The sequence below is a fragment of the Eleutherodactylus coqui genome, chromosome 2 (assembly GCF_035609145.1).
Source record: "Eleutherodactylus coqui strain aEleCoq1 chromosome 2, aEleCoq1.hap1, whole genome shotgun sequence".
NCBI lineage: Eukaryota > Metazoa > Chordata > Amphibia > Anura > Eleutherodactylidae > Eleutherodactylus > Eleutherodactylus coqui.
Window position 1 is genome coordinate 330,880,875 of NC_089838.1, and position 72,089 is coordinate 330,952,963.

Here is a 72,089-nt window from a genome sequence, read left to right on the forward strand (position 1 = left end):
GGTAATGAAAAATAAAGTATCTCAGGCCGGAGCAGAGGAGGCTCAGGCAGTAAATCTGCGGGCCCAGTGGATGCCATCAATGTTTATTCTCCTCAGTGTTTAATGTTGGACTATGATTAAATGTATTACGAATATCTAAATGTTAGCTTAGTCACTTTAACTTGTTTGGTGCTGTGAAAAGATTTGTTAAAGCTACAGAATGTAGTTTTTGAGAGATATATGTATATATCATGGAAAGGATAAGGCTCAGTCTAATGTAATAATAACCAATAATGAGCATCTGTGGAGAAATATTTATATTATCAGATTGATGAAGAATACAAAACACAGTGAAAAACACAAATGACAAATCACACATTGAGACTGGGAAACAGGCAATTAAAGCTTTAAAGGTCTAATATTTCTATGTGTTCTTCTAACATTGTGGAATTCTTTTCCCTCCAGTTCCATCTCCAAGGAGACATCGCCATGATGAATATCACACTGGTTGTTGACCTGATCGATGGAGCTGAATAAAGTAAAGCAGCAAGTACTGTTCGCTTACAAGAGAGTGCATTCCACAGAATTATGGACAGCTGAACAGAGATGGACTGTACCTAGGGTTGCCACCCGGCCAGTAAACCACCAGCCTGGCCAGTATTTTTTCTGTCGGGCCAGTGCCGGTATTTTTTTTTTACCGGCCCTATTGCAGGCCGGTATTTTCAGAGCCTGCATTGCCCCCTAGTGCTGGTTAACTCTCCTCCGCAAGGGGAAACACAGACCTGCAGAGCCGACAGCTTCCAGGGCCTCCGATGATGTCATGTCATGTGATACCCTGTGTGGGAGGATTCAGGAATCACATGACCACGGGGGCTAAGTAAATGTAGGAATGTGCAGCGGTGGTAGGACTCTGCAGCTGTATGTGTGTGTGTGTGTCAGGATGAATGTAGTGGAGCTGTGTGTGTGTGTTGGAGCTGTGGGGTTCTGGATGGATGGATTGAGTGAGTGGAGCTGTGTGTGTGATGTATGTGGGGGTCAGAATGGATGTAGTGGAGCTGTGTGTGTAATGGGTGTGGAGGTCAGAATTGATGTAGTGGAGCTGTACGTGTGATGTGTGTGGGGGTCAGAATGGATGTAGAGGAGCTGTGTGTGTGATGTTTGTGGAGGTCAGGATTGATGTAGTGGAGCTGTGTGTGTGATGTCTGGGGATCAGGATGGATGTAGCGAAGCTGTGTGTTTGATGTCTGGGGATCAGGATGGATGTAGTGGAGTTGTGTGTGTGCGATGTGTGGGGGTCAGGATGGATGTCCGGCAGGCGCTGCAGTGACAGTATCGGGACCCGAGGAGGAGAGCGGAGGAGCAGTACATACGGTACGAGGTATGCACCATGTACTTCATGCAATCTTGTATGTTTAGGTGATATACGTTATACCAGCTGTACATATAATTATGTACAGGACATATCTACCTTACATCACCACACTATATACAGGGAGGGTATATCCCCTGTAAATAGTAATATGGACCATGCTGGGGTAACCTGGGTATCTTATGTATATGATTATATATGTGTAGATTGTATGTGATGCAAGTGTCTGCAGCGTGTACTCACGAGTAGATGATGTGTGAATCACACCAAACGTCATCTACTTGTGAGAACACGCTGGCCTGCATCCCACGCATGCGCACAGCCGCTGGACGGGATCCAGGAGATAAAGGAGGAAAAAAATGCTGTGATAAGCCACGCCCCCAAGTCATGCTCCCTTCTTTTTTTTACCATGGCCGGTATTTTTTCATGACAAAGGTGGCAGCCCTAACATTACTGTGAAATGTGTTTTCAAAATATGAAACTTTACAATATTGTGTTCTGCTTGTCTCATGGAGACACACGCTCGCTCCTTCTCCTACCCAGGGATAGCACAGCTGCCATAGGTTCTGGCGAGGGAACACCCTATGGGGTGTTACCTCATATGGGTAAAGGGTGTGGACTCCTGAAGAATGCCCGGGGCGTTCATGCCCTTCTGCCAGTGGTAAGTAAGGAAACCTGCCCCTGTAGAACAGTTTAGTTTGGGGTGGGGGAGGAGAGTGAGAGGTTTATATTATATATATTTATGTATCATTGTCAAATCGATTATTCACATGACTTAATTACTTCTATTGATAAGATTGTGTATGTATCTTTGAGTTAATATAGTTATGCTATAGGGCGCAGTCTTGGACAGATATTTTGGCTATACAATCTAAGATGGCATAACCAGACGACGTACTGGGATAAGAGCCAATGACATCATAGTATATACTCATAGTATATCCTAAAAGGTAAGGCAGCAGGACTAATGCTATAGAACATGAATAGGAAATGCCTAGCCATTAACCTTAGAGGATGATTTACTATCTATGCAGAGAATATATGGTATGAGATGACACAAAGAAAAGAACTCAAAGAAGGCACCTTGGAAGGACCTCCCCGGGTCTGGGCATCACCACCTTGTAAAGTCAAACAAGAGGAGGGAATGTGAAGGACGTCATTTGATAATGGCCAATTATGGACTGAATAATATATATTTAAGTGATGTTTGAATTATTCCCTACGCCACAGAGTAAGCATGGAATGTGCTAGATAAACCCCGTGACCCTGTGGTTTTAGCTATGAGCAGGGACACATATCTTGAGATAAGATAAGAACTGTAAAAAATGTCTTCTGCGCCACTTGGAAATCTGTCAAGAAAATCAGAATGTATCCAATGAATGCAGTTTATTGTCTAAAGTAACCAATCAGATGTGGGATTGAAAACCGTCCAATGATGTTGTGACACCCCAATGTATGGGGGCTATAAATAAAGCTGCCTGATTGTGGTCAGGGGGGGAATATTTTACTGAAGCCATATTTGTGTGAGCTCTGTTATCTTATTCCTCTGTCATATGATGTCATTCTCTGGTAACACCACGCTTGCGCCCTCTGGTGGCATTTTTCCGCAACACATAGTTTGCTGCTTCAGTGTTACTATATATTTTAGGGTTTATTCGAATTAGTGATATTCTCTTGCGGGTTTTGTGTGATGTGATGTGCATAAATCTTGTGCAAATATGAAATCCAATGTTTTAAATGGACTTGTTCATATGAGTGAAAGAAAAAAAAATAGCAAAAATGTTCTCATGGAACGCCTCGCTATTGTGCATGTAGCTTTAGTCAGATGTTTCTATGGTTACTGAAGTATAATTATAAGCATTTCTTAAGTTTTATTGACAAATCCAAACATTTTGGCAATGACTTGAGATGAGCGAGCATGCTCATCCGAGCATTTGCATACTCAAAAGTACTCGTTTGAGTGCTCGGGTGCTCAAGAAAATTTCACCCTCTCCACCCCACATGTTTATTTTTTGCTAAAGTGTATGCAAAATAGTATTTTGCATACACTTTAGCAAAAATTAGACAGTGTAAAATGAGTACAGTCTTGTTATATAGTGCGGATGGACAGGACACACACTAAATTGTTTTCAATGGAGCCGCGGCTGCTGCCGGCGGCTCAATTGAAGACAATGGTCTGCCGGCACCCCTGAATTGTTTTTCATGGAAGGGCTTTACATATAAGCCCTTCCCTGAAAAACAATAATTTTAGTGTAAGAAAAATAAAAAAAACTTACCCTCCGCCGCTGCCGTGACCCCCGCGGGGCAGAAGAACACATGTGCCGCATGAGGCAGATGTTTCCTTCACCCCCGCTAGTAAAAAGAATTCCCTGCCGCTACATTTGCCACATCTGTGACAGATACAGCAGAGGAATTCTTTAATTCCCTACCGCAGCTGTCACACATGACAGCTGTGGTAGAGGATCCTGCTGACGGTTCCCTGTCATTCATTCGGCGAAAGCTGCCTGTGATTGGCTGAGTGCCTCAGCCAATCACAATCAGCTCTTTCAGCAGGCGGGGATTTTTAATCCCCGCCTGCTGATTGATCACAACTACAGAGCCGGGGACAGCACAGAGAAAATATGTCTGAGCCCCGGCAGCTGAAGGGAGGGGAGTATTTATTTTTTTGTTTTTTACACTACTTTTACTGGTTTTTCAAGGAGGGTCTTGTATTTAAAGCCCTTCCCTGAAATCCAATGACAGATGTGTTCTGCATCCCCTAGGGGGACACAGCAGCGGTGGATAGGTAAGTTTATTTATTTATTTTTTTATACTAAAATGATTGTTTTTCGAGAAGGGCTTATATGTAAAGCCCTTCCATGAAAAATAATTCAGGGGTGTCGGCAGACCATTGTTTTCAATGGAGCCGCCGGCAGCAGCCGTGGAGCATTGAACAATGCTCGAGTCTCCCATTGAATTCAATGGGGCTCATTACTCGAAATAAGCTCTAAAGCATTACAAAAAGCTCGGCTCAAGTAACAAGCACCTGAGCATTTTGGTGCTCGCTCATCTCTAGCAATGACTCAATATTTACAGCTTCTGGGCTGAATCCAGACTGATGACAACCATTCCTCCTAATCAGTGCTTGGAGTTTATCACAATTTCTGTGTTTTATATATCGATCTGATTTTTGAGGATTGACCACGGGATCTCAGTAGGATTGAGATCTGTGGAGTTTCCTGGCCATGCACCGAAAATGTCAATGCTTTGTTCACCGAGTCCTTGAATGAAAAGCAACTTCAAACATGAATGGTCTCAGATGCTTCCACGTGTCTCAAACAGTCTGAAGGGGCCTTCATCAGAGAAAATTCCTTAACCTCAATCCCCTGTATAGTATTTTCTCTGGTGATGAACAAAAACACAGAAATTGGGATAAACTCCAAGCACTGATTAGGAAGAATGGGTTGTCATCGGTCAGGATTTGGCTAACAATCAGAATGCCATGGCAAATTACAGAAGCCTTGAAAAACAAGGGTCAGCACTGTAAATATTGAGTCTTTGCCGAAACTTGATGTATTTATCAATAAAAGCGTAAAAACTTGAAATACTGATAATTGTACTTTAGCAACCATAGAAACATTGTTAGTAACCATAGAAACATTGACTAGAAGAGCCAAAACCACTGAAGCAGCGAAGTTTGTGAAAATTAAGATTTGCGTCAGTCACAAAACTTTTGGCCACAACTATAGGCTGGATATGGATGAAAGTGCCAACTAGCAGGAATTTAATTGGAAAACAGAGAGGAGCTCAGGTAAGGAATGTTATAAGGTTGGATGTGACGCAGAGTGAAAGTGACCGGCTGAGCTAATGATGATCAAAGCATAAGGAATGAAAAGAACCACTATTCTTCACATTCTCCTTCACCGCAGCCCCTTACTCCACCTTCACAGCCTCTTCCTCCACCGCAGCCCCCCTTCCTCCACCTGTATAGCCTCCTCTTCCACTGCAGTCCCTTCCTACACCTGCACAGCCTCCTCCTCCACCGCAGCCCCTTCCTCCACTTGCACAGCCTGCTCCACCGCAGCCCCTTACTCCACCGCAGCCCCTTACTCCACCTGTACAGCCTCCTCCACCTCCACCTCAGCCCCTTCCTCCACCTGCAGAGCCTACTCCACCTCCACTACAGCCCCTGCCTCCAACTGTATAGCCTTCTGCTCCACCGCAGCCCCTTCCTCCACCTTCACATCCTCCTCCTCCACCGCAGCCTCTTCCTCCACCTGTACAGCCTCCTCCTCCACCACAGCGCCTTCCTCCACCTGCACAGCCTCCTCCTCCACCGCAGCCCCTTTCTCCACCTGCACAGCTCCCTCCTTCACCTGCATAGTCCCTCCTTCACCTGCACAGCCTCTTCTTCCTCAACCACAGCCCCTTCCTACACCTGCACAGCCTCCTCCTCCACTGCACCCTCTTCCTCCACCTGTACAGCTTCCTCCTCCACCGCAGCTCCTGCCTCCACCTGCACAGCCTCCTCCTCCACTGTAGCACCTTCCTCCACCTGACCAGCCCCCTCCACCTCCACTGCAGCCCCTTCCTCCACCTGCGCAGCCCCCTCCACCTGCACTGCAGCCCCTTCCTCCACCTGCACATCCTCCTCCACCGCAGCCTCTTCCTCCACCTGTACAGCCTTCTTCTCCACCACAGCACCTTCCTCCACCGCAGCCCCTTCCTCCACCTGCACAGCCTCCTCCACCGCAGCCCCCTCCTTCACCTGTTAAGCCTCCTCTTCCTCCACCACAGCACCTTCCTCCACCGCAGCCCCTTCCTCCACCTGCACAGCCCCCTCCACCGCAGCACCCTCCTCCACCTGCACAGCCCCCTCCTCCATCGCAGTCCCTTCCTCCACCTGTATAGCCTCCTCCACTGCAGCCCCTTCCTCCACCTGTACAGCCTCCTCCACTGCAGCCCCTTCCTTCACCTGTACAGCCTCCTCCTCCACTGCTGCCCCTTCCTTCACCTGTATAGCCTCCTCCACCTGCACAGCCTCCGCCTCCACTGCAGCCCCTTCCTTCACCTGCACAGCCTTCTCCTCCATGGCAGCCCCCTCGTCCACTGCAGCCCCTTCCTCCACCTCCATAGCTCCCTCCTCCACCGCAGCCCCTTCCTCCCCCTGCACAGCCCACTCCTCCACCACAGCCCCTTCCTCCACCTGCACAGCCCGCTCCTCCACCGCAGCCTCTTACTCCACCTGCACAGCCTCCACCTCAATCGCCCCCATCTCCACCTCCACAGTCCCCATCTCCACCTGCACAGTCCCCATCTCCACCTAAACAGTCACAATCTCCACCACCTCCTCCATCTCCTCCATCTCCATAATCTCCACAATCTCCACTGTAGCCTCCATAACCCCATTTACTGTCATTACTTGAGGAGCCATTGCTGGGTAATTTAGCCAGGCAGTATCTCTGTTAAGAAAAAAAAGACATAATAAGATACAATAAAGACAAAAATATAACGCATCACATCTACACTGAAGGCGTTAAACCAAATATGTCTATTATTTAGGCACCTAGTTGACTGTATTACCGCATGATTCCAGCGGTCTGTCACTTATGGGGCAATGATATGTAGTTCTGCTACATTTACTTATTCAACAGGATAGGTTCGACTTTTGCAGTCGGGTAATAGATTGGTCTGATGTATTCATGAGGTGTTACTTGCCCCGCCCACTTGCTGTAATTGATATTTTTCTTGCTATTACACTTCATACTATAAAAAATGTCAATCACAGTGGGTGGGCAGGCAGGAAGAGCGGCATCTCATAAATACGCTGGATGGATTTCTTGCCAGGATGTGGAAGTTGGACTCATCCTACCATATGTAGAGAAGTGAGCATGTCAGTGCATCAAACCTACTGTACACATTGTGGCCCCATAAGTGATAGACCATTGAAATCAGCATGTCTGTCACACCTCTATGCTGCCCTCACTTGAACAGCATAAAGTATTACAGGTTCCCCTTAAATGGAATAAAACTTATCACAACAGAAGAGAAGGACCAGGCCGCTGTCTGTAGACCTGACATAACCTCACGAGAGGTGTGCTGTCTTCCAGGTGCACAAATCACAGATGCGTCTGATAGGCTGTCAAGACTCTTCAGTCCTACATAACACCACCCATTCCTACAAATACATGTAGGGACAAATGACACAGCAAAAAAGGACCTTGCAACTATCTGCAGAGACTTTGAAGACCTCAGAAACAAGGTGAAGGAACTAGGAGCACAGCTAGTCTTCTCATCCATCCTCCCAGTGGATGACCATGGAATAAGAAGATGGAACAGGATTCTAGAGGTGAACAACTGGCTACGTCGATGGTGCCATCAGCAAAGTTTGGATTCCTAGACCATGGAGTCAATTACCTATATGATGGATTGCTTGCTAGAGACAGGTTGCACCTTACAAAAACAGGTAAGCACATTTTTGGTGGGCACCTTGCTTCACTCATTAGGAGAGCTTTAAACTAGAAAAATATGGGAAGGGAAGTGAAAAGCCAGGTAAAAATATACAGCTAATTAATACATTTGAGACCCTAGCTATTAGAAGTGGAAAGAAAGAACAAAGACAAAAAATTCAGAAGGCAAGTAGAGGAGCAAGAGACACCGATCACAAACTAAAAGGTTTTTACATTTACAGGATAAATGGAGCTCCTAACTCAGGAAGAGAAATACGATGTCATAGGCATCACGGAAACTTGGTGGAATGATACACATAATTGGCACACAAGGCTTGAAGGATACAACTTATTTATAAGAAACAGGCCAAAAAAAGGGGAGGAGGTGTTGTGTTCTATGTTAGGAAAACATTCATCTCCACAGAGATTCAAACTTCAGAGCTGGGAGTTCTGTAGAAACTGTTTGGGTAAGAATACAAGGAGAGAACAACAGAAAGGACACCATTGTAGGCATTTACTATAGGCCACCTGGACAAGCAGAAGATAATGATGAACTCTTTCTACATCAGATGGCCAAGCTCTCAAAAAAGCCCAAAATAGTGATCATGGGAGATTTTACCTATCAGACATTTGTTGGGAATCTCTCTCAGGTTAAAAGGAATGGATCCAAGAAATTCTTATCCGCTCTTGCTGACAACTTTATCTTCCAAAAGGTCGAAAAGAAAACAAGGGGATCTGCTATCTTGGACATTCTTACCAAGTGGGAGGGAATGGTTGAGGAAGTAAGGATGGCTGGACCTTAGGAGGCAGTGATCATGATATCCTTGAGTTTTGGATAAAAAGGGGAGGAAGACCTGAGAAAACTCAGACCTCAAGGTTGGATTTCAGAAAGGCAGATTTCAATGAACTCAGAAAGAGGAAGAATCCAATGGCCGGATGTTCTTAAGGATAGAAATGCCCAAGAAGGTTGGGAAATATTGCGAAATGAGATTCTCAAAGCACAATCGTTACCAATCCCTAAAAGAAGGAAAAATGGGAAGCATTTAAAGAGACCAGAATGGATGAACGCAGGACTTGCACACATGTTAAAAACAAAGAAAACTATCTTTATCAAATGGAAAGAGGGGGAAATATCTAAAGAAGAATATAATGGGGTCGGTAGAAACTGTAGGGCAAGTGTCAGAAAAGCTAAAACTAATAATGAATTGAGGCTTGCAACACAGGCCAAAAGCAATAAAAAAGGATTTGGTGGGCATGTCAAAAGCGAATGAAAAGTCAATGACGCTATTGGATGCTTACAAGATGAAAATGGTGAATTGGTTAAGAATGATGTTGAGAAGGACGAACTCTTAAATTCCTATTTTGTATCTGTTTTCTCTCAGAAAGTAGATGGAACATCAACTGAACTTCCCTGTGCTATTGGGGGAATAAAAGAATGCATGCTATAAGCAGAGAGATCGTGAAGGAAACACTTAGCTAACTTAAATGAATTCAAGTCTTAAGGTCCAGATGTATTACATCCTAGGATACTAAAAGAAGCAGCAGAGGTACTTGCTGAACCACTTGCCATAATCTTTGAAAATTCCTGGAGAGCAGGAGAAGTCCCAAAATATTGGAAAAGGGCAAATGTTGTCCCCATCTTCAAAAAAGGGAAGAAGGTGGATCCAGAAAACTACAGGCCTGTGAGCCTGTAGTATATATATATGGATCTTTGAGCAAATTATTAAACAGCATGTATGCAAGTACTTTGATGAAAATGGAGTAATTAACCAGAGCCAGCATGGGTTTGTAACAAACAAGTCATGTCAGACTATTTAATTTCCTTCTATGATAGTAACACTAAATGGATAGATCAAGGAAATGCGGTGGGTATAGTTTTTCTTGACCTTAGTAAAGCATTTGACAAAGTATCTCATACTATACTTATTGAAAAATGACCAAATATGGGATTGACAAGGCAACTGTTAAGTGGATTCAGAACTGGCTGAGTGATTTTACTCAAAGAGTGGTCATAAATGGCTGCACATCCAAGTGGAAGAATGTATCGAGTGGGGTACCACAAGGCTCTGTCCTAGGCCCAGTGTTGTTCAACATTTTTATAAATGATCTGGAGGAAGGAATTGAGGGGAAACTGATCAAATTTGCCAACGACACAAAGCTAGTAGGGATAGCCAACACTAGGAAAGAGAGGGAGAGTATTCAAAAAGATCTAGAAAAGCTTGAACAGTGGGCAGCGACTAACAGAATGGTATTTAACAAGGAGAAATGCAAAGTCCTACATCTGGGCAAGAAAAATGAAAAAAGCACATACAGAATGGGAGGAATCGGGCTAAGCAGCAGCACATGTGAAAAAGGCTTGGGTATACTAATAGATCATAGACTGAACATGAGACAACGATGTGATACAGCAGCCAAAAAGGCAAACACAATTCTGGGATGTATTAAGAGAAGCACAGAGTCTAGATCATGTGATGTCATTATCCCCTTCTACTCTTCCATAGTCAGACCTCATCTGGAATACTGTGTCCAGTTCTGGGCACCCCACTTTAAAAAAAAGACATAGACAAACTGGAGCAAGTTCAGAGAAGAGTTGCCACGATGGTGAGCTGTCTGCAAATCATGTCCTATGAGGAACGGTTAAAGGATCTGGAAATGTTTAGCTTGCAGAAGAGAAGGCTGAGAGGAGACTTAATAGCTGTCTGCAAATATCTGAAGGGCTGTCACAGTGCAGAGGGATCAGCACTATTCTCATCTGCACAAGGAAAGACTAGATGCAATGGGATGAAACTGAAAGGGAGGAAACACAGATTAGATATTAGACAGTGAGGGGATCAATGAGTGGAACAGGTTACCATGGGAGGTGGGGAGTTCTCCTTCAATGGAAGTGTTCAAACAAAGGCTGGACAAATATCTGTCTGGGATGATTTAGTAAATCCTGCACTGTTCCCCACATGTGTCATTCTCCTGTTCCACCATGTGTCATTGTCCCGTTCCACCATGTGTCCTTGTCCCGTTCTCCCATGTGTCATTGTCCCGTTCCTCCATGTGTCATTGTCCCGTTCTTTCATGTGTCTTTGTCCTGTTCCCCCATGAGTCTTTGTCCTGCTCCCCCATGTGTCTTTGTCCTGTTCCCCCATGTGTCTTTGTCCTATTCCCCCATGTGTCTTTGTCCCGTTCTCCCATGTGTCATTGTACCGTTCTCCCATGTGTCATTATCCCGTTCTCCCATGTGTCCTTGTCCCGTTCCCCCATTTGTCATTATCCTGTTCCCCCATTTGTCATTGTCCCGTTCTCCCATGTGTCATTGTCCCGTTCTCCCATGTGTCATTGTCCCGTTCTCCCATGTGTCCTTGTCCCGTTCCCCCATTTGTCCTTGTCCCGTTCCTCCATTTGTCATTATCCTGTTCCCCCATTTGTCATTATCCTGTTCTTCCATGTGTCATTGTCCTGTTCCCCCATTTGTCATTGTCCTGTTCCCCCATGTGTCTTTGTCCTGTTCCCCCATGTGTCTTTGTCCTGTTCCCCCATGTGTCATTGTCCTGTTCCCCCATGTGTCTTTGTCCTGTTCCCCCATGTGTCTTTGTCCTGTTCCCCCATGTGTCTTTGTCCTGTTCCCCCATGTGTCTTTGTCCTGTTCCCCCATGTGTCTTTGTCCTGTTCCCCCATGTGTCATTGTCCTGTTCCCCCATGTGTCTTTGTCCTGTTCCCCCATGTGTCTTTGTCCTGTTCCCCCATGTGTCTTTGTCCTGTTCCCCCATGTGTCCTTGTCCTGTTCCCCCATGTGTCCTTGTCCTGTTCCCCCATGTGTCCTTGTCCTGTTCTTCCATGTGTCCTTGTCCTATTCCCCCATGTGTCCTTGTCCTGTTCTTCCATGTGTCCTTGTCCTGTTCCCCCATGTGTCCTTGTCCTGTTCTTCCATGTGTCCTTGTCCTGTTCCCCCATGTGTCCTTGTCCTTTTCCCCCATGTGTCCTTGTCCTGTTCTTCCATGTGTCCTTGTCCTATTCCCCCATGTGTCCTTGTCCTGTTCTTCCATTTGTCCTTGTCCTGTTCCCCCATGTGTCCTTGTCCTTTTCCCCCATGTGTCCTTGTCCTGTTCCCTCATGTGTGCTTGTCCTGTTCCCCCATGTGTCCTTGTCCTGTTCCCCCATGTGTCCTTGTCCTGTTCTTCCATGTGTCCTTGTCCTGTTCCCCCATGTGTCCTTGTCCTGTTCTTCCATGTGTCCTTGTCCTGTTCCCCCATGTGTCCTTGTCCTTTTCCCCCATGTGTCCTTGTCCTGTTCTTCCATGTGTCCTTGTCCTATTCCCCCATGTGTCCTTGTCCTGTTCTTCCATTTGTCCTTGTCCTGTTCCCCCATGTGTCCTTGTCCTTTTCCCCCATGTGTCCTTGTCCTGTTCCCTCATGTGTGCTTGTCCTGTTCCCCCATGTGTCCTTGTCCTGTTCCCTCATGTGTGCTTGTCCTGTTCCCCCATGTGTCCTTGTCCTGTTCTTCCATGTGTCCTTGTCCTGTCCCCCCATGAGTCCTTGTCCTGTTCTTCCATGTGTCCTTGTCCTGTTACCCCATGTGTCTTTGTCCTGTTCCACCATGTGTTCTTGTCCTGTTCCCCCATGTGTCCTTGTCCTGTTCTTCCATGTGTCCTTGTCCTGTCCCCCCATGCGTCCTTGTCCTAATGTGTCCAATATATGGTGCCCAGAAGGTGCATGATGTGTTTAGCTACATGGTACTAGTGTTAGTATAAACAGTGAGAGTCAATATATAAGAAGAAAGTCCAGCTTTGCAAACAATTGTTCCAAGTAGCCGATGTACAAAAGTTCTTTTTTTGTCAATTAACAAAATACAAAGTGACTGAAAAAAAGAGAACTGTAAATCACATCAAGCTTCGGTGTGACCGCCCTTCACTATTTCTACAATTTTTAGCTGAGTCAGGCGGAACCATGGGACATCATTAAAGCTATGAGTCCCATACATTAAACTTCTCCCCAAAGACATATGACACGCTGGGACTGACACCTGGATAGAAAGGGGTGCTTGGAAGGGGAAAAATAAGGCTAGGAGCGGAAACGACATCGCCTCCTACTATTATTTCTTTTAAAAAAGGGGGGACCTCCATAGATCACATTTTACTTTAGATGATGGTACATATGTGGTATTTGTCTTTTTCTTCACACTCCAGCGCAATACTTAAAGGAATGCTGCCTACCACTAGGTGGCACTGTAGATGTTTTATTCCATCTCCCTTATTTAAACACTTAAAACGTTACTAGAGATGAGCGAGTATACTCGGTAAAGGCAATTGCTCGAGCGAGCATTGCCTTTACCGAGTACCTGCCCGCTCAAGATGAAACGTTCGGGTGCCGGCGCGGGGGAGCAGTGAGTAGCGGCTGTCAGCAGGAGGGAGCAGGGGGGGGGGGGGGAGTGGGAGGGAGAGATCTCCGTTCCGCTCCGCTCTCCCCCGCAGCTCTCTGCGCGCCGGCACCCGAACGTTTAATCTCGAGCGGGCAGGTACTCGATAAAGGCAATGCTCGCTCGAGCAATTGCCTTTACCGAATATACTCGCTCATCTCTAAACGTTACACAACACCACTTCCCCCTGCAGCATGCTTAAACTTGTTACTAAACATTTTTGTATTATAATGGCACTATGGCCCCAAAATCCAATCTTATCATACTTCTAAACATCAGGGGCAAGATGCACCTTTAGAACAAACAACACAGCCATTAGTAATGGTAGGACGGTTCTTCTCTACTTCGTCTCTGGGTGCAGTGCAGGGCACATGGTCCATGTTTGAATAAGTTCTGCACCAGGCTGTAACAATAAAGTCAATAAACTTGCAGAAACTGGGTAATAACTTCTCAAAGGGGAGTCCATAAAAGTCTCTGCTGATTATATCAGCATTGGATGTAGGCCTTGCGGGCGAACTAACGCTTGTGAAATCTGGCAAGCCTGCGGCATTCAGCTAGGCCATGGTAACTGGCGGGATTGTGGTAGCTAATGGGGCTGCGGTAGTGACAGCAGGTCTCTTGCCAGCAGACGCCTCATCATCTTGGGTAGTCACAGCCACGATTTTGGTGGGTCCAGTTCCCTCCAATAAGTATTCCTGGATCTCTACATCATCCCCAAAGAACCACTTGGGCCCCTGAGGGGGATATCAAGCCAGTCTTCCTCTCACTGCCATGGTCACACAAGTATCAGGGAATGTCCAGGATCTGCTCACCAACTGCTGTGAGCAACTGTTTCTGTTAAACCATTAAGGACCAATCGCAGTAAATTTACGGTGCTTGGTTCTGGGCTTTAATCCCAGCCCATAGTAAAAATACACCGGGGGTGGGGGGGGGGGGTGTTAAAGCCTCTGCTTCTGCAGTCAATAAGAAGCAGGATGGGTTGTCAGCTTTCAGTCACAGCTGATAACCCGGAGGAGGAGGGAGAAGTGGCTTTTAACCCTTTTTGCTTTCTCCATTTTTTAGTACACAGCGCTCTATGAGTGCTATGTACTAAAGAGTGAACATGGAAATGTTTCTTCCACTACACGAGCCGGCAGTCACATAACCGCTGGGATCCCCTGGCACAGCTGAGCTACAGGATCCCAGCAGACCCCGATCAGCTCTGCCAGTGACTATTTTCTCTACAGGGGGATATTTTTCCCTGTAACTGGAGCTCCTATGGATGCGGCTATCATGGATGTCCCAGCTACAGGGAAATATGTGAAATTTAAAAAAAAGACCATGTGAATGCCCCCCTTAGGTCTAACTTGACGTCATGGGGAACATAGATAGCAAAAAAACTTCCATAATAAAAAGAAAATTACAGAATAAAAAAATATATACATAAGACAGAAAAGAACACAAAACCAACGCCAACCAAAACCATACATATTATATATCAAAATGTCTGAAACAAAATGAGGAACCCGTTCACATACTTTTATTTTAGCGTAAATATACTAATTTGAAAACGTATGTAGTCCCTTCCCCTAGAGGGTGGTGTAATACGCTTCAGTGAAAGTGAAATGGGGGATGTAGTCTCTTACCCTGGAGGGTGGTGTTGAATGCTTCCGTGAAGGTGAAATGGGGGTTGTAGTCTCTTACCCTGGAGGGTGGTGTAGTGCACTTCAGTGCAGGTGAAATGGGGGATGTAGTCCCTTCCCCAGGATGGTGGTGTATGCTTCAGTGAAGGTGAAATTGAGGATGTAGTCCATTTCCCTGGAGGGTGGTGTGGTGCGCTTCAGTGCAGGTAAAATTGGGGATGTAGTCGCTTCCCCCGGAAGGTGGTGTAGTACACTTCAGTGCAGGTGAAATGGGAGATGTAGTCTCTGACCCTGAAGACTTTTGTGGTATGCTTCAGTGCAGGTGAAATGGGGGATGTATTCCCTTCCCTGGGGTGCGCTTCAGTGAAGGTGAAATGGGGTGTAGTCCCTTCCCCTGGAGGGTGGTGTGGTACATTTCAGTGATGGTGAAATGGGGGATATGGTCCCTTCCCCTGGAGGGTGGTGTAGTACGCTTCAATGCAGGTGAAATGGGGGATGTAGTCCCTTCCCCTGGAGCACATGTGTCAAACACAAGGCCCGCGGGCCGAATGTGCCCCGCTGCCTCGTGTTATGTGGCCCGCAGTGTGTTGACGCCACTCACCACTGAAGTGATTACAAGCTGGGGTGCTGCAGCTCCCTGCTGGTAATCGCGCTGTTACCGCTGATCCCGGCGCACACTGACGTCAGTGTGCAGCCAGTATCCTCCTCCCCTGAGTCCCCTTGCTTATCAGCTCCGCAGGAGAGGACTTGGGGAGGAAGCATGTTGAGCGCACACACTGATGTTTGTGTGCATCTGGGCTCAGGGCAAGCAGAAAGGAGCGACGCTGACAGGAAGGAAGAGGTAAGTATATGGGTTGCTTCTTATTACTGGGGGGGGGGGGCTGCTTATTACTGGGGGAGGGCTGCTTATTACTGAGGGGTGGGGGCTGCTTATTACTGGGGGAGGGGGCTGCTTATTACTGAGGGGTGGGGGCTGCTTATTACTGAGGGGGGGACGTGCTTATTACTGAGGGGTGGAGGCTGCTTATTACTGGGAGGGGGGCTCCTTATTACTGGGAGGGGGGCTGCTTATTACTGGGGGGGATGCTTATTACTGGGAGGGCTGCTTATTACTGGGAAGGGGGTATTATTGGGTGGGGGGGCTGCTTATTACTGGGGAGGGGCTGCTTATTACTGAGGGGGGCTGCTTATTACTGAGGGGGGCTGCTTATTACTGAGGGGGGCTGCTTATTACTAGGAGGGGGGCTTACTGAGGTGGGGGCTTATTATTACTGAAGTGGGGGGTTATTACTGAGGGGGCTTATTATTACTGAGGGAGGCTTATTACTGGGGGGTGGGCTTATAATTATAATGTTGCTATGGGGGTTAATATTACTAATTGGGCCAATTTGTGAGTCGTTAATTTTACTGGGGCCAATATCAGGGTCACTATTAGGGCTCGTTCACACGGGTGTAATTGTATTTCGGTTGCACAAATACGCTGTGTATTTGCGCAATCGAAAATCGCTTATGCCTGTATATTTGCGTACGTAAAAAGGAACGCAGGTGGGGCCACTGAAATGGTGCGCAAATATGCAGTGAATACAGAGGTTTCCTGCGCATTCACCACGTATTTGTGCGGCCCATTCACTTCAATGGCCTATTGCGGTGCGTAGTATGTAACAAAATAGGTTATGCTGTGTGACAATATACATCATGTGAATGACTCATGGGAATCAATGGCTTCTATTCACTGCATATCATGTACGCAAATACGCTTGTGTGAACAGGCCCTTACTGTAATGTCTTAGGCCCCCTGCACATGGGCGGAAATTCTGCGGCGGGATTTCCCGCAGAATTTCCACCCATGAAAGCTGCCATAGGATTGCGTTAGATAACTCAATCCTATGCAGACGGCTGCGATTTGTCTGGGCGAAATCTCGCACAGAAAACAAATCGCGGCATGCTCTATTACTGCGCGAGGCAGCCGGCACATCACAGACCCGGAGCCGCAGGAGCAGGTGAGTGCTGCGCTGGTTCCTGCAGGGGGTCGGGTGCCGCTGTGAGAATTCTCACAGCGGGATCCGACCCGGCCGTCTGCAGGCGACTTTACAATCGGCCCTTTGAAGGTCACCATAAGCCTGATGTGGCCCTCGGTGAAAAGGAGTTTGACACCTCTGCCCTAGAGGGTAGTGTAGTACCCTTCAGTGCAGGTAAAATGGGGGATGAAGTCCCTTCCCCTGGAGGGTGGTGTGGTGCGCTTCAGTGCAGGTGTTAGCTTGATGGGAAGTCACCCCAGGAGTCGGGACATATAGCACACCAGTGAGCAGATTGATTTCCAGAGAGAGGAAGGCTTTCACTTGTGGCAATTTCACAGAACTTCAATTACATTTCTTTACATCAACCGGTTACATTTGGATACAGGAAATATTCTGCAGGGATAAGTGCAGGGTGATGCATCTGAACACTTAGCTTCGCTTCCAGCTTTTCCTTCCTGGCTTTGACCTTTAGTTGCTGTCTTAGGGTTTTTACTCACTAGCGGGTTTTTTTTTTTTTTTTTGCTGCAAATGCGCTTCGTTTTTTTTTCCAAGTGTCAATGGGACTTTCTAATGTTAAAAGCGCAATGCACAAAAAAACGGAAGTTTGCGTTTTTGGTGTGTTGCGTTTTTAATAGAGATGAGCGAGCACCAAAATGCTCGGGTGCTCGTTACTCGAGACAAATTTTTCGCGATGCTCGAGGGTTCGTTTCGAGTAACGAACCCCATTGAAGTCAATGGGCGACTCGAGCATTTTTGTATTTCGCCGATGCTCGCTAAGGTTTTCATTTGTGAAAATCGGGGCAATTCAAGAAAGTGATGGGAACGACACAGAAACGGATAGAGCAGGCGAGGGGCTACATGTTGGGCTGCATCTCAAGTTCCCAGGTCCCACTATTAAGCCACAATAGCGGCAAGAGTGCCCCCCCCCTCCCAACAACTTTTACTTCTGAAAAGCCCTCATTAGCAATGCATACCTTAGCTAAGCACCACACTACCTCCAACAAAGCACAATCACTGCCTGCATGAAACTCCGCTGCCACTTCTCCTGGGTTACATGCTGCCAATTCCCCCCCTCCCACGACCCAGTGTCCACAGCGCACACCAAACTGTCCCTGCCCAGCCTTCAGCTGCCCTCATGCCACGCCACACTCATGTCTATTTATAAGTGCGTCTGCCACAGGAAAAGCAGGCACACACTGCAGAGGGTTGGCACGGCTAAGCAGCGACCCTCTTTAAAAGGGGCGGGGCGATAGCCCACAATGCTGTACAGCAGCAATGAGAAATCCAATCCTGTGCCACCTCCATCTGGAGCTGCACACGTGGGCATAGCAATGGGGAACCTATGTGCCACACACTATTCATTCTGTCAAGGTGTCTGCACGCCCCAGTCAGACCGCGGTTTTTTATAAATAGTCACAGGCAGGTACAACTCCGCAATGGGAATTCCGTGTGCACCCATAGCATGGGTGGCTCCCTGGAACCCACCGGCTGTACATAAATGTATCCCATTGCAGTGCCCATCACAGCTGAGGTAGTAATGTTATGTTTAATGCAGGTGGGCTTCGGCCCACACTGCATGCCCCAGTCAGGCTGGGGTTCTTTAGAAGTGGAAACAGATGCATTTACAACTCCCTGTGGACCGACAGCATGGGTGGCTCCCTGGAACCCACCGGCGGTACATAAAAATATCCCATTGCATTGCCCAACACAGCTGAGGTAGTAATGTCAATCTTAATGCAGGTGGGCTTCGGCCCACTCTGCATGCCCCAGTCAGACTGGGATTCTTTACAAGTGGAAACAGATGCATTTATAATTCCCTGTGGACCCACAGCAGGGGTGGGTGCCAGGAAGCCACCGGCGGTACATAGAAATATCCCATTGCATTGTCCAACACAGCTGAGGTAGTAATGTCGTGCTTAATACAGGTGGGCTTCGGCCCACACTGCATGCCCCAGTCAGACGGGTTCTTTAGATGTGGAAACAGATGCATTTATAATTCTCTGTGGACCCACAGCATGGGTGGGTGCCAGGAACCCACCGGCGGTACATAAATATATCCCATTGCATTGCCCAACACAGCTGATGTAACGTCAGCTGTAATGCAGGTGGGCTAAAAATTCATTTGATTACACTGTAGGCGAGGGCCCACAAAAATTGCTGTATCAACAGTACTAATGTACATCAGAAAAATTGGCCATGGCCAACCAAGAGGGCAGGTGAAACCCATTAATCGCTTTGGTTAATGTGGCTTAATTGGTAACTAGGCCTGGAGGCAGCCCAGTTAAAATAAAAATTGGTTCAGGTGAAAGTTTCAACACTTTAATGAGCATTGAAACGTATAAAAATTGTTTTGAAAAATTATATGACTGAGCCTTGTGGGCCTAAGAAAAATTGCCCGTTCGGCGTGATTATGTGAGGTTTCAGGAGGAGGAGCAGGCGGAGGAGGAGGAATATTATACACAGATTAATGAAGCGAAAAGGTCCGCGTTTTTAATGGTGATAGAGAACGATGCTTCCATCCGCGGGTGCAGCCTACGTATTGTTTAGGTATCGCTACTGTTCGCTGGTGGAGAAGAGAAGTCTGGGGAAATCCTGGCTTTGTTCATCTTGATGAGTGTTAGCCTGTCGACACTGTCGGTTGACAGGCGGGTACGCTTATCTGTGATGATTCCCCCAGCCGCACTAAAAACCCTCTCTGACAAGACGCTAGCCGCAGGACAAGCAAGCACCTCCAGGGCATACAGCGCGAGTTCAGGCCACGTGTCCAGCTTCGACACCCAGTAGTTGTAGGGGGCAGAGGCGTCACAGAGGACGGTCGTGCGATCGGCTACGTACTCCCTCACCATCCTTTTACAGTGCTCCCGCCGACTCAGCCTTGACTGGGGAGCGGTGACACAGTCTTGCTGGGGAGCCATAAAGCTGGCAAAGGCCTTAAAGAGTGTTGGCCTGCCTGTGCTGTACATGCTGCCTGATCTCCGCGCCTCCCCTGCTACCTGGCCCTCGGAACTGCGCCTTCGGCCACTACCGCTGTCGTATGGGAATTTTACCATCAGTTTGTCCGCCAGGGTCCTGTGGTATAGCAACACTCTCGAACCCCTTTCCTCTTCGGGAATGAGAGTGGAAAGGTTCTCCTTATACCGTGGGTCGAGCAGTGTGTACACCCAGTAATCCGTCGTGGCCAGAATGCGTGTAACGCGAGGGTCACGAGAAAGGCATCCTAACATGAAGTCAGCCATGTGTGCCAGGGTACCTGTACGCAACACATGGCTGTCCTCACTAGGAAGATCACTTTCAGGATCCTCCTCCACCTCCTCCTCCTCAGGCCATACACGCTGAAAGGATGACAGGCCAGCAGCATGTCTACCCTCACCAGTGGGCCAAGCTGTGTCTTCCCCCTCCTCCTCATCTTCCTCCTCCTCCTCCTCCTCCTCCTCACCGCGCTGAGATATAGACAGGAGGGTGCTCTGACTATCCAGCGACATACTGTCTTCCCCCGGCTCTGTTTCCGAGTGCAAAGCGTCTGCCTTTATGCTTTGCAGGGAACTTCTCAAGAGGCATAGCAGAGGAATGGTGACGCTAATGATTGCAGCATCGCCACTCACCACCTGGGTAGACTCCTCAAAGTTTCCAAGGACCTGGCAGATGTCTGCCAACCAGGCCCACTCTTCTGAAAATAATGGAGGAGGCTGACTCCCACTGCGCCGCCCATGTTGGAGTTGGTATTCCACTATAGCTCTACGCTGCTCATAGAGCCTGGCCAACATGTGGAGCGTAGAGTTCCACCGTGTGGGCACGTCGCACAGCAGTCGGTGCACTGGCAGATTAAACCGATGTTGCAGGGTGCGCAGGGTGGCAGCGTCCATGTGGGACTTGCGGAAATGTGCGCAGTGGCGGCGCACCTTTCCGAGCAGGTCTGACAAGCGTGGGTAGCTTTTCAGAAAGCGCTGAACCACCAAATTAAAGACGTGGGCCAGGCATGGCACGTGCGTGAGGCTGCCGAGCTGCAGAGCCGCCACCAGGTTACGGCCGTTGTCACACACGACCATGCCCGGTTGGAGGCTCAGCGGCGCAAGCCAGCGGTCGGTCTGCTCTGTCAGACCCTGCAGCAGTTCGTGGGCCGTGTGCCTCTTATCTCCTAAGCTGAGTAGTTTCAGCATGGCCTGCTGACGCTTGCCCACCGCTGTGCTGCCACGCCGCGTGACACTGACTGCTGGCGACGTGCTGCTGCTGACACATCTTGATTGCGAGACAGAGGTTGCGGAGGAGGAGGAGGAGGGTGGTTTAGTGGAGGAAGCATACACCGCCGCAGATACCACCACCAAGCTGTGGCCCGCAATTCTGGGGGTGGGTAGGACGTGAGCGGTCCCAGGCTCTGACTCTGTTCCAGCCTCCACTAAATTCACCCAATGTGCCATCAGGGAGATATAGTGGCCCTGCCCGCATGTGCTTGTCCACGTGTCCGTTGTTAAGTGGACCTTGGCAGTAACCGCGTTGGTGAGGGCGCGTACAATGTTGCGGGAGACGTGGTCGTGTAGGGCTGGGACGGCACATCGGGAAAAGTAGTGGCGACTGGGAACTGAGTAGCGCGGGGCTGCCCCCGCCATCATACTTTTGAAGGACTCCATTTCCACAACTCAATACGGCAGCATCTCCAGGCTGATAAATTTTGCTATGTGCACGTTTAACGCTTGAGCCTGCGGGTGCTTGGCGGCATACTTGCGCTTGCGCTCAAACAGTTGCGCTAGCGACGGCTGGACGGTGCGCTGAGAGACATTGGTGGATGGGGTCGAGGACAGCGGAGGTGAGGGTGTGGGTGCAGGCCAGGAGACGGTAGTGCCTGTGTCCTCAGAGCGGGGTTGGATCTCAGTGGCTGGTTGGGGCACAGGGGGAGAGGCAGCGGTGCACACCGAAGGCGGTGAACGGCCTTCGTCCCACCTTGTGGGGTGCTTGGCCATAATATGTCTGCGCATGCTGGTGGTGGTGAGGCTGGTGGTGGTGGCTCCCCGGCTGATCTTGGCACGACACAGGTTGCACACCACTGTTCGTCGGTCGTCTGCACTCTCAGTGAAAAACTGCCAGACCTTTGAGCACCTCGGCCTCTGCAGGGTGGCATGGCGCGAGGGGGCGCTTTGGGAAACAGTTGGTGGATTATTCGGTCTGGCCCTGCCTCTATCCCTGGCCACCGCACTGCCTCTTGCAACCTGCCCTGCTGCTGCCCTTGCCTCCCCCTCTGAAGACCTGTCCTCAGTAGGCGTAGCAAACCAGGTGGGGTCAGTCACCTCATCGTCCTGCTGCTCTTCCTCAGAATCCTCGGTGCGCTCCTCCCTTGGACTTAATGCCCTTACTACTACCTCACTGATAGACAACTGTGTCTCATCGTCATCGGCCTCCTCACCCACTGAAAGGTCTTGAGACAGTTGCCGGAAGTCCCCAGCCTCATCCCCTGGGAACTTTGCAATGGTTGGGCATCAGTCACGATAAACTCCTCTGGTGGGAGAGGAACCATTGCTGCCCAATCTGAGCAGGGGCCCGAGAACAGTTCCTGGGAGTCTGCCCGCTCCTCAGAATGTCTCATTTTCATGGAGTGAGGAGGCTGGGAGGAAGGAGGAGCAGCAGCCAGAGGATTCTGAGTTGCAGCAGTGGACGGTGCAGAACTCTGGGTGGACGATAGGTTGCTGGAAGCACTTTCTGCCATCCACGACAGGACCTGCTCACACTGCTCATTTTCTAATAAGGGTCTACCGCGTGGACCCATTAAATGTGCTATGAATGTGGGGACGCCAGAAACGTGCCTCTCTCCTAATCCCGCAGCAGTCGGCTGCGATACACCTGGATCAGGAGCTCGGCCTGTGCCCACACCCTGACTTGGGCCTCCGCGTCCTTGGCCGCGTCCACGTCCTCAAGGCCAACCCCTACCACTCAGCATGCTGTATTACCAGGAATGCAGAAACACAACACTGTAATTTAATGTGCCGCTTATTGCCCTGTGATTGTAGGCTGAGTTCGCTTACGGAACGCCAGGAAATAATTTGGCGCAAGCCTGCTGTAACACTTAGCTGGCTGCGTATTTATTTGGAGAACTACTACCCCCAGCAGACACAGACCCAGAACACTGAGCACAGTGACAGGCAGGCCAAATAGTTTTTTTTCAAATATTTTTTTCAAAAGGACCACTGCGTATATTCAATCTATATATGTCTTCTGGCCCTGCCTACACAATTCTGTCCCTGATGTGTGTGACGGAACTGCAGTGTTGCACTGTTATTAACTGCAACAGACCGGTGATTTCAGAGCCAGGAAATAATTTTGCGCAAGCCTGCTGTAACACTTAGCTGGCTGCGTATTTATTTGGAGAACTACTACCCGCAGCAGACACGGACCCAGAACACTGAGCAGAGTGATAGGCAGGCCAAATAGTTTTTTTTCAAATATTTTTTTTCTAAAGGACCACTGCGTATATTCAATCTATAATATATGTCTTATGGCCCTGCCTACACAATTCTATCCCTGGAGTATTACTGCAGGGCGCAATGCTCTGCACGGCCGATATACCAAAAAAAAAAAATGTGCAACACTGCTAAAAGCAGTCTCCACACTACTGCACACTGTTAGATGTGGCCCTAAGAAGGACCGTTGGGGTTCTTGAAGCCTACACTAACTCCTAACACTCTCCCTATAGCAGCTCCAACACGATACCACTGTCCCTCAGCTATCTCACAACGCATCTGAGGCGAGCCGCGGGAGGGGCCGATTTATATACTCGGGTGACACCTGATCTCGCCAGCCACTCACTGCAGGGGGGTGGTATAGGGCTTGAACGTCGCAGGGGGAAGTTGTAATGCCTTCCCTGTCTTTCAATTGGCCAGAAAAGCGCGCTAACGTCTCAGAGATGAAAGTGAAAGTAACCGGAACACCGCGTGGTGCTCGTTACGAGTAACGAGCATCTCGAACACGCTAATACTCGAACGAGTATCAAGCTCGGACGAGTACGTTCGCTCATCTCTAGTTTTTAACATTAAAATGTCCCATTGACACTTGGAAAAAAAACGAATTTGCAGCAAAAAAAACAAAACGCTAGTGGGTAGTCACCCTTAGACTTCTCTCTTTCTGTCACTTTCCTCGTTCCATTCGGCTTTCCTTTTCTACTCTCTCCCTCTAGTCTTTTTATTCTGATGTTGTTCTTGCTCTCACTTTGATGTTTCACTTTCCCACCAGACCGTCTACTCTGCGATCCCTAGGCAGAGGCTTTCTCCTTCTCTCCTCAGTTGCTAATCTCCAACTCCCGCTAGTCCTAACTGCCTCTTCCGCACACTTGAAATTACTCTGATTGGAATTCCGTCACCAATCACAGACCTGTAGCGAGGTGGTGAAATGCCCAATCAAAATAATGCTACTGGCAGCCAATCAGGAAGGCTGCAGGTTGTCTGGCAGAATAAATAAGAAGTAATAAATATACAACATTTACTTTAAAGGCACATACACATTTAAATAACAGTTAACACCTTTTCTGTTTTGTAGTGGCCCAACTCTGGGCCACTACATCAGCTCTCTCCAATCCTTCTGTGAGCTCAGAGCTCAACACTTCTAGGACTCCTTGTTTTTCATTGCACTGAAGATACGCCTCAGTGACATTGGCTATATATTCGGATTGCTGTTGTGCTGCAGAATATATTTGGAAGCCATTAGACACCTCCCCGATGGTATTACATGATGAATAAGTATTTGCCTGTATTTCTCAGAACTAAGGACACTGTTAATCCTCACGAAATCCCCAACCTCATTGGTTGAAATTCAGCTTCACTGCTGCCTGCAGATACTCATTATTGTACTGCTCTCCATCATGATTCACTGCTAACTGCAGACACTAATTATTATACCGCTCTCCACCATGCTGACCTGCTGCCTGCAGACACTCATTATTTATGGCTCTCCCCCATGCTTCACTGCTGCTGGCAGACACTCATTACTGTACCGCTCCCCACCATGCTTCACTGCTGCCTGCAGACACTCATTATTGTATCACTCTCCACCATGCATCACTGCTGCCTGCAGACACTCATTATTGTATCACTCTCCACCATGCATCACTGCTGACTGCAGACACTCATTACTGTACCGCTCTCCACCATGCTTCACTGCTGCCTGCAGATACTCATTATTGTACCACTCTCCACCATGCTTCACTGCTGCCTGCAGACACTCATTATTGTACCGCTCCCCACCATGCTTCACTGCTGCCTGCAGACACTCATTATTGTATCACTCTCCACCATGCATCACTGCTGCCTGCAGACAACTCAGTATTGTACCACTCTCCAACATGCTTCACTGCTACCTGCAGATACTCATTATTGTACCACTCTCCACCATGCTTCACTGCTGCCTGCAGACACTCATTATTGTAGGCTCTTCATCATGCTTCACTGCTGCTGGTAGACACTCATTATTGTACCGCTCTCCACCATGCTTCACTGCTGCCTGCAGATACTCTTAACTGTACCGCTCTCCACCATGCTTCACTGCTACCTGTAGACATTCACTATTGTACTGCTCTCCACCGTGCTTCACTGCTGCTGGTAGACACTCATTATTGTACCACTGTCCACCATGCTTCACTGCTGCTGGTAGACACTCATTATTGTACCTCTCTCCACCATGCTTCACTGCTGCCTGCAGACATTCATTATTGTACTGCTATCCCAGTGTTTCACTGCTGCCTGCAGACACTCATTATTGTACCACTCTCCACCATGCTTCACTACTGCTTGCACTCATTATTGTACCACTCTCCATCATGCTTCACTGTTGCCTGCAGACACTCATTATTGTACTGCTCTCCATCATGCTTCACTGCTAACTGCAGACACTAATTATTATACCGCACTCCACCGTGCTTCGCTGCTGCCTGCAGACACTCTTTATTGTACTGCTTTCCACCATGCTTCACTGCTGCCTGCAGACACTCATTATTGTATCACTCTTCACCATGCTTCACTGCTGCCTGCAGACACTCTTTATTGTACGGCTCTCCACCATGCTTCACTGCTACCTGCAGACACTCATTATTGTACGGCTCTCCACAATGGTTCACTGCTGCTGGTAGACACTCATTATTGTACCACTCTCCACCATGCTGCACTGCTGCCTGCAGACACTCATTATTGTACGGCTCTCCCCCATGCTTCACTGCTGCCTGCAGTCATTCATTATTACACTGCTATCCCAGTGCTTCACTACTGCCTGCAGAAACTCATTATTGTACCGCTGTGTCCCATGCTTCACTGCTCCTTGCAGACACTCATTATTGTACGGCTCTCCATCATGCTTAACTGCTGCCTGCAGACACTAATTATTATACCGCTCTCCACCATGCTACACTGCTGCCTGCAGACACTCATTATTGTACCGCTCTCCACCATGCTTCAATGCTGCCTGTCGACACTCATTATTGTATTGCTTTCCACCATGCTTCACTGCTGCTGGTAGACACTCATTATTGTACCACTCCCCACCATGCTTCACTGCTGCCTGCAGTCATTCATTATTACACTGCTATCCCAGTGCTTCACTACTGCCTGCAGAAACTCATTATTGTACAGCTGTGTCCCATGCTTCACTGCTCCTTGCAGACACTCATTATTGTACGGCTCTCCATCATGCTTCACTGCTGCCTGCAGACACTAATTATTATACCGCTCTCCACCATGCTACACTGCTGCCTGCAGACACTCATTATTGTACTGCTCTCCACCATGCTTCAATGCTGCCTGTCGACACTCATTATTGTATTGCTTTCCACCATGCTTCACTGCTGTCTGCAAATACTCATTATTATACCGCTCTCCACCATGCTTCACTGCTGCCTGCAGACACTCATTATTGTACTGCTCTCCACTATGTTTCACTGCCACTGGTAGACTCTCAATATTGTACCACTCTCCACCATGCTTCACTGCTGCTTGCAGACACTCATTATTGTCCCGCTCCCCACCATGCTTCACTGCTGCTTGCACTCATTATTGTACCACTCTCCACCATGCTTCACTGCTGTCTGCAGACACTCATTATTATACCGCTCTCCACTATGCTTACCTGTTGCCTCCAGACACTCATTATTGTACCGCTCTCCACCATGCTTCACTGCTGCCTGCAGACACTCATTATTGTGGACTCTTCATCATGCTTCACTGCTGCTGGTAGACACTCATTATTGTACCGCTCTCCACCATGCTTCACTACTGCCTGCAGATACTCATAACTGTACCGCTCTCCACCATGCTTCACTGCTACCTGTAGACATTCACTATTGTACTGCTCTCCACTGTGCTTCACTGCTGCTGGTAGACACTCATTATTGTACCACTGTCCACCATGCTTCACTGCTGCCTGCAGACATTCATTATTGTACTGCTATCCCAGTGCTTCACTGCTGCCTGCAGACACTCATTATTGTACCACTCTCCACCATGCTTCACTGCTGCTTGCACTCATTATTGTACCACTCTCCATCATGCTTCACTGTTGCCTGCAGACACTCATTATTGTACTGCTCTCCATCATGCTTCACTGCTAACTGCAGACACTAATTATTATACCGCACTCCACCATGCTTCGCTGCTGCCTGCAGACACTCTTTATTGTACTGCTTTCCACCATGCTTCACTGCTGCCTGCAGACACTCATTATTGTACGGCTCTCCACCATGCTTTACTGCTGCCTGCAGACACTCATTATTGTACGGCTCTCCACAATGGTTCACTGCTGCTGGTAGACACTCATTATTGTACCACTCTCCACCATGCTGCACTGCTGCCTGCAGACACTCATTATTGTGCGGCTCTCCCCCATGCTTCAATTCTGACTGCAGACATTCATTATTGTATTGCTCTCCACCATGCTTCACTGCTGCTGGTAGACACTCATTATTGTACCACTCTCCACCATGCTTCACTGCTGCCTGCAGTCATTCATTATTACACTGCTATCCCAGTGCTTCACTACTGCCTGCAGTAACTCATTATTGTACCGCTGTCTCCCATGCTTCACTGCTCCTTGCAGACACTCATTATTGTACGGCTCTCCCCCATGCTTCAATGCTGCCTGCAGACATTCATTATTGTATTGCTCTCCACCATGCTTCACTGCTGCTGGTAGACACTCATTATTGTACCACTCTCCACCATGCTTCACTGCTGCCTGCAGTCATTCATTATTACACTGCTATCCCAGTGCTTCACTACTGCCTGCAGAAACTCATTATTGTACCGCTGTCTCCCATGCTTCACTGCTGCCTGCAGACACTAATTATTATACCGCTCTCCACCATGCTACACTGCTGCCTGCAGACACTCATTATTGTACGGCTCTCCACCATGCTTCAATGCTGCCTGTCGACACTCATTATTGTATTGCTTTCCACCATGCTTCACTGCTGTCTGCAAATACTCATGATTATACCGCTCTCCACCATGCTTCACTGCTGCCTGCAGACACTCATTATTGTACTGCTCTCCACTATGTTTCACTGCTACTGGTAGACTCTCAATATTGTACCACTCTCCACCATGCTTCACTGCTGCTTGCAGACACTCATTATTGTCCCGCTCCCCACCATGCTTCACTGCTGCTTGCACTCATTATTGTACCACTCTCCACCATGCTTCACTGCTGTCTGCAGACACTCATTATTATACCGCTCTCCACTATGCTTACCTGTTGTCTCCAGACACTCATTATTGTACTACTCTCCATCATGCTTCACTGCTAACTGCAGACACTAATTATTATACCGCTCTCCACCATGCTTACCTGCTGCCTGCAGACACTCATTATTGTATGGCGTATAACTACCTTCTGTCTTGTTGCTGCGCTCAGTTTTGCCATGGTGTATGACCTATGACATAAAACTGTCTTCAGCAACCTCACATTTGTAGCAAAGTTTGGATGCTCCTCACTCAGTTTTAGCTCTTATACAGCATTTCAAACTGATATGAAAATGATGATCATTATCACCGGTTTGGTATAACTGGTTATTACACCTGACTGTAAGGCCACTCTCACACACATCGTTCTTAAAACACAGTGTTTGTGAAATGCATTTTCAAGTGCACTCCAAAGCATTTGACATCATCTTCTGACACACCTCATCATGACAATAGGTGAGGGGGTGCTTTGAAAAGCACTAAAATGCACTGAAAAGAGCAGACAGTATTCCAAAATCACGGCATTCGAACGCTGGTCTGTAAAGCCCCATTGAAATCATTGTGTGGGAGAGTGCCCTTAATCTAAAAATCCCTGACTGTGTACAAGGGGACCTAGAGGAATTGATGCTGCTTTGAAGGTAAAGGACGGTCACACCAAATATTGATTTGGTTTAGATTTCTATTTTGTTAAATGACAAAAATAAAACTACCACTTCTATTTCTGAAAGCATTCTTACTGTGCAGTATTTTTTCCACACCTGCCTAATACTTTTGCACAGTACTATACATTTTCCCATAGTGAAATCATTGGGGAGGTACCACCCCCACATGGCCAGAGCTGCTGCCTCTTGTAGAGGTGTATGTTCATTTAGAAGGAGTTTGGAACTATTTGGCTACAGAGCTCCATGTAGTTCCTCACTGTTCTTTCCTGGGACCAGCCCACATATTCACAACTCACCATGTACAGAAACGCAGCCAAGATAACAGTTTTCAGTGTAGCATCCATGTCCATGGGAAACTGGAAGACGACTTTGCTATATTCTGTAATCGCCTCATAGATTATTTTGGCCACCGGACAAGATCCATTTATGTTGAGTATCTAAGGAAAAGTCAACGTTATGAGCTCAGTGGTCGGACCAGAGCAACCACACAACACCTGGAGATGCATGATTCATGGGTGGACCTCAACATATATTATACTTCATGAATCATGCAGTCCACAGAGCAAAAGAAACAGAAGTCCTAAAGACCACTGAAGATTACTTTGTACAAAGCAGTGGGTCACTTGTAGTCCATGATAACTTCAGATTTTACACCTCACCTCCAGAGTGTCCCCCAAGGGAAAGGGCAGCTCAGCCACGAACACAGGCTCTTTAAGATGTGTCTCAATCGAGATCTTCATTTTAAGTGAAGAGATTGAAATTTTGACGAAACCTATGGTGGTTGCAGGAAGAACGATGATCCTTAGCTGGAAGACACAAAAAAATTTTGTTCAAATTTTTATACCCATCACAGATTGCATCTACAGATAACTTTTGTGCATTTGAAGAGACAACGAGCCCCTGGAGATATTGTTGGAGGAAGATCAGGCCTCTGTATGGGATATCTAGTATAATATGCTCAGGGCAGTGAAGATCTTACACGAGAGTACTTTACTCCGCAGCAATCTCCTCCTGACTCCTTACGCAGTGAAACCACAAGTCTGCCATTAGGATCTTGGAACATCAGATTGATGGATGGTCCACAGCACTCAAAGTCCCGACGTATCTTGAAAAGAGTCTCGAATGATTTGCTGAGGAAAACTAAACAAAGATCTTAGTAAGTCTTGGGTGTGTAAAGAATGAAGTCTTAAAAGGGTTTGCAAGAAGGCGAGTTTTTCTAACAAGTATAGAAAGACGCAGCACTCATGAAATGAAGAGGTTTTAATTACAATTTACATGTTTAACCTACTCAGCCTGTACCGGTTCATTTCTTCTTCAACTTCCGGTTTGTGGCTGTCTTAGCAGTGAGCCCCAAACTACATTTCCTATAATGCCTTGTGCCCGTTCTTCACGCTTGCAATCTGTGTACCCATATGAGTTGCTAATGAGCAGTGCCGGAGCCGAATGATGCATGTGATGTCATTAGTAACATGTATTAAGAGTTGTGGAAACAGGCCGGGGTAGATCAGATGTATGGCACATGATCAACAATGAAAACAAAAAGACAAATGGGGTGATCCGACAAATATAGAAATTGTCAAATTGGTACGGTATAAATATGCAGGAGTAAACATAAAGTGGAAACAAGAAGCAGACCTGAGCAGCGTTCACATATACAAAGAATGGACAGACAAACAGAACCCAGCTGTAGGCACACATGAAGAAGGGGATACACCAAGACGAGTACACTGGTTTTGGTCTGTATGCACAATGAACACGTTGGACAGAGAAGCCAGCTACAGTAACCCTGTGAGTGCTGTAAGAAACAGAGCAGACTCAGGAGACAGGACAACGCCTTGGTCTGCTGAACCTAACAGTTTTATTCTCCGAGAAATAAATTGTTCCACTGTTTCTACGTTGATCCTGACTCCTAGAGTTCCTTTTCCACCAATTCACCATCTACACTGAGGCGTACCACACCGCACTTCAGGGGAAAGGACTACAACCCCCATTTTATTTTATTTTGTTCATTTGTATTATTATTTTGTCCAGAACAGATTTTGAATTGTATACGGACTGGCGTCACAAACTTGACAACTTAAATACCATCATGCCCTTTCTGACTTAATGGGTAGCATCAGCCCAGAAAAGAACCCACCACACTAGAGAACTCTTTACACTGCCATGGTTCAGGAGATGTGTGAAGGTTTTATGGTCCCTGAATTAGTGTTGGGGGGGGGGGGGGGTCGTTCCAGGTCAGCAGTGTTATCTGCGCTATAGATTTTTCATAGTTTGTGTGTATAAATATGCATGTCTCTTCGATCTATTTCATTTAAGCCTTAAGTAGAACCCTGCGATGGTTCGAAAGCTCGCATTGACATCATGTATTTTTGATAGACATTAAAAGGTATCATATCTACAAGACTACTTGATTTCTCTTACTGAGAACAATCACGTTTTGCTTTACTGGCTAACGTGGTAACAAACATTTTTTAATATACCTAATGAAGGATACCAGAATGTACCATACACAAATGGAACTGAAACATCTCCTAAAGAAATTGGCACAACTGGACACGGTCACTTTCTTTTTAACCAGATGCAAGAAGGAACATTTAATTCTCAAAGGACTTTGCATAAAGAATCCCACTCTGCACACCTATAGTACCCTTTATGCACAACGTCTATGCCACAGGACTTCTGAGAGACTGCGGAACTACCTTTTCCATGTCCTCTGCTGCACCAAGAAAAAGGCCTTTATGGAGATAAAGTTTAAGGAACACACAGAGGACTTAAAACTGGAAATACAAAGCTAGCATGCAACACTATAGTTGTGTCTAATGAAGAACAAGGAAAAGAAACTCCAAAGACTTCAAGTCAAAGCAGGCCTGTACCTAAACACCAATCAGGAACACCCCGGGTCCAGAGCAGGCCTGTACCAAAACACCGATCAGGAGCACCCCAAGTCCGGAGCAGGCCTGTATCCAAGCACAAATCAGGAGCACCCCAAGTCCGGAGCAGGCATGTACCCAAACACCAATCAGGAACACCCCAGGTCTAGAGCAGGCCTGTACCCAAACACCAATCAGGAACACCCCAGGTCCAGAGCAGGCCTGTACCCAAACACCAATCAGGAACACCCCAGGACCAGAGCAGGCCTGTACCCAAACAACAAGCAGGAACACCCCAAGTCCAGAGCAGGCCTGTACCCAAACACCGATAAGAAACACCCTAGGTCCAGCGCAGGCCTGTAATCAAAAACTGAGAAGGAACACCCTAAGTCAAGAGCAGGCCAGTACCAAAAAACCCATTAGGAACACTACGAGTCCACCAAGAACAGAACAAGAAAGTCAAAGAGGGAAAGGCCTCACGGATGAAATGTTGCTGTCTCTGTGTGATGGGAGAATTAAGAGTACATTTTATATAGCACCTCTATGTGCTGCCAGGATTTTTTTCTACATTACATGAAAGAGTTCTTCCATAACAAAGAGGAGACAGAGCTTTCAGGCACCTAAACACAGGAGAAACTAGGGGCCTACAAGAAGTCAGATTGGACAACCCCTCCTGGCTGCAACCCCACTTTGGACAAATATATAGACTCCTTTAGACATGTGGTGCAATCTACTATACTGGACAAGCAGAGAAGGGAAGCATTTAATATCAATATGCAGGAAAGAAGGGCCATCTATGCACTTAAGAGCAACAAGATCACCATTAAGCCTGCAACTAAAGGTGGTGTTATAGTCCTCATGAACACATCAGATTACAATAAAGAAGCAGACAGACAGCTGATGGACGCCGGATACTACACGAAACTGGATCAAGATCTGACTCAGAAATATGTGAGGGAATTGAGGAGGTTTGTCGGAAGCCTATCTGTAAGTCCACAAAACTTTTGGACTTGAAACTCGAGAACTCCAGGAACATTCTACATACTTTCAAATCTACACAATGCTGGCAACCCAGGGAGGCCAATTATCTCAAGTGTAGGAACCCTCACTAAAGGAATCTCAGGATGGGTAGAAGGTATCCTCAAACCACTGATGAGGACCACAACCAGCTACTTGCCAGACACCAAACTGTCAACCATAGGTCCCCTTCCCAATGACACCCTCCTTGCCACTATGGATGTGGAACCCTTATATTCCAACTTCCCACATAAAGATGGACTGACCACCTGCCAGGCACACCTTGAGGCTAAATGTGATTGCCTTTTAATCAGTTTTACAACGCACGAGATTCATCCTCACACAAAATTATTTCTCCTTTGGCAAAGAGATATTCCTGCAATTTACTGGAACTGCCATGGGCAGTAGAATGGCATCGCAAAATGCCAACTTTTTCATGGCAAGACTGGAGAGTAGCTTTCTGGCTTCCTGCTCCAGCAAACCATTGGCCCACTTCCGCTACATTGATGGCATTATAATCATCTGGAACAACACCGAACAAGAACTAATAAAATTCCATAAGAGATTCAATGCATTCCACCCCACCATAAATCTGATATTAAGCTACTCATACCAACATTAATTTTTGGACACACCATAACAATTTGAAACAACTCAATACAGACATCCCTAAACCGAAAACCAATTGATCGACCGACATACCTCAGGTGGGACAGTTCCTATCCCAAGTACATGAAAAAGTCCATCATCTACAGCCAGGCCATCAGATATAACCAGATCTGCTCCAATCCGACAGACAGCAAGGAACATCTATACCATCTTAAAAGGACATTTTTAAATCAGGTCTACCATCCCACTTCAATTGATAAGCAAATCACCAGAGCCACCAGAATACCCAGAAATCAACTACTCCAATACATGGAGAATGAAGGAAACAATTGTGTACCTCTAGTAGTAACTTACAATTCACAGCTAGAAGTAATAAGGAAAACAGCAAAGAAACTCCATCATTCCTACTCAGGGATGACCACCTGAAAACCATATTCTCGGCCTCTCCCCTTCTGTGTTACAGGCAACCCCCAAATTTGAGGAACTTTATAATCAGGAGTGCATTGCTTTCTGACACACAAAAAGGAACTTATCTCTGTAATGTAAGGAGCTGTAAGACCTGCTGATAGGTACAGACCGCGGACAGGATACAAGTCGCCAACACACAACAGGACCCAAGATCTTGGGGGCAGTCACATGTTTCACATCCAATGTTGTGTACCTGATCACGGGCAGTAAATGTTCCATTTGGGGCCTTTATGTTGGAGAAACAGGACAAAAACTTAAAGTAAGGAGGAGATCTCATCATCACACAATTTAACAGGGAAAGACAGAATTCCCTGTGGCAAAGCATTTTCTAGCCATAGAAGATATGAAAGTTATTATACTGAAAGGCAATTTCAAATCACAATGGCACAGAAGAATTTGGGAATATAAATTTATAACAACTTTTTACACTTTCAACATAGGGTTAAATTGTTCACGAGGGTTCATGCGTGACTGGGAAGTATGAGAAATCAATAGCACAGATAACATGCTAACCTGGTGACCTCCCAACACTAATTCAGGGACCATAAAACCTTCACATCTTTATCAGTGACATTTAAAGATGTTTGTATTTCTGCTGTAGTATTCTTTTAAGTGCAAATTAATCACATCTATGTCTGTGCCTTGTCATAAGTATGTGTGCATAAATATGCATGCCTCTTCAGATCTATTTCATTTAAGCCTGAAGAAGAGCCCTGTGTAGGTTCGAAAGCTCGCATTGATGTCATGTATTTTTGTTAGCCATTAAAAGTTATCATATCTACAAGATTACTTGATTTCTCTTACTGAGAACAATTACAATTTAGGTTAATGTACTAGATTCCACAATCAGCATTTATGGGAGAGTTGAAAGGTGCAAACCACTACTGACCAAAAAGGAACACAAGGGCTCATCTGCCATTTGCCAAAAAGCATCTAGATCATTTGCCATCCAGCAAGAGTTGCTGTGATGAACTGGCGCATGTTAAAACTGTCTAGTCTTAGTTACACTAAGTGCAATTTCTCACCTCCGTCTTGTAGGTAAACCTCTTCTAGCTGAAAAAGAACAACAGTGTCATGAAATCTGGAGGCCAAATCACTTCCATGTTAACATCGTACGGTGCTTTTTACCTACGTTGTACAGGCAACAATGATATATGAGTTCTCTTACCCTGACAAGACTCTCAAGTCCCGGGGGCACCACCGCCCTGGGGCTATAGAGCTGCTGTTGCTCAGAAGATCTGGATGTGTTCTGCCATTGAGGTTGGGTTTCAACAGGTTCAGAATTCTTGTTCCAGGAATGTCCTATAAAAAACATTTTATACATAAATACCTTGTAAAAACCTCTTACTTGCTGATTTTCCGTTGATGCAAAGAGGTCTAACAAGGTCTTCCCTTCTGAGGATTGGGACACCATTCCCTTAAGTTAAATGTGTCTGCTTAAATGCTTTGTAACACCAGAACAACGTATCCCCTATGTATAAATTAGGGAATAACTAACTGATAGTTGTGGCTCGACCACTGAGACCCCTACAGGGTGAATGGATCGATGGTTGCACATGCTCACCACACCACCATTCATTTCAATGGAACCGCTAGAGATAACCAAGTGCTGTTGAATTGAAATGAATATATCGGTGGTGCACATTGTGAACTTCGCTCGGTTTACTAGGGGACACTCTAGACCACCTTACTCCTGATCTGTGGTGCTCTCAGCAGTCAGACCCCCCCAACGATCAGTTAGTTACATCCTATCCACAAATGGATGGGAATGGTATAACAGCTGCTGTCACTGCAGCCTGTGGAAAAACATCCTGGTAGAACAGGAGAATTCATACACAGTATAGAAAACCCAGGGAGGAGGGGGTGGGTCTGCAGGGAGGAGCCTAATGGTAAACTGACAGGAGAATTAATGTGCAGACTAGAGGGGGGGAGGGGGCATAATACTACACTGTTCAGAATAAGCGCTGCGGAATATGTTGGCGCTATACAAATAAAGATTATTATTATTATTATTATTATTATTATTATTATTAATGTGGCTTTAGGGGCTGCCAATTGCGGTGGAGCCTAATGCCACACTGTTCAGAACAATGTAATGTAAGGCTCTACCCCTGCCCTGCCTTTTTTTCTTCTGGTCTGCACATACATTATTCCATCACTGTACCATTGGGCTCCACTCCTAGGTTGGACCTCTTCCCTTTTTGGGCTAAAAATGAATTCTTCCACCCTGGGACAGATTTCCACTGGGTGCACTGCGAGCAGCCATGCTATTCTAGGACAATTCCTTAATTTTGTGGGACAAGCTCAGTGCTTAAATACGGCTCCAGAACTAAGCTCATACAGAAATATAGCATCAGAACAAATCGTATACTTAAATAAAGTTCTAGAAGCAAGCTCATAAAATGAATATAGCCCCAATACTATGCCCAATATGTAAATGCATCAGCACAACCAAACTAATGGCATAAGTATAGCATCAGAATCAGGAACTAGATTTTTTCTCTTCATGGCCAGTTTGAGAGTTGTGTATTAAGGGTGAAATTTACAGATGAGTGTCCCAGCCTGACTACAGGTCTACTGACCCAAACTTACTGTTACGATTGTCTGGGCACTCTAAGCACAGAGCCCACACAATTGTGACCAAATAGTATGCACGCACACGGGAACACAGGAGATTCAAGCAACTGGCCCTGTGCTACCGGGAGTATGACATGGCCCTACCTAAGCTGGGATATTGCCCCAATAAAGGGCGGCCCAGTGGTCTTCGGAACTGGGACCTAGCTGATCCTAGGAGCCACGCCACAGAACATGGGACATACACTTGCCACATAACAGGAACAGAACAACAGGACACACAGAGCAGAGAACACAGCATACAACAGCCAAAATGCAACCACTAGTAACAGATGATAAGCTGAATATAAATACCAGGTATTAGTTGACATTTTGTACAAATGTGGAAGCTAGCAGGCCAACTTCTCGGCTACTGGCTATACCGCTAGTCCCTACACTAACCAGGAGTCCAGCGGAACCGGACACAGTTCACACAGCACGCTGCAACAGGACAGGACACTGATCGCAGGTTACACAACAAGCTAACACAAAACTGACAGAATATAAACGAACAAACAGACATGAACCAGGAAGACACAGATCACACAGCAAGCTTACAACAGGACAGAACAGAGCACAGGTCACAGATCACACAGCAAGCTTGCAACAGGACAGAACAGAGCACAGGTCACAGATCACACAGCAAGCTTACAACAGGACAGAACAGAGCACAGGTCACAGATCACACAGCAAGCTTGCAACAGGACAGAACAGAGAACAGGTCACAGATCACACAGCAAGCTTGCAACAGGACAGAACAGAGAACAGGTCACAGATCACACAGCAAGCTTACAACAGGACAGAACAGAGCACAGGTCACAGATCACACAGCAAGCTTGCAACAGGACAGAACAGAGAACAGGTCACAGATCACACAGCAAGCTTGCAACAGGACAGAACAGAGAACAGGTCACAGATCACACAGCAAGCTTACAACAGGACAGAACAGAGCACAGGTCACAGATCACACAGCAAGCTTGCAACAGGACAGAACAGAGCACAGGTCACAGATCACACAGCAAGCTTGCAACAGGACAGAACAGAGAACAGGTCACAGATCACACAGCAAGGTTGCAACAGGACAGACAACCAGGGCACGGACTCTACCGGCACGGACTGTAAGCAGACTAGAACATATAGTGGAAACCACAAAGACTCCACCCAGAGCTACATGAACACAGATTAAACTCACAGCAAGTCTATGTGTCCTCATACAGGGGGAATAGACAGTCAGCCACAGTACTGACATAGGGAACTGTGTCAGGGTTCCACCAACTGACACACAGAGTGAGACATAAGACGTTTGGAGGCTGCACCTGTAAAGTGGAAAGGAAAAGGGAGCTGCATGTACTGCAGACCACGACTACAGGTGTCCTAGCTGTCTATAGGGAAGCAGAGAGACAAAACAGACCTACTTGCAAACACAGATCTGAGTTGGAACATAACAGATACATCCAAACAGTACAAGACCAGCTTCAGACAAGGATTCATGAGTGCTCACTCTGAAACCCAGATAGAGACTGACAGGAACAGGGTTTATATGTGAGCACAGACCTAGGGGATTGGCTAGCAGGAAGTACCACACCCAGCCAGCTCAATCAACCCTCAACCACCTGTAGCTGTGCTGCTAGGAAGCTTAGAACTACAGATCCCAGAAGCACATGTAACACTCACAGCATAATAGGGATCTATGAAGTGAATAGGCGAGAGTAGAAGAGGGGCAAACAAAAAACTCATGAGGTCCCATAGCAAAACTCAGAATCCTGCCCTTCAAAAATTAATATAAAAAAATAAAACAACTTGTTTAGCTCTAGTATAACTCTAAATAAAACAGGTATCATATAATGTACTCAAATACCAGCTGTCAGGGAACTAGGTTTCAGGTACGGGAAGTCCGTTGGGTAGTTTGCACAGAGGAACGAAATGGGACATCTCGGTGAAACGATCAACTATAACCCAAATGACCGTGTTCCCCAGTGAGGGCAGTAAATCGATTATAAAATACATTGATAGATGGGACCATGGCCTGGATGGAATGAGCAAGGGGAGAAGAGGACCCTCAGGACGTCCCCCTCGCGCAAACCGTACATGCAGTCACAAATGATCAGACATCCCTAGCCATATGAGGCCACCAATAAATTCTGGAAAGTAGTTCCTGAGTTTCCCAGAAACCGGGGTGACAAGCTAAGACTGAAGCATGTGTCTCCTCTAGCACTTTAAACCTCAAGGGCAAAAGGATAAAAAAATTGCCTTCTGGAAGAGCTTCAGGGGCCAATTGTTGAGCGGAGTATAAAAGGGGTGAAAGGTCAGAGGAGACAGCAGCGAGAACCATTCTGGAGGAGGCAATACACTCAGGCTCAGACTTTGCAGTTTCCGGGGGTACCAAAACTCCTAGACAAGGCATCTGCTTTAACATTTTTTGAGCCGGGTCTGTCAGTCACCACAGAATTGAACCGTGAGAAGAACAATGCCCAGCGGGCTTGTTGAGCATTCAACCTCTTAGCGGAGTCTAAATAAATTAGATTTATGTTCTGGTCGGTGAGTACCGTGATCTGATGGCGCACCCCTTCAAAAAAATGCCTCCACTCCTCAAACGCCCAGCTAATAGCTAGTAATTTCCGGTTGCCTATGTCGTAATTCCGTTCGGTAGACGACAACTTCTCGGAAAAATAGGCACATGGTCTAAGATTGGTGAGGGTGGAGGGACCTTGAGACAGTACCGCTCCCACTCCAAACTCGGAGGCGTCTACCTCCAGCACAAACGGACAGGAAAGATCAAGTTGGATGAGGATGGGCGCTGAAGAGAAGGCAGCCTTCAGGGTAGAGAAAGCCGTAAGCGCATCAGAAGACCAGGTACTCACATCTGCCCCCTTTTTGGTGAGCTCAGTTAAGGGCTTAGCTACCACGGAGAAGTTCTTCATGAATTTACTATAGCAGTTTGCGAACCCAAGGAAGCGCTGCAGGGCCTTCAAGGTGACTGGTAGGAACCCAACTTTCCTAGGTTGAGATTTACCACCTAGTATTAGCGTTAGGACCTATCTGAGAGCTTGGTCACCTGGACGTTAGTAGATAGGCCAATGTAATTTGATCAAATTATACACTAAGAACCTTGCATTATTTAATTATTAGAGTATTGATTATAGGTATGTATACCTCTGATAGTAAATTTATTTTTGCTATTTACTATTTGCTAAATTTATAATTGCTATTGCCATTTTTGGTTTCTGCTTCTACTGTATGTTGCAGCCATGGTTTAACGTGCACCTATATATTTCTATTGAGATATATTTCCATTGGGTAGTGCTGAACTAATTTATCCATTTTTTTGTACACATATTGTGAAGTTTTGGCTGCCTTCACTTGGTCGAGCACACCTGCCGCCCATTTACCCTCTGTCCCTCCTACTGGACCATATGAATGGTATCCTACCTTCCCTGGTTTTATTTGTAGGCTTAGTCCCAAGAGAGGAGCATTCTGAGAGGTAGGAACCAAACTTTCCTAGGATGAGATTTACCACTTAGTATTAGCGTTAGGACTAGAGATGAGTGAGCACCAAAATGCTCGGGTGCTCGTTACTCGAGACGAAATTTTCGCGATGCTCGAGGGTTCGTTTCGAGTAACGAACCCCATTGAAGTCAATGGGCGACTCGAGCATTTTTGTATATCGCCGATGCTCACTAAGGTTTTCATTTGTGAAAATCTGGGAAATTCAAGAAAGTGATGGGAACGACACAGAAACGGATAGGGCAGGCGAGGGGCTACATGTTGGGCTGCATATGAAGTTCCCAGGTCCCACTATTAAGCCACAATAGCAGCAAGAGTGCCCCCCCCCCAACAACTTTTACATCTGAAAAGCCCTCATTAGCAATGCATACCTTAGCTAAGCACCACACTACCTCAAACAAAGCACAATCACTGCCTGCATGACACTCCGCTGCCACTTCTCTTGGGTTACATGCTGCCAAATCCCCCCCCCCACGACCCAGTGTCCACAGCGCACACTAAACTGTCCCTGCCCAGCCTTCAGCTGCCCTCATGCCACGCCACCCTCATGTCTATTTAGAAGTGCGTCTGCCACAGGAAAAGCAGGCACACACTGCAGAGGGTTGGCACGGCTAGGCAGCGACCCTCTTTAAAAGGGGCTGGGCGATAGCCCACAATGCTGTACAGAAGCAATGAGAAATCCAATCCTGTGCCACCTCCATCTGGAGCTGCACACGTGGGCATAGCAATGGGGAACCTATGTGCCACACACTATTCATTCTGTCAAGGTGTCTGCATGCCCCAGTCAGACCGCGTTTTTTTATATATAGTCACAGGCAGGTACAACTCCGCAATGGGAATTCCGTGTGCACCCACAGCATGGGTGGCTCCCTGGAACCCACCGGCGGTACATAAATATATCCCATTGCAGTGCCCATCACAGCTGATGTAATGTCGTGCTTAATGCAGGTGGGCTTCGGCCCACACTGCATACCCCAGTCAAACTGGGGTTCTTTAGAAGTGGACACATGCAGTTACAACTCCCTGTGGACCCACAGCATGGGTGTCTCCCTGGAACCCACCGGCGGTACATAAAAATATCCCATTGCATTGCCCATCACAGCTGAGGTAGTAATGTCATGTTTAATGCAGGTGGGCTTTGGCCCACACTGCATGCCCCAGTCAGACTGGGGTTCTTTAGAAGTGGAAACAGATGCATTTACAACTCCCTGTGGACCCACAGCATGGGTGGGTGCCAGGAAGCCACCGGCGGTACATAAATACATCCCATTGCAGTGCCCAACACAGCTGATGTAACGTCAGCTGTAATGAGGTGGGCTAAAAATTAATTTGATTACACTGTAGGCGAGGGCCCACAAAAATTGCTGTATCAACAGTACTAATGTACATCAGAAAAATTGGCCATGGCCAACCAAGAGGGCAGGTGAAACCCATTAATCGCTTTGGTTAATGTGGCTTAATTGGTAACTAGGCCTGGAGGCAGCCCAGTTAAAATAAAAATTGGTTGAGGTGAAAGTTTCAACGCTTTAATGAGCATTGAAACGTATAAAAATTGTTTAGAAAAATTATATGACTGAGCCTTGTGGCCCTAAGAAAAATTGCCCGTTCGGCGTGATTACGTGAGGTTTCAGGAGGAGGAGCAGGAGGAGGAGGAGGAATATTATACACAGATTGATGAAGCGAAAAGGTCCCTGTTTTTGATGGGGATACAGAACGATGCTTCCATCCGCGGGTGCAGCCTACGTATTGTTTAGGTACCGCTGCTGTCCGCTGGTGGAGAAGAGAAGTCTGGGGAAATCCAGGCTTTGTTCATCTTGATGAGTGTTAGCCTGTCGGCACTGTCGGTTGACAGGCGGGTACGCTTATCTGTGATGATTCCCCCAGCCGCACTAAACACCCTCTCTGACAAGACGCTAGCCGCAGGACAAGCAAGCACCTACAGGGCATACAGCGCGAATTCAGGCCACGTGTCCATCTTCGACACCCAGTAGTTGTAGGGGGCAGAGGCATCACGGAGGACGGTCGTGCGATCGGCTACGTACTCCCTCACCATCCTTTTACAGTGCTCCCGCCGACTCAGCCGTGCCTGGGGAGTGGTGACACAGTCTTGCTGGGGAGCCATAAAGCAGTCAAGGGCCTTAAAGAGTGTTGCCCTGCCTGTGCTGTACATGCTGCCTGATCTCCGCGCCTCCCCTGCTACCTGGCCCTCGGAACTGCGCCTTCGGCCACTAGCGCTGTCGTATGGGAATTTTACCATCAGTTTGTCCGCCAGGGTCCTGTGGTATAGCAACACTCTCGAACCCCTTTCCTCTTCGGGTATGAGAGTGGAAAGGTTCTCCTTATACCGTGCGTCGAGCAGTGTGTACACCCAGTAATCCGTAGTGGCCAGAATGCGTGTAACGCGAGGGTCACGAGAAAGGCATCCTAACATGAAGTCAGCCATGTGTGCCAGGGTACCTGTACGCAACACATGACTGTCCTCACTAGGAAGATCACTTTCAGGATCCTCCTCCTCCTCCTCATGCTCCTCCTCAGGCCATACACGCTGAAAGGATGACAGGCCAGCAGCATGTGTACCCTCACCAGTGGGCCAAGCTGTCTCTTCCCCCTCCTCCTCATCTTCCTCCTCCTCCTCCTCCTCACCGCGCTGAGATATAGACAGGAGGGTGCTCTGACTATCCAGCGACATATTGTCTTCCCCCGGCTCTGTTTCCGAGCGCAAAGCGTCTGCCTTTATGCTTTGCAGGGAACTTCTCAAGAGGCATAGCAGAGGAATGGTGACGCTAATGATTGCAGCATCGCCGCTCACCACCTGGGTAGACTCCTCAAACTTTCCAAGGACCTGGCAGATGTCTGCCAACCAGGCCCACTCTTCTGAAAATAATTGAGGAGGCTGACTCCCACTGCGCCGCGCATGTTGGAGTTGGTATTCCACTGTAGCTCTACGCTGCTCATAGAGCCTGGCCAACATGTGGAGCGTAGAGTTCCACCGTGTGGGCACGTCGCACAGCAGTCGGTGCACTGGCAGATTAAACCGATGTTGCAGGGTGCGCAGGGTGGCAGCGTCCGTGTGTGACTTGCGGAAATGTGCGCAGAGCCGGCGCACCTTTCCGAGCATGTCTGACAAGCGTGGGTAGCTTTTCAGAAAGCGCTGAACCACCAAATTAAAGACGTGGGCCAGGCATGGCACGTGCGTGAGGCTGCCGAGCTGCAGAGCCGCCACCAGGTTACGGCCGTTGTCACACACGACCATGCCCGGTTGGAGGCTCAGCGGCGCAAGCCAGCGGTCGGTCTGCTCTGTCAGACCCTGCAGCAGTTCGTGGGCCGTGTGCCTCTTATCTCCTAAGCTGAGTAGTTTCAGCACGGCCTGCTGACGCTTGCCCACCGCTGTGCTGCCACGACGCGCGACACCGACTGCTGGCGTCGTGCTGCTGCTGCTGACACATCTTGATTGCGAGACAGAGACTGCGTTGGAGGAGGAGGAGGAGGAGGAGGAGGGTGGTTTACTTGAGAAAGCATACACCGCCGCAGATACCACCACCGAGCTGGGGCCCGCAATTCTGGGGGTGGGTAGGACGTGAGCGGTCCCAGGCTCTGACTCTGTCCCAGCCTCCACTAAATTCACCCAATGTGCCGTCAGGGAGATATAGTGGCCCTGCCCGCCTGTGCTTGTCCACGTGTCCGTTGTTAAGTGAACCTTGCCAGTAACCGCGTTGGTGAGGGCGCGTACAATGTTGCGGGAGACGTGGTCGTGCAGGGCTGGGACGGCACATCGGGAAAAATAGTGGCGACTGGGAACTGAGTAGTGCGGGGCCGCCGCCGCCATCATACTTTTGAAGGACTCCGTTTCCACAACCCTATACGGCAGCATCTCCAGGCTGATAAATTTGGCTACGTGCACGTTTAACGCTTGAGCGTGCGGGTTCGTGGCAGCGTACTTGCGCTTGCGCTCAAACACTTGCGCTAGCGACGGCTGGACGGTGCGCTAAGAGACATTGGTGGATGGGGCCGAGGACAGCGGAGGTGAGGGTGTGGGTGCAGGCCAGGAGACGGTAGTGCCTGTGTCCTCAGAGCGGGGTTGGATCTCAGTGGCAGGTTGGGGCACAGGGGGAGAGGCAGCGGTGCAAACCCGGCTGATCTTGGCGCGACAAAGGTTGCACACCACTGTTCGTCGGTCGTCTGCACTCTCAGTGAAAAACTGCCAGATCTTTGAGCACCTCGGCCTCTGCAGGGTGGCATGGCGCGAGGGGGCGCTTTGGGAAACAGTTGGTGGATTATTCGGTCTGGCCCTGCCTCTACCGCTGGCCACCGCACTGCCTCTTGCAACCTGCCCTGCTGCTGCCCTTGCCTCCCCCTCTGAAGACCTGTCCTCAGTAGGCGTAGCAAACCAGGTGGGGTCAGTCACCTCATTGTCCTGCTGCTCTTCCTCAGAATCCTCAGTGCGCTCCTCCCTCGGACTTAATGCCCTTACTACTACCTCACTGATAGACAACTGTGTCTCATCGTCATCGGCCTCCTCACCCACTGAAAGGTCTTGAGACAGTTGCCGGAAGTCCCCAGCCTCATCCCCTGGACCCCGGGAACTTTCCAATGGTTGGGCATCAGTCACGATAAACTCCTCTGGTGGGAGAGGAACCACTGCTGCCCAATCTGAGCAGGGGCCCGAGAACAGTTCCTGGGAGTCTGCCCGCTCCTCAGAATGTCTCATTTTCATGGAGTGAGGAGGCTGGGAGGAAGGAGGAGCAGCAGCCAGAGGATTCTGAGTTGCAGCAGTGGACGGCGCAGAACATTGGGTGGACGATAGGTTGCTGGAAGCACTTTCTGCCATCCACGACAGGACCTGCTCACACTGCTCATTTTCTAATAAAGGTCTACCGCGTGGACCCATTAAATGTGCTATGAATGTGGGGACGCCAGAAACGTGCCTCTCTCCTAATCCCGCAGCAGTCAGCTGCGATACACCTGGATCAGGAGCTCGGCCTGTGCCCACACCCGGACTAGGGCCTCCGCGTCCTCGGCCGCGCCCACGTCCTCTAGGCCTACCCCTACCCCTCTGCATGCTGTATTACCAGTAATGCAGAAACAGAACGCTGTAATTAAATGTGCCGCTTATTGGCCTGTGGTTGGAGGCTGACTTCGCTTACGGAACGCCAGGAAATAATTTGGCGCACGCCTGCTGTAACACTTAGCTGCCTGCGTATTTATTTGTAGAACTACTACACCCAGCACACACGGACCCAGAACACTGAGCACAGTGACAGGCAGGCCAAATAGATTTTTTGCCCAATATTTTTTTGAAAAGGACCACTGCGTATATTCAGTCAATAATATATGTCTTCTGGCCCTGCCTACACAATTCTGTCCCTGGAGTATTACTGCAGGGCGCAATGCTCTGCACGGCCGATATACCAAAAAAAAAAAAAAGTGCAACACTGCAAAAAGCAGCCTCCACAGTACTGCACACGGTTAGATGTGGCCCTAAGAAGGACCGTTGGGGTTCTTGAAGCCTACACTAACTCCTAACACTCTCCCTATAGCAGCTCCGGCACCAACAGCACTGTCCCTCAGCTATGTCACAACGCATCTGAGGCGAGCCGCGGGAGGGGCCGATTTTTATACTCGGGTGACACCTGATCTCGCCAGCCACTCACTGCAGGGGGGTGGTATAGGGCTTGAACGTCGCAGGGGGAAGTTGTAATGCCTTCCCTGTCTTTCAATTGGCCAGAAAAGCGCGCTAACGTCTCAGAGATGAAAGTGAAAGTAACCCGAACATCGCGTGGTGCTCGTTACGAGTAACGAGCATCTCGAACACGCTAATACTCGAACGAGTATCAAGCTCGGACGAGTACGTTCGCTCATCTCTAGTTAGGACCCATCTAAGAGCTTGGTCACCTGGATGTTTGTAGATGGGCCAATGTAATTTGATCAAATTATATACCAAGAACGTTCCATTTAATGTGGTTAGAGTATTGATTATAGGTATGTATACCTCTGATAAGAAATTTGTTTTGCGTGCTGTTGACATTTTTGCTTTCTGGTTGAGCCCATTCCGTGATGGCTTTCACCTTCGCCCTGAGGCAAGTCAGCACAGTTTGTACATGTGCACGGTGTGTCTCCCAGTCAGAGGAGAAAATCAGGATGTCATCCAGGTATACCACATAACATAAGCCAAAAGGCATAACGAGGTGACCAAGAGGCGTATTAACAGCTGTCTTCCCGTACACGGATTAGATTATAAGATCCCCTCAGGTCGAGCTTAGAAAACCACCGGGCCCACAAAACCTGATAAGGAGGTCGGGGATGAGCGGAAGAATGTATTGGTTCCTGACGGTTATCTTGTTGAGCTCTCTGTAATCAATGCAGGGTCTGAGACCCCAGTCCTTCTTCTCAACAAAGAAAAACCTGCAACCCAAAGGAGACTCCGAGGGTTGGATGTGACTCTTGGCCAAACTGTCCTGAATATAGTTCTTCATAGACTCCCACTCAGGGGCAGTTACGTTGTAGATCCGACCCTTTGGGAGTTTGGCACCTGGAACCAAATCAATTTTGCAGTCAAATTCTCTATGAGGAGGCAATACTTCAGATAGCTGTTTGGAGAAAGCATCAGAAAATTTAGAGAGATAGTCTGGTAACTCAATACCATCACAAGCAGAGATATCCACCTCCACAGGACTCATGTGATTGGCACATTGGGGACCCCACATGACCAGTTCCAAGAGTCCTAAATAATAATGCGGTTGTGTTCCCTTAGCCAAGGTAGCCCTAAGACTATGTCCATGGACAGGTCTTTCATGACGAGGAATGTGCAGGACTCAGCATACAAGGCTCCCACAGTAAACTTTAACTCTGGGGTATCAAGATTGACGAGGCCAGCCCGCAATGAAGTGGAGTCTACCCCAGAAACCTGAATCGGAGGATCTAAATGTAACAAGGAAACAGACATTTGCGCCACAAAATCAAAATTAACGAAATTTGCGCAGCCCCGAAATCAATAAAGGCTTGGTCCGGCACGGAAGAAAGAACGAAATTCTAAGGTGCAGGGCAAGAACATCTTAGACACTACTGAGAGTACCTTAGCTCCTAGACAGTCCTCCTGACAATTGACTAGGAGCGGAGGTTTTCCTGCTGCGGCTTCTTCCCGCAAGTTGTAACTTGATGACTAGACTCTCCACAGTATGAACAGAGGTGTTTTTTTAGTCGTTATTCGCTTCGTTGTTTAGGTGACATGGTTCCCAGTTCCATGGGTTTAGCGGAGAGAGGAGAAATGGCCGGGTCTTTCGAGGAGGTGGCCGGATGGACTGGGCTGGTCCAAGTGGATCATCTGGTCCTTAGTCGATGATCAGCTCGAATAGCTAGCGACATTGCTTGCTCCAGGGTCTTAGGCTCAGAATGCACAACCAGCAGATCCTTAAGGCCTTTGGACTGGCCGGCCAAGAACAAGTCCTTGAGAGCTGAGTCGTTCCACCCTGACTCAGTGCAGTGTTGTCAGAACTGAGGGCAATAGTCCTCCGCCACCTTCCAACCCTGGTGCAAGGATAACAGTCTCAACACAGCGTAAGCAGCCCGGTCGGATTCGTCATAGATTTGGCCAGAGCGAAACAAAAGGCGTCAAGAGAATGTTGTGTGGGAGAGTCAGAAGGTAAAGAGAAGGCACAATTTTGAGGGTCTCCTCTCAGGCGAGTAATCATGATTCCCACTCTCTGGTACTCCGTGCAGGAAGAGTGGGGTCGAAGGTCGAAGTACAGCTTGTAGCCCTCTCTGAAGGCAAAAAACTGACTTCTCTTCCCGGAAAAGAAATCCGGCAGCATAGACTGAGGCTCAGAAACTGTCACTAGAATGGAGGGAGGCTGAACCTGAGCCGTAGACACTACCTGTTCTTGTTGCTGCAGACAGGTGGTTAGGTCCTGAACCAGGTTCGTCAGGGCCTGGACCTGATTTGCTAAGGCCGCCACGGCCTCCATGGAAGGGGTCAATGTAGCCAGTCGGATACAAAAGTCTGACCTATTTTGGGCCAGTGTACCTGTCAGGGAGCTGGGGTCCTGGTACAGGAAGTCCCTGAAAACTGCCCACAACCCCTGTCCCTACCTACTTGGCCCCCTAGGCCCCTGGGTGACAACTGGGTGACAGTCCCTGGGCTAACTAGGGAAGTGGGGCTGGGAGTAGACTACAAACAAATACTGGAACAAACAAACACAAAGGGAGATCAGGCAATCCGGGTCGGCAACTGGAGAGAATGCAGTACAAAAGGGGTCCGGCAAAGGCAAAGTCAGAGTCCAAGCAAGCAAGTCCAAAACAAAGCAGCAATCAGAAAACCGCGGGTGTAGTTGAAAGACCAAACGTACACTGGCAGTACTGGATAGGAACTGAAAGGTTTAAATGCTGTCAGGACTCCCGCCCCAGCAGCTGATTGGGGCAGGCAGCCTGACAGCAACACGAACCAGTCACGGAGTGCCGGAAAAAGCCGACCCAGCACTTGCTGAGAGGGCGGAGACAGAGGAAGTGCGCTCGGCTGCCATGGCAATGGGGATGCAGCGCAGGGCGACACCAGCAGCATCCCTAGCAACCCTGCGGCGTACAGAATTACTGCGGCAAGGGGTGGTCACCAACACCGGTGCTCCCCCGCGCTGCATCCCAGCCGCCCGCGAGATAGGACCGGCAGTGCAGGCATGGAGGCCCCGGGAGCCGCCGCTCCTGACACCAGCTCTACACAGTAATAGTGATTACAGTGAAGTTACCTCCAGTGATCACAGGTGATGTCCTCTCTGTTCAGAGTTGTCCCTATTTTTTTTTTTCTCTGAGAGTCAAGATCAAAACTGAGATTTCTTGCAACTGAATTTCTCAATGCTCCCCTATATTAACAGTGTCCCTGATGTGGTCCCACTAAATAACAGTGCCCCCATTGTGGTTCAACTAAGTAACAGTGTTCCTGCTGTGGTCCTATTAAGTAGCAGAGCACCGCTGTGTTCACAATTAATAATAATGCCCACTCTGTGGCCACAATTAGTATGAATGAAACCTCTTTTACTCTAATTAGTAATGGGACTCCCTTTGTTGCTCCAATTAGTAATAGTGTCCCTGCTGTGGCCCCAGTAAGTAACAACAGCTCCTCAATGGTCACAATAACTAATAGTGCCCAAGCTGTTGCTCCGGTTTACAATAGGACTCACCTATATGGCCCATTGCAATTAATATACGGCTTCTCTCTGTGGCACCGGAATTGCAGCTGTTTGTACAGTGGAAGGAATCTTATTTGCATACTCACAACATCAGCATCCTGAGCGAGGAAGCTGGAGGAAAGGTGAGCTCGAGCATTAGGGTACTCGAGACGAGCACCACGCGGTACTTGAGTCAATTCCATTTCCTTCCCTTCATGTTTTGCGCCATTTTCCGGCCAATAGACATGCAGGGAGGGCATTACAACTCCCTCCTGTGACGTTCCAACTCTATCCCACCCCCCTGCAGTGAGTGGCTGGCGAGATCAAGTGACCGCCGAGTATATAAGGCAGTCCCGCCCGCTGCTCGCCTCAGACACACGCTGACAGAGATTAGGAAGAGAGCTGCTGCTGCTATAGGGAGAGTGTTAGGCTACTGTTTGCGTCTGCAAGAACCCCAACGGTCCTTCTTAGGGCCACATCTTACCGTGTGTACTACTGTTGTGGATACTAGGAGCAGTTTTGCACATTTTTTTTTTCATCTTGGGCTCTGCAGACTATTGCGTTCTCAGTCTGCAGCCAATTATACAGAGTATAGGGGCAGTACTGGTGAGGCAGGGACAGTGGTAGTGTAGAATCCTGTTAACAAGTACCCCAAAAAAGCTCCTGCTTACGGCTACCTGTGACCGTGTGCATTACTGTTGTGGCTGCTGTGACTTCTAGTGGCTCACTATTAGCCAGCTTGCCCTTTCTGCAGGCCAGCGTATAATTTTTTGGGCCTACAGTGTGCGTTACAGTACCGCTGTCAACCTCCAAGTTTAGGCCAATTGCCTAATTTTTTACACCGCTCTGTGCGTCCCGTCAACTTCACGCACAGCGTACGTCCACCGGCACTCGGTTTTGGTATCTGCGGCGGTGTATGCCACCTCCTCTAAACCCTCCCCTCCTCCTCCAACAATGAAAACATTCTTGGCAAATGCTTTCGCTTTGGTCTGTCTTGCGCCTGTCCAAGAATTTCACCTAAACCGGCACAACATGAATGCCCCTGGCCGTCCCTCTGAATCCTGGCCACATTCCGAAAACCAACAAAATACAACCGGGGTCTTATTCGATTATTCGTAGCTGAAGCATTCAGCCGACCGGTAGACGAATAGCAGCTTCCATCTTGTTGGTGCTGATAATAATTACATATTGTAATGTACAGCTGAGGTAGGAATGGAGCCGACTATAGAACACAGCATCCCTGCAGGGCTGGGGACAGAGTAGCAGCAGGCAGATATCCTTGGTGGAAGCAGGCCAGCTGAGATCCACATACTCCCAGGCTGATTTTGGACTGATTGATGAGGCCTTTACTTGTGATCATCTTTGGTAATTCCTGACAAAGATGAGTGGTATAGCCAGAAACTTGTATTGCAAACACTTTGAAATGGTCAACAGAAAACATATGAATGAAGCCTTTCCATATTTCTGATTGAGATGAGGAGGAGTTCAGACTTTTAGTACCTAGAAAATCCTTTTCATTGCTATCAAATGCCCCTCTTGTCTCTGAAAATAGTAGCTTTTCCACATAGCTGTTGTTGCTTCCACTTTTGTTCTGTGGCTTTACTTTTGTCCATTGGCTTTTATTCGTATCTGAAGGTTTGATTTTGCCCATGGAGGCAAAATTTAAGGTGTAGGCGCGGAACCGAGCCTGACCCTGGGCCCGCTAACGTGCTTCCCACACAGACTATAGCGGGTCCTGGTGTCATGGTGTCTTGGCCTTGTAATGCCACCTCCTCCTCCCGCTTGGGGTCAGGGGATTAGCAATGCGCATCATGTATTTTCTCTCGTGTTACCACAGTTATCGGAGAGGAGCGTAACTGCATTAACGTTACAGGGGTCTGCCTATACTTCAGCTGCAGAAATGTTACAGGGGTCTGCCAATACTGCTGCTACATAAATGTTTCTGGGGTCTGCGTATACTTCTGCAACTAAAATGTTACTGGGGTCTGTCTATACTGTTACTACTGAAATGTAACTAATACTGGGCTCTCCCTATACTGCTGCTACGGAAATATTACTGGGGTCTGTCTATACTGTTACTACTGAAATGTTACTAATACTGGGCTCTGCCTATACTGCTGCAACGGAAATGTTACTGGGTTATGCCTATACTGCTGCTACGGAAATGTTACTGGGGTCTGTCTATACTGTAACTACAGAAATGTTACTGGGGTCTACCTAGACTTCTACAACATAACTGTTAGTGGGGTCAGCTTATACCTTTGCTACAGGAATATTACAGGGGTCTGTGCATAGTATGGGTGCACTAAGTTTTCCCATCACGGTGTTCTACCTATCTGGCCCCATCAAAAAAAGCAGACTGACTAGGGCATGGAGTGTGGGCCGAAGCCAACCTGTATTTTATCTCACGTTACCTCAGCTATGCGGGGCACTGCAATGGGATTTATTTTTGTACCGTTTGTGGCTTCCTGGAACCCACCCATGCTGTGGGTGCACACTTACTTCCCATAGCGGACTTGTACCTGCCTGTGACTATGAAAAACCCCCAGCCTAACTAGGGTATGCAGTGTGGGCTGAAGCCAACCTGTACTTTCTCTCACGTTACCGCAGCTATCCGGGGCACTGCATTGTGACAAACAAGAGGAGTGATACAGCGCTAATGAGACGTTCACAGCTACGCTAGCATTGGAGTCCACTCTAGGCCTGCGATTGCTGAGGGTTTGTGCAGAGGCCTATGTCCTGGGTGCAGTGAAAGTCCGCTTCCTGCCTACGATTGCTGAGGCTGTGGGCCGAGGCCTATGTCTCAGGGGAACTGCAACTGCTCCAGGTTGGGGCTGTGCAACTTTTTCCTGGCTAATCCAGTCATTGGAGCGGTGAAAGAAAACGTAACTGATTTACTGAGCCCGTCGCAGATGAACTAGCATCGAAGTCCGCTTCATGCCCGCGATTGCTGAGAGTGTGAGCCGAGGCTTATGTCCCTGGGGAACTGCAACTACGCCAGGTTGGGGCTGTGGAGCTTGGTCCTGCTAATCCAGTCATTGGAGCGGAGAAAGGAAAGGTAACTGATTTAATGAGACATTCGCAGCTGAACTAGCATCGAAGTCCGCTGCATGGCCGCGTTTGCTGGGGGTGTGGGCTGAGGCCTATGTCCCGGGGGAAGTGCAAGTATGCCAGGTTGGGGCTGTGGACCTTTTTCCTGCTAATCCAGTCATTGGAGCGGTGAAAGGAAAGCTAACTGATTTAATGAGACCTTCGCAGCTTAACTAGCATCGAAGTCCGCTTCATGCCTACGATTGCTGAAGCTGTGGGCCAAGGCCTATGTCGTGGGTGCGGTGCAAGTCTGCCATGTTTGGTGGCTCTGATTTATTTATTGTTCATGTCTTGGGTTGCCTAGGACCCACCTATGCTGTTGGTGCCCACTTAGTTCCCACCGCGGTGTTCGACCTGTCCGGCACAAAGACATTGACTGACTTGGGTAGGGGGCAGAGTGCAGATGGCTTTCCCCTTGCGGTGTCGATTGAGCTATCCGACACCTTGACAGAATGAATATTGTGTGGGCACATGGATTCCCCATAGCTATGTAACTCATGCGCACGTTTGCAGCTCCTGACAGAGGTGGCACAGGATTGGAATGAAGATCGAACGTCAATTTCTCATCGATTCTCTACAGCATTGTGGGCTATCGCACCCCCCCTCCCTTTAAAGAGGGTCGCAGCCTAGCCCTGCCAGCCCTCTGCAGTGTGTGCCTCCGGTTCCTCCTCATGGCAGACGCACTTATAAATAGACATGAAGGTGGTGCGGCTATGAGGCCAGCGTGTGGCATAAGGGCAGCTGAAGACAGCGCAGGGAAACTTTGGTGTGCGCTGTGGACGCTGGGTCGTGCGGGGGGGGGGGGGGGGGTTGGGCAGCATGTAACCCAGGAGAAGAGGCAGCAGTGTGCCCCGCAGGCAGTGATTGTGCTTGGTTGCAGGTAGTGTGGTGCTTAGCTAAGGTGTGGCTTACTAATGAGGGTTTGTCCAAAGTAAAAATTGTTAGGGGCGGGGGGGGGGGGCACTCTTGCCGCTATTGTGGCTTAATAGTGGGACCTGGGAACCTGAGATGCAGCCCTGCATGTTGCCCCTCGCCTGCCCTATCCGTATCTGTGTCGTTTCCATCACTTTCGTAGGTTTTGAAAATTTGCACAAATGAAAACCTTAGCGAGCATCGGTCATATACAAAAATGCTCGGGTCGCCTATTGACTTCAATGGGGTTCGTTACTCGAAACGAACCCTTGAGCATCGCGGAAAGTTCGACTCGAGCAACGAGCACCCGAGCATTTTGGTGCTCGCTCATCTCTAATCATTGCTAATGGCTCTCAAATTTGTGTTACATGTTATTGGTTTTCTGCTCATGGGCAGGGAAATGCATATCCCCATTACACACTAAATGGGTTAATATTGGACAAAAAAAGGACTTGATGATTTTACTAATATCGGGCAACTGCTGCCAAGGCAAATAGGATCATGGGGTACATCAAAAGAGATCTAGGGGCACATGGCGAGAACATTGTTCTTCCTCTTTACCAGTCACTGGTCAGACCACACATGGAATATTGTGTACAGTTTTGGGCACCAGTACTCAGGAAGGATATATCAGAGCTTGAGAGGGTACAAAGGAGGCAACTAAAGTAATAAACATAATGGGCGGACTACAATACCTATAGAGGTTATCAAAACTGGGATTTTTTAGTTAAGAAAAAAGACATTTGAGGGACAATCTAATAAATAAGTATAAATATATCAGGGGACAATACTAAGATCTCTCCCATTACCTTTTTATACCCAGGACTGTAACAAGGGTGCGCTCTAATAACTATTGTGCAGTACACAGGAAGGCCTGCAGAAGGCTACAGACAGCCATTCTGAGACCAGTAGAGAGGGTTAACACCTGTGGGTGGGGAAGGAACTATGTTAAAAGGAGCAGTTACTAGTATACACAAGAGAAGTGATAGCTCAGTTGAGCAGAATGCTGCCTGCAAGCCAGAGAGGTGGTGAGGAGCCACATCAGGAACTGGGAACCTGTTCTTGTACCGTAACACGTCTGACAGAGGAAGACGCCCTCTAGGCACCCCGGGCGGGGTAGTGACGGTGGCCCTGTGGGGTTCTGAACCCTTACTTATGGACTTTTGTATTGTATGCTGTGTACATGGACTGTTTTGCTGTGCTGTGCAAATAAAATTGGGAATCCTGTCTCTGAAGCATCTATCTACATGTGTAACAAGGGGGCGCTCTAATAACTATATACAAATATATCAGGGTTCATTACAGAGATCTCTCCCATCAACTATTTATACCCAGGACTGTAACAAGGGGGCGCTCTAATAACTATGTATACATATATCAGGGGTCAGAACAGAGATCTCTCCAATCATCTATTTATACCCAGGACTGTGACAGTAACAAAGGGGGGCCCTATATGGCTCTCTAGAGCAAAGAAGGTTTCTACACAACATAGAAAGGGGTTCTTTACTGTAAGAGCAGTGATTGGTGATGGAAAACTCGCTAAAAGAGTATAAGAGGGGCCTGGATGCTTTTCTTGAGTGTTATAATATTGCATGTTATATTACTGATAACTTCAGAAGGGTCGCTGATTCGGGATTATTTCGGTTGCCAGATGGGAGTCAGGAAGGAATTATTCCCATAAATGAGGAAAATTGGCTTCTACCTCATTGGGGTTTTTCGCTTTCCTCTGGATCAACATTGGGGGGTATTAGGCTGAACTGAATGGGCATATGTCTATATGTTTTTCAGCCTTACACACTATGTAACTATGTGCTGGAATATCGTCACAAGGACACCCGTGCGATTCTAAATCCAAACAGTAGCATTCACTGGATGAATATAATGGGTAAGTTGCATGTTTTTTTTTTTTTACATTATCTATAAATTCTGGAACGGCAAGCAGAATGTCATCAATTTTCCTTCTTTAACCCCTTAGTGACCAAGCCTGTTTGCGCCTTAATGACCAGAGCAAATTTTGGAAATCTGACATGTGTCACTTTGACATAGAATAACTCTGTAAAGGTTTTGCATATCCAAGTGATTCTGACATTGTTTTTTCGCCGCATGTTGTACTTCATTTAGGTGGTGAAAATAGTCCGGTAGAATTTGTGTATATTTATTAAAAGCACTAAAATTGGGAACATTTTTCACATTTTCAACTGCGATATCTCAAATATGTGCGAACATACTGTACAAATTCTTGATAAGATATATATTTCCATCTGTTTACTTTATTCTGGGCACACATTAGAAAAAGTTCAGTCTTTTTTTAACCATTTAAGAAACGTGCAAATTTAACATTGATTTTCAGCATTTTGAGGAACACTTTGTTTTCCGGCACCAAGCCAAGATTGCAAAGGCTCATAGGAGTCAGAATGATAGATACCCCCACAAATGACCCCATTTTAAAAACCACACCCCTTAATTTATACACTTAGGGGGGGGGGGGGGGCAGGAGTATTTTTACCCCACAGATTTTTTTCATGAATTAATGCAATTTAGAGGAGAAAAAATAAAATTTGATGTTTTTGCAAATATGCCATTTAAAAGATGGAATTTTTTTTCTATAACGCACATGAAAATGCGTATTTGCACCCAAAATGGATACCCCCATTTGTCTTGTGTTCAGAAACATACCCATTGTTGCCCTAATCTTGTGTCCGTATGCACAACAGGGTCCAAACCGAAAAGAGCAGACGGTGACATTCAGAACAGTCATTTTGCTTGAAGGGGATTTCAGCCCCATTGCCCAATTTTAGAGCCCTTGATGGACCAAAACGACAGAGAACTCCCACAAATGACCCCATTTTGAAAACTAGACCTCTTAATGAATGTATCTAGGGGTGTACTGCGCATTTTGACCCCACGGTTTTTGAATGAATCTAAGCAAAGCAGAAGGAAAAAATAACGATTTTCATTTTTTTGGCAATCATGTACTTTTAAACCCGTTTTTTGTGTACAGCACACATATCAATGAAGACTTGTACCACAAAATGGATACCCCTGTTTGTCCCGTGTTCAGAAACATACCCATTGTAGCCCTAAAATTATGTCCGTATTCACAACGGGGCCCAAAACCAAAGGAGCAGCCTGTGGCTTTTAGAACAGACATTTTGCGTGAAGGCGTTTTAGGCCCCATTGCCCACTTGTAGACCCCTTGAGCAGTCAAAACGATATAGAATCCCCACAAATGACCCCATTTTGAAAACTAGACCACTTAACGAATTCATATAGGGGTGTACTGTGTATTTTAACCCCACAGTTTTTGAATGAGTCTGAGCAAAGCAGATGGAAAAAATTATGATTTTAATTTTTTTGGCAATTGTGTCATTTTAAAAACATTTTTTTTTGTACAGCACACATAGGAATGAAAAAGTTCACCCCAAAATGAATACCCTCGTTTGTCCCGTTTTCAGAGACATACCCATTGTGGCCTTAATATTATGTCTGTATGCACAACGGGGCTCAAAACGAAAGGCGCATCAAACTTCAACAGTGTCTTAAATTTTACGTAATCGCCATTATCTATTGGATAACGGCGATCAGGTGACCGGAAACCACTCACTGCGGCCCTCGGTCACTGCTCCAGGCTCTTGGCTACATTTAGTAGCCAGGAGCAAGGAGACTTTGAATTTCCAGGGCCCTGAGCAGCTTTTGCGCTTGTGTCCACCATTTTGCTAATGGGCACATGCGCCAAAGTTGGGGAAAGGTCCGTGGATAAAGATCCCATCAGGGGACATCACCAGAGGCCTTAGGTAAGTAATATCTCCTCCCCTCACGAATCTGATCTGTGATTGGAGGTGACATTTTTACTTCTTTTACTTTTATGTGATCGCCGTTTTCAATTGGAAAATGGCAATCGTGATAAGGAACCGCGTTTTGCGGGCCCCGGTGAAATCTCCAGGCTTTCGGCTACATTTGGTAGGCAGGAGCAGGGAGATTTTAAATTACCCTGGCAATCTGCGCCTTTTGCACATGCGTCCGCCATCTTGGTGCGGTGCCTTAGGTACGTCATTTCATCTCCCCTCACGGATCCGTGAGGAGAGATCAAACTTAAACTTTTTTTAAAACTTTTCAAAAACTTTTTTTACTTTACATGATCGCTGTTATCCATTGGATAGCAGCGATCATGTGACCGGGAACCACATACAGCAGCTCCCTGTGACATCCCTCTGCTCTCGGCTACACATGGGAGCCGGGAGCAGAAAAATTTTTAAATTTCCCGGGCCGCGCGCGCCTTCTGTGCGCGCGCCCGACGTCATACTTGCAGAAGGCGCCGACGGGACCTGGGAGGCTGGGACACCTCATCGCGGAGAAGGCGGATGAGTACTTTCAGCTGCCCCGATGGATCCGATCCATCGGGGCAGCTGAATCTTTAACTTTTTAAAACTTTTTACTAACTTTTATATGATCGCCGGCATTCGGTAAATGCCGGCGATCATGTGACCGGGGGAGGGGACCTGCGGCTTGGAATGGCAGCTCCAGGTTGCCGGCTACCTCCGGGAGCCGTCAGCATAGAGCTGTCACATCCTCAGCTTGCTGGGCCTTAATCCCTGCAGGAAACATATTTCTACGTCCTCAGGGAATAAGGCCCAGCAAGCTAGGACGTAAAAAGTCTATGGGCTGGTCATTAAGGGGTTAATGGAGGATGTTTGCACAAAAAGGATTATCAACAGAAAAAAGTACTTTTTTTCTCTAAGGCAACACCATGCTGGATGCAGGTACACAGCGCCACTACATCTCTACTGATCCAGGTTAATTCAGAGGCCCAACTTCTATTCTCCAATCTCCTGTATATAACTGGCACTCACCAAAGGAAAGGCTGTAGAAGAGAATCCAACCTCTCCCACAGCCGCTCATTCAGCAAGCCGATACCACATACAAGGGATTCCAGTTCTGACAGATTCAATGCTCTATCATGTGCATGTGTGAGCGTTCAGTCGCCCTCTAGGTGTCATCTGGCACATCGTCCATGCCAGCTAAGACAGTCCAGCCCACCCACCGGACCACCTCAGAATTAGCAAGCCGCACAGAAAAAGTTTAAAACTTATTTTTCAAGTTTTACCGTATCTATTTTTTAACCAAATAGGTTTGAGAATGAGCAGCCCAGTATGTAGCAATACCGCCATGTTGGACGGGTTTTGTCAGCTTAACTATGTCAGAATCGATGGCGGGCTCCCTTTAATATTGGAGACAAGACCAAACCCTTTACATGATGAGGATTAGCCATGGCTGCCCTGCTGGTGCGTTTGGTTGGACCATTGCTGGTGGCGATCCTCACAATGTAAGTAGATGATGGAGAGATATGTGAAGAGAGATGAAGCTGCTTACCTGCAGATTGTGGATCCATCTGGAGATGAAGCTCCAGGATATATATCAGAGATGCTAGGGTAATAGTGTGCTGTATAACACTACTGCCCCTCCCTGCAGAATTAGTTTTCTTCTATGATTACTTCCTACTCAGCAAGAAAGACTGAAGATTATGTATCCCGGTGGAAACTCCAGCAATTGTGACTTATGTAAAATAGCAAATCTTGGAAGGCAGCACAATGCTTAATGCAGCTGCCAGTGACTGGAGGGCGAGTTTAGGCTGAGTAAGGGGTGCGACCCACAGTGAGGGGGGTGGAGATACATAATTAAGGAAGAGAGAAGCAAGTACAAAACGAGTGATGAGGGAAGGGGTCGCATCCTTCTATCCAAGGAGCCTGGATGAGATGACACCCTCCCTGGAGTTTACTAATGATGCACTTAAGGGTTGTGTATAGCATTGTTCTAATTGTCTAAGTATCATATGGAAGTCGTCACAGCTATTGTTTTCCATGCCAGCAGTTTTTGCTGTAAGGGAAGGGCGTTTCATCAAGCACGAGTTTATAGCGGGGCTTCCTGATGCCTTGTCGTACTCATGAAAAAATGTTGGGGGAAGGTTAAAGCATGGAAACAAGGCTTGTTATAGGCTTGGAATAATTAATAAAGCTGAAGCCTACCCCACTTAAAAAGACAAAAATATGTGTGGAGTGCTTTTCTCTTAGTTTAAGAAGGGGAGCAGATTAATGTAGAAAAGAGGGTGAGTACATTCAGTCTTAACAGCCATTGTAATTTATGTAAAATAGGAAACTCTTTCTTCTGTAGATGACCAAATCAAAGGTACAGAAGAACATACTAGAAACACAATAGTCTGATGTGCTTCGTACCAGAGTGTATGGTTCCCAGGGACAGATAGGCTCTGCAGTAATAATGCTCCAGGTTTAAAAGTCTTATCTACTACTTGTCACACATGTCCCATTATCACAGTTAATTGATTACCTCATTTCAGTTTTGGCATACTAAAGACCCATTTAGATGGGATCAATGTCGGGCAAACGATGCCCAACACTCATCCCTGCATGTACTCGCTCCCATGCCGTTGTACAGGAGCTAGTATCGCTGGCTCGCTCACAGAGCGGCCAGCAGGGGGGCAGGGTGGCTGCAGGAGATTTTTCTCCTCGTCCCTCCTGTGAGCCAATCCCCAAGGTCTGTGCTTATATATATATCCCAGCTCAGTGGTGTAGCTAAAGGCTCATGGGCCTGAGTACAAAAGTTTATCTTGGGGACCCCCAACATCTCTTAACCTGTAACAGGGCCTACTTATCCTGAGGTCAATAATTCCGGGAGGGAAGAGGAGAGAGGAGAGAGAGAAGGGAGAGAGAAGAAGAGAGAGAGAGAGAGAGAACAAGTCTGTATCAAGTGAGTGTCTGTGGAGTGACCCTACCCCTATCCTCCTCTGGAGAGTTACCCCTTCAAGGAGCGGTACCTGACAGATAATGTAGACTGCAGGACCATTATCATCCCTAGCTTCCTCCCTGACTTCCGATCTTCTGTCCTACCTGCACCGGTGTGTATTAAACTGTTAACTGTCCAGCTACAAGTAAAGTTTTGGAAGTCCCTGACCATTCCCAGGAAGTGAAGTACTAAAGTTAATTGTGTGTGTGGACCTCCTTCATTTATCCACCAAGGGTCATTCCAGTGAGTAAGGAATGGTGGTGTCACACGTGACAAATCTTCAGTTCACCGTATGTTTATAGGCAATCGCTGTCATAGCATTGCCTGGAAGAGGCCCAGCGCTGCTCTGACCGAAGTTACATGCTTCCCTCTGTGGAGGAGTCTGGTAAGATCCACCGTGACAAGTGACAACTCTACCCTCCAAGCTCCTCAGCATGGACCGGTCTTAGTGTATCTTGATGCCAGCAGGTTAACCTGGTGGAGCAAAGATTGACAGGAGGGTGATGCCCCATGTACCTGATTGGCTGGACCAGCTGCTTGCCAGCTGGTCCTGTGAGCTAAGTAAAGAAGAAGCCGAAAAAAAATATACATCCGCTGCCAGCGCTGCATCCGTTCACGCCTGGCGGAAGGGAAGGGACTTTCATCTGCAGCGGGGGCCGCAAAGCTACTGTGCTGCAGGCCGCCCTGGATTGCTGCCACAACATAACTTAAAGGAGATGTCCCGCGCCGAAACGGGTTTTTTTTTTTTTAAACCCCCCCCCCGTTCGGCGCGAGACAACCCCGATGCAGGGGTTAAAAAAACCACCCGCACAGCGCTTACCTGAATCCCGGCGGTCCGGTGACTTCAATACTTACCGCTGAAGATGGCCGCCGGGATCTTCTACCTTCGTGGACCGCAGCTCTTCTGTGCGGTCCACTGCCGATTCCAGCCTCCTGATTGGCTGGAATCGGCACGTGACGGGGCGGAGCTACACGGAGCCGCTCTCTGGCACGAGCGGCTCCATAGAAGAAAGCTGAAGACCCGGACTGCGCAAGCGCGGCTAATTTGGCCATCGGAGGCCAAAAATTAGTCGGCTCCATGGAGACGAGGACGCTAGCAACGGAGCAGGTAAGTATAAAACTTTTTATAACTTCTGTATGGCTCATAATTAATGCACAATGTACATTACAAAGTGCATTATTATGGCCATACAGAAGTGTATAGACCCACTTGCTGCCTCGGGACATCTCCTTTAACTGGCCTAGCAGGACCTGCAGCCAACACACCTCTCCAACCAATCAGGTACAGGGGGCGTCACCCCCCTGTCAATCTTGACTCCACCAGGAATTCCTGGTGGCGTCAAGATCTACTATTACCGCATGGGCCTTGTTTCTAGGTGGCTGCTGGAACACCACACAACCGCATCCCCTATAGTTACGTCAATGTACCAGCTCCTTCGTCAGTGTCTGGTTTTCCTCTTTCGGTGTGAGAAGTCCTGTGTGCCTGCTTGTCTGTACAATCTTCTGATCTGTCTGTGCTGGCATTGACACCATTTGTTTCTGTATTTGTATATGTGTGCGTGTATACCTGTGCTGCTTGGTTCATTTACCATCTAGGGCTAGTGTGAGCGGGGGAATCTGCAAAGGGATTCCATTTCATGTTTCATTGCCTGGTCCAGATTGTGGGAAGGCTATGTGAACACAAATCACTGACACATGACATCAGCTAGTATCATCCAACAATGAAGCTCTTCTAACTTTATTAAGAGGCAGACACGTATATATATGATTTACTTCGTAAGCAAAGTTAGGGGTGGTTGTGATCTATACGATTGGAGTGAGAGAAAGGAGGTGTCAGTTAGATGTTAAGAAAACAATGTATAGTCCATGCTTTGGTCTCCTATTTCATATAAACATCCTCGTAGCTCTTAAGTATGGCTGCAGTAAACAGATACCATCTTAGGTAGATTGTCTCCTGTGAAGTCTGAAACAGTCTCTCTGTCCTATCTACAACAGTCCCCCCTTTTTGTTACTACTGAACATTAGGGAACCCTGTGTGTCCTCCGAGTACTTCGAAGAAGCCTCGTGCTACACGCCGGAACTTCCTACACGATTTCACCAGATTCTCTGGAAGTCTTGGTTGCTCCCTTTTCCTTCGGGGATGTCATGATGGATTCCAAATCTCCTTCTATACCATGAAGCATAAGAGGAATGTTCTTTTCTACAATGCCTGTCACTACTCGTCTGAGGAGTGGCAGGATGTAGCATCCACCAAATATGAGCACACAGAGAACAGTCATAAAAGTAAGAGCAACAGACAAAAGTCATCTGCTCCAATTTCCAAATGTGGAACTCCACCCATCTCCAAAAGGGTCTTTTATGCCAGTGTTGGTTGCCAGCTCTTCAGAAAGACTGGTTAGACCCTTCAGAGTCTTAGTGATGGAACCATCTGCAGCTGTATTGTTAGGGATAAAAGTACAAGAGTCACCAATCATTTTACACACCGCTCCCTTCTCAGCTAAAAGCATATCTAGTGCTTGTTTGTTTTGGAAAGCCATTGTAGAGATAGGACCAAGCTGTTCAGCTAGGCCTTGAACAGCATCACGTGTGTAGTTAACAAACCACTGCTGACTGTAATATATGTAATTTATCCATTCTACATTTTTGTTAATATTAAACATAGGTATCAGAGACTCCCATCCTGCTGCCATTTGGTTCCTGGCCTTAAATTCATCAGGAACACCCCATGGGATACCGAGGGAGTCTATGTAAACATGAAGATCAAACAAGCCTCCAGGGAAGTTTCTCTTTTGTATCTATGCAGGCTGTTTACATGAGTTGATACCTGCTGAATGTCTTTCCAGTCTGCTTCGAACAACTGATAGGGCAGAAGAATCTTGGTTAAGGCACATTGTCCTTTCCATGAGGGGAGAAGGAGAGGACACGGTTTACCATCCCCGTATAACTACCATAGATCAGCCCTAGCCACAGTTTGATGAATCCAAGAAGAAATGTTGGAAGGACAAAACTGGGCACCCAAATTCTTGACCCCAGTTATACAGGATATAGGGCTACTCCAGAGGCTACTAAGTTTTTATTTTTAATGGGTGGATATAAGTCATATAACAGGGGACAAAGTGATGAATTTTGTATTTGTCCCTCATAAAGAAAACAGAAACAGTCTAGAGCTTCTGGTTGTGTAACATTGTCAATGATAAATGGCACAGTACCCAAATGTGGCCTAGCCAAGGCCCAGGCAAAACAGTCAATCTTATTGTAGGAGGCTGCTGTATATTTAACCCGCTGAACCCAGTAGTTTTAACTCAGTGCAGCCTGTTTCTATGCCTACGACATATATGTACTTTAATTTAGGAAGATACTGGACATTAGGGGAACTAAGAGCGTGAAGAAGGTCGGTGGACGCTAGAGAGTGATTAGGATGTGTCTTAGTCAGCTAATCGGATCTGACCTGATCACTGATGAACGCTTAAGGGCATGTCTATCCAAAACATTGAAGCCCAGGTCTTCAGGGGACGGATTTTGAATAGTCAACAGGAGGGGTTCGCAGGTTTTTGCCTTTTCTTCTTCTAATATAAAAGGCATCCTATAAGAATGGGGCACAAAACCAGTTCTCAGGGTTATTCTATCAAGTAGGTTTTTACATTCCTATCCTTTTGACTTAGGACCTCAGCCGGTCGAAATCCCCAACCAGTAACAGTATTCCAGCCTACATCTGACTAAGACTTACAATTGTTATTTCTCCTTCTGGTAACACAAAGGTAATAACTAGAGATGAGCGAGCACCAAAATGCTCGGGTGCTCGTTGCTGGAGTCGAACTTTCCGCGATGCTCAAGAGTTCGTTTCGAGTAACGAACCCCATTGAAGTCAATGGGCGACTCGAGCATTTTTGTATATGACCCATGCTCCGCTAAGGTTTTCATTTGTGAAAATCTTCAAAACCTACAAAAGTGATGGAAACAACACAGAAACGGATAGGGCAGGCGAGGAGCAACTTGCTGGGCTGCATTTCAGGTTCCCAGGTCCCACTATTAAGCCACAATAGCGGCAAGAGTGAGCCCCCCCCTAATAATTTTTACTTCGGACAAACCCTCATTAGCAAGGCACACCTTAGCTAAGCACCACACTACCTCCAACCAAGCACAATCACTGCCTGCAGGACACATCCCTGCCTCTTCTCCTGGGTTACATGCTGCCCAACCCCCCTGCACGACCCTGCGTCCGCAGCGCACACAAAAGTGCCCCTGCGCAGCCTTCAGCTGCCCTCATGCCACACGCTGGCTTCATAGCCACACCACCCTCATGTCTATTTATAAGTGCGTCTGCCATGAGGAGAAACCGGAGGCACACACTGCAGAGGGTTGGCAGGGCCAGGTAGCGACCCTCTTTAAAAGGGGCGGGGCGATAGCCCACAATGCTGTACAGAAGCAATGAGAAATTGACGTTCGATCTTCATTCCAATAAAGTGCCAACCTCCGTCAGGAGCTGCAAACGTGGGCATGAGTTACATAGCTACGGGAAATCCATGTGCCCACACAATATTCATTCTGTCTAGGTATCGCATAGCTCAATTGACACTGCAAGGGGAAAGCCATCTGCACTCTGCCCCTACCCAAGTCAGTCAGTGTCTTTGTGCCAGACAGGTCAAACACCGTGATGGGAACTAAGTGTGCACCCACAGCAGGGGTGGTTCCCAGGAAGCCACCGACGGTACATAAAAATATCCCATTGCACTGCCTCCCTTAAAGCTGAGGTAACGTGAGATGAAATGCAGGTTGGCTTCGGCCAACACTGCTTGCCCCAGTCAGTCTGGGTAACTTAGATTGTCACAGGTAGGTAGAACTCCGCTATGGGAAGTCTGTGTGCACCCACAGCATGGGTGGCTCCCTGGAACCCACCGACGGTACATAAAGAAATTCCAATGCAGTACCCCGGATAGCTGAGCTAACGTGAAATAAAATGCAGGTTGGCTTCGGCCCACACTGCATGCCCCAGTCAGTCTGGGTTATTTTCATAGTTACAGGTAGATAGAACTCTGCTATGGGAAGTCTGTGTGCACCCACAGCAGGGGTGGGTCCAAGGAAGCCACCGACGGTACATAAATAAATCCCATTGCAGTGCCTCTCTTAAAGCTGAGGTAACGTGAGATGAAATGCAGGTTGGCTTCGGCCAACACTGCATGACCCAGTTAGTCTGTTTTTTTTTTGGGGGGGGGGGGGCAGGTACGTTGAACACCGCGATGGGAAACCTTAGTGCACCCATAGCAGGCACAGACCCCTGTAATACTCCTGTAGCAAAGGTATAAGCTGACCCCGCTTACAGTTATGTTGCAGAAGTCTAGGTAGACCCCAGTAACACTTCTGTAATAACAGTATAGACAGACCCCAGTAACATTTCAGTAGCTGCAGTATAGGCAGAGCCCAGTATTAGTAACATTACAGTAGTAACAGTATAGACAGACCCCAGTAGCATTTCAGGAGCAGAAGTATCGGCAGACCAAAGTTACATTTCTGTTGCAGAAGTATAGGCAGACCCCTGTAGCATTACTGTGGCAGAAGTATAGGCAGGCAGAACAGAGTTACATTTCTGTAGCAAAAGTGTAGGCCAACCCCTGACACAGTGGTGTACCATGAGTGCAGGCGAAGCCCATAAAAATTACTAGGATTACACTGTAGGCGAGGGCCCAAAAAATTTGTGTACCAACAGTACAAATGTACCCCAGAAAAATTGCCCATGCCCAATCCAGAGGGCAAGTGAAACCCATTACTCGCTGAGCTTACTGTGGCTTAATTTGTAACTAGGCCTGGAGGCAGCCCAGTTAAAAAAAATTGGTTCAGGTGGAAGTTTCAATGCTTTAATGAGAATAGAAACATATAAATATTGTTTACAAAAGTTATATGAGCCTTTTGACCCACAGAAAAATTGCCCGTTCGGGGTGATTACGTGAGGTTTCAGGAGGAGGAGCAGGAGGAGGAGGACGGATATCATACACAGATTGACAAAGGTAAATGTCTCCGATTTTTACTGTGATAGGGAACAATGCTTGCATCCGCGGTTGCAGCAAAAATAATCTTTAGGTTCCGCTGCTGTCCGCTGGTGGAGAAGAGAAGTCTGGGGAAATCCAGCATTTGTTCATCTTTATGAGTGTAAGCCTGTCGGCACTGGCAGTTGACAGGCGGGTACGCTTGTCCGTGATGATTCCCCCAGCTGCACTAAACACCATCTCTGACAAGACGCTAGCCGCAGGGCAAGCAAGCACCTCCAGGGCATACAGCACAAGTTCGTGCCACGTGTCCAGCTTTGACACCCAGTAGTTGAACGGAGCAGAGGTGTCACGGAGGACGGTCGTACGATCGGCTACGTACTCCCTCACCATCCTTTTACAGTGCTCCCGCCGACTCAGCCTTGACTGGGGAGTGGTGACACCCCTGGGGAGCCATAAAGCTGGCAAAGGCATTGGAGATTGTTCCCCTGCCTGCGCTGAACATGCTGCCTGATCTCCGCGCCTCCCCTTCTGCTTGGCCCTCGGAACTGCGCCTTCTGCCACTAGCGCTGTCGGATGGGAAGTTTACCATCAGTTTGTCCTCCAGGGCCCTGTGGTATTGCATCACTCTCAAACCCCTTTCCTCTTCGGGAAGGAGAGTGGAAATGTTCTCCTTATATGGTGGGTTGAGCAGTGTGTACACCCAGTAATTCGTAGTGACAAGAATGCGTCTAACGCAAGGGTCACGAGAAAGGCATCCTAACATGAAGTCAGCCATGTGTGCCAGGGTACCTGTACGCAACACATCGCTGTCCTCACTAGGAAGATCACTTTCAGGATCCTTCTCCTCCTCCTCCACAGGCCATACACGCTGAACAGATGAGAGGCAAGCAGCATGGGTACCCTCTGCAGTGGGCCCAGCTGTCTCTTCCCCCTCCTCCTCCTCAGGCTCCTCCCCCTCCTCCTCCTCCTCCTCCTCAACACGCTGAGATATAGACATGAGGGTGCTCTGACTATCCAGCGACATACTGTCTTCCACCGCCTCCGTTTCCGACCGCAAAGCATCAGCCTTTATGCTTTGCAGGGAACTTCTCAACAGGCATAGCAGGGGAATGGTGACGCTAATGATTGCAGCATTGCCGCTCACCATCTGGGTAGACTCCTCAAAGTTTCCAAGGACCTGGCAGATATCTGCCATCCAGGCCCACTCCTCTGTAAAGAATTGAGGAGGCTGACTCCCACTACGCCGCCCATGTTGGAGTTGGTATTCCACTATAGCTCTACGCTGCTCATACAGCCTGGCCAACATGTGGAGCGTAGAGTTCCACCGTGTGGGCACGTCGCAAAGCAGTCGGTGCACTGGCAGATTAAACCGATGTTGCAGGGTCCGCAGGGTGGCAGCATCCGTGTTGGACTTGCGGAAATGTGCGCTGACCCGGCGCACCTTGCCGAGGACGTCTCACAAGTGTGGGTAGCCTTTCTGAAACCGCTGAACCACCAAATTAAAGATGTGGGCCAGGCATGGCACGTGCGTAAGGCTGCCGAGCTGCAGAGCCGCCACCAGGTTACGGCCGTTGTCACACATGACCATGCCCGGTTGGAGGCTCAGCGGCGAAAGCCCGCGGTTGGTCTGCTCTGTCAGACCATGCAACAGTTCGTGGGCCGTGTGCCTCTTCTCTCCTAAGCTGAGTAGTTACAGCACGGCCTGCTGACCCTTGCCCACCGCTGTGCTGCCACGCCGTGCCACACCGACTGCTGGCGACGTGCTGCTGCTGACACATCTGGATTGCGAGGCAGGGGTTGCGTAGGAGGAGGAGGAGGAGGAAGGTTTAGTGGATGTGGCATACACCGCCGCAGATACCAGCACCTACCTGGGCCCCGCAATTCTGGGGGTGGGTAGGACGTGAGCGGTCCCAGGCTCTGACTCAGTCCCAGCCTCCACTAAATTCACCCAATGTGCCGTCAGGGAGATATAGTGGCCCTGCCCGCCTGTGCTTGTCCACGTGTCCGTTGTTAAGTGGACCTTGGCAGTAACCACGTTGGTGAATGCGCGTACAATGTTGCGGGAGACATGCTCGTGCAGGGCTGGAACGGCACACCGTGAAAAATAGTGGCGACTGGGGACTGAGTAGCGCGGGGCCGCCGCCGCCATCATGTTTTGGAAAGCCTCAGTTTCCACAAGCCTGTACGGGAGCATCTCCAGGCTGATTAATTTGGCTTTGTGGACATATAAAGCTTGAGCGTGCGGGTGCGTGGCGGCGTATTTGCGCTTTCGCTCCAACGATTCTCTTAGCGACAGCTGGACGCTGCGCTGCGAGGCATTGCTGAATGGGGCCGAGGACAGCGGAGGTGAGGGTGTGGGTCCAGGCCGGGAGAGGCTTGTGCCTGTGTCTTGAGAGGTGGGTTGGATCTCAGTGGCAGGTTGGGGCCCAGGGGAAGAGGCAGTGGCGCAACCCGGAGGCAATGAATGGCCTTCGTCCCACCTTGTGGGGTGCTTGGCCATCATTTGCTTGCGCATGCTGGTGGTGGTCAGGCTGGTGGTGGTGGCTCCCCGGCTGATCTTGGCGCGACAAAGGTTGCACACCACTGCCTCTTCCAACCTGTCCTGCGGCTGCAATTGCCTCCCCTTCTGAAGACCTGTTCTCGAGAACAGTTCCTGCGAGTCTGTCTGCTCCTTGAATGTGTCATTTTCATGGAGTGAGGAGGCTGGGAGGAAGGAGGAGCAGCAGCCAGAGGATTCAGAGTTGCAGCAGTGGACGGCGTAGAGGACTGGGTTGTCGACAGATTGCTGGATGCACTTTCTGCCATCCACGACAGGACCTGCTCACACTGCTCGGTTTTTAATAAAGATCTATCGCGTGGACCCAAAAATTGTGATATGAAGCTGGGGACCCCAGAAACGTGCCTCTCTCCTAATCCCGCAGCAGCCGGCTGCGATTCACCTGGACCAGGAACTGGGCCTATGCCCACACCCTCACGTCGAACTGCGCGTCCTCGACCGCGTCCACGTCCTCTAGGTCTACCCCTACCCCTCAGCATGGTGGATCAAGAATCGAGCAGACACTGAGCGGTGTAAAAATGTTTGTGAATTATTGCCGCGCAGTTGGTGGCTGCCAACGGTTATACAACGCAAAATGAAGCCAGAGATAAATTAGAAGGAAGGATGCAAGCAGGACTAGCTGTGCACTATGCAGTTGAGATTCACCTCAAGTCCCACAGGCCATGCAGTAATATGCACTGGGTTACAGGCAGCCGTAAAAAAGGATTTAATTAAAAAAAAAATTTTTTTTAATGCAATGCAGGCAATGGAGCGTGTATTGGACTCTCCCTCTATGGCTGTCTGGCACCGTACACTGTGCTGGCAACTGACTGGTAACACAGAGCGATAAAAAATAAAAGTGCTTTCTTGGCGTGCACTTGGAGGCGGAGAGCGTTTACGTTACGCTAAGTGCACCCAACAAAAAATGACACTGAAGGCTGAACTCAGGCCTTGCAGTGCAATGCTGAGGTACTACAACTCCCCGCAACCACAGAGTTAAATGCACATTTAGCCCTAAGAAGGACCGTTGGGGTTCTTGTAGACGGGATTCCACACTACCACTGTCCCTGCCTCACCAATACTTCCCCTATACTACGTAGTACAGACTGCAGCCTGAGAACGCTATAGCTGTAATGGGGCTGCACGCCCAATATACAAAAAAAAAATGCAAAACTGCTCCCAGCACCCACAGCAGTAGTGCACTAGGTGAGCTGTGGCCCTAAGAAGGACCGTTGGGGTTCTTGTAGACGCTAACACTCTCCCTAAACCAGCAACAGCAGCAGCAGCCTGAGAACACTATAGCTGTAATGGGGCTGCACGCCCGATATACAAAAAAAAGAAGTGTAAAACTGCTCCCAGCACCCACAGCAGTAGTGCACTAGGTGAGCTGTGGCCCTAAGAAGGACCGTTGGGGTTCTTGTAGACAGGATTCCACACTACCACTGTCCCTGCCTCACGAATACTTCCCCTATACTACGTAGTACAGACTGCAGCCTGAGAACGCTATAGCTGTAATGGGGCTGCACGCCCAATATACAAAAAAAAAATGCAAAACTTCTCCCAGCACCCACAGCAGTAGTGCACTAGGTGAGCTGTGGCCCTAAGAAGGACAATTGGGGTTCTTGTAGACGCTAACGCTCTCCCTAAACCAGCAACAGCAGCAGCACTGTCCCTAATCTCTGTCAGTGTGTGTCTGAGGCGAGCCGCGGACGGGACTGATTTAAATACTCGGTGGTCACTTGATCTCTCCAGCCACTCACTGCAGGGGGGTGGGATAGGGCTGGCACATCACAGGAGGAAGTTGTAATGCCTTCCCTGCGTTTCTATTGACCAGAAAATGGCGCAAATCTTTCAGGGAAGGAAATGGAATTGACACGAACATTGCGTGGTGCTCATCTCGAGTAATGAGCATTTCGAACACCCTAATGCTCGAACGAGCATCAAGCTCGGACGAGTGCGCTCGCTCATCTCTAATGCTATTATTTAGGTTCTATATAGACTTACCCCACAATGCTGCCTGTAGCTACCAATCACAGAGCAGCTTTCATTTCTTAAGCTGCCATAAAAAAAAGTTCTCATTGCTGGTTATCGGCAAGAAGATCCTCTATTTTTGTCAAAAAATGTTGATAAATAAGGTCCACGGTGCATCAGATGTAGCTAACAAGTATTACGCGGGCAGCATTATTAGGCAGGTGGATGTAAGCTTCATGCCAGCTCACCGAGCGTGATATGAGGTGCCTTCAAGTCTTAAGGCCTCCTAATTTTTTCTAAAAGGAAACTTCTTACCGCAGAATACTGAAAGTCTTGTCACCTCTCAAAATATTCTCCCTCTTGACATACATTCACAATGTTAATGCCATGATTGCATGGCTGCTGCATCACATGTTTCAAATATATGACACATTGGCACATGCACAGTCTTGTGATCATTGGTCAACATTCGCGAAACCCACCTGGAGGAAACTTTCCTCATCTTCAGGTCCTCATAAGGGATGGTGTGCACAGATCCTCCGGAAATGTTGACTTTGCAAGCAATCTCTTCCACAGTCAATCGGTGGGCCTCCATAACTACTTGCTAATGTTGCGCAATGATGTTCCTGGAGCGGCTGGCATGTGACCAAGGCTCCTTTGGTTTGTTCTCTCATGACTTTCGCACTTATTTGATATGTTGCACCCATGTATGTACGTTGGTCACATCCGTGATAGCTTCACACATGGCTAAGTCAGCAGATGGTGAATGTTGATGGCTGTCATTCTATACAAGTGAAGAAAACAGATCATCACACACTGTTCTTAGAATGTGAATGTCACCATTATAAGTGTTGAGAATGCTTACCGTATAACCCTAGCCGCTGTCACAGGATGATGCTGCCAGTGGTCTCACTCATGCCTGAAATATACTGGCGTCTTTCGAAAATGTGCCACAGGTTTCTAGCTGCTCCTACTCCTGAGATAAAAAACAGAAGACCTAAGAACTTGGTTGGACCCCGTAAGACTTCGTATGTGTGCTACTTCTGTTATCCAGCTGCTGTTGTAGTGGCCCAGAGGGTCCTCCAGAATAGCCACACATTCATTGTCCTGTCGCACTTTGCTATGTGCTCCCAGGAAACATAAAAAAGTGCTGTACATCGGAGAAACCTTGTTTCCCCCTTCTTCTTAAGCTTAAAGCTTGGCAACAGCTGGCTGCTTATTGGCTGTATGTCATGCCACCACTGATTTGTAGAGGGAGGATGGTTAGAGCTCGAAGCGGGAAACTATAGTGAGCCAGTATGCTGAGGTGGAGGAGTGGAGAAAGTGTGGGAACAAGACAAGAAGTGAAGGAGGAGTTAGAAGGAGTCTGCAGTAAGAGT

General features: G+C 48.0%; 1 protein-coding gene across 1 annotated transcript; it reads right to left on the reverse strand.

Annotated features, from left to right (window-relative positions):
* Positions 1-4,219: 4,219 nt before the first annotated feature.
* On the reverse strand, positions 4,220-59,021 carry LOC136613049 (phospholipid scramblase 1-like). Its single transcript, XM_066593857.1, has 7 exons — positions 58,792-59,021; positions 35,316-35,449; positions 35,173-35,200; positions 30,163-30,323; positions 29,843-29,989; positions 29,480-29,620; positions 4,220-6,789 (listed from the first exon to the last, which is right to left on the reverse strand). Exons 1-7 carry the CDS (start codon positions 58,808-58,810, stop codon positions 6,589-6,591), a joined length of 831 nt encoding a protein of 276 aa, XP_066449954.1. The 5' UTR covers positions 58,811-59,021; the 3' UTR covers positions 4,220-6,588.
* Between the last annotated feature and the right edge of the window lie 13,068 nt (positions 59,022-72,089).

What these genes read in the sequence shown, in the direction of transcription:
- LOC136613049 (XM_066593857.1), bottom strand. An exon ending in GACTTGAGAGTCTTGTCAGG is followed by an intron (nt 35,201 to 35,315) that starts GTAAGAGAACTC and finishes GTTCTTTTTCAG; the next exon opens with CTAGAAGAGGTTTACCTACA. An exon ending in GGTTTACCTACAAGACGGAG is followed by an intron (nt 30,324 to 35,172) that starts GTGAGAAATTGC and finishes ATCTTTGTTTAG; the next exon opens with TTTTCCTCAGCAAATCATTC.